The sequence below is a fragment of the Cupressus sempervirens genome, chromosome 2, assembly GCF_028749045.1.
Source record: "Cupressus sempervirens isolate cs-2001-9-10 chromosome 2, ASM2874904v1, whole genome shotgun sequence".
NCBI classification, from domain to species: domain Eukaryota; kingdom Viridiplantae; phylum Streptophyta; class Pinopsida; order Cupressales; family Cupressaceae; genus Cupressus; species Cupressus sempervirens.
The window spans coordinates 593,962,573-594,034,661 of NC_143119.1; the positions used below are offsets into that span (position 1 = coordinate 593,962,573).

The 72,089-nt window shown below is 34.2% G+C and overlaps 1 pseudogene; it reads left to right on the forward strand.

Annotated features, from left to right (window-relative positions):
- Positions 1–17,532: 17,532 nt before the first annotated feature.
- LOC149574802 (uncharacterized) lies at positions 17,533–54,736 on the forward strand (annotated as a pseudogene).
- The last annotated feature ends 17,353 nt before the right edge of the window (positions 54,737–72,089 follow it).

Sequence of the window (72,089 nt, forward strand, 5' to 3'; positions counted from 1 at the left end):
TTTTTTTTTTGGTAAGCTCTAGTTAGGGGCCAGTATCCTTTGAATTTCTTAAGAAAGAAAATACATAATATCAAGGAGCTAACACTCCATTCCATATCATCCCAAAAAACCAAGCTTGTTGAATTAATGAACTAGGTATCCAATCCCATTTTCGACTAAAATCAACTTGGTAGAGACTTCAGCCGGGAAAAGATCATCAATTTCTTGGCAAAATGTTTCAAACTTACTCAAATCATATTCTTTTGCAACCCCAAATTTGAAAAGTGACCAAGCTTTCTTCATATTTTTCTTCTTTCCCTCAACATTCAAGAAAGAAAAAACCTAGAAGACCCCCTCCAGCCAAGTTTGTATCTATCAGATCCAGAGCACTCATCACCTTCAAATAGAGATTTTCAGCAATCATCCTCTTAGCCACACCATATGCAGAAATATGATGGCCGAAAATTTGTATTATAGGCTAGAATAAGTCAAAGAACACCCTATTTTCATGAACGTAACCATCAAAATAATAATCTACTCCCAACAGCATAATGACCGTATCCTTCTCCTACTCATTGGCCTCCTTGAAGATCCTAGCTACTTGAGCTTCTGGCACCTCCTCCACCATCGCAACCTACGTGCACCTACAAAAAATTCCCAAGAAAGCCATTTAATTTGAGATAAAAGAAACAGAGGCCCAAATAAATAGAAAATGAGCATGTCGAATACATTCCTGACACAGAAGAAGGAGGAAGTATACTCAATCTAGAAAAAAACTATGACAATCTCCTGTTAGTTCAAGCAATACTGATAAAATATTGCAGAAGATCTGAGAGAAAGATTATTCAAATCTAAGGATGACAACAACATTACCAAAAATTTACGAGAACACCATTGACCATATACACAGGGATTCTTTCAAATTTTAACCAATACCTTTATTGGCAAACGCCCGCATATCTTCTGAAAGAATATCTAGCAAACTCTGTGGAATGCGATCTCCACTCATCAAATCTGTCTCATCATTTGAATCAATCCCCATATTTTCCAGGAAGTCAACAACCCTATTACCCTCTCAAAAAATATACTGGAATTGGAAATTGTCAAAAGATCGAAGGTGATTTGAGATAAAGTCTCTACGAATACTTATGAGGATTACTAATCAAGACTTGTCATGGGTCAAAGAAAGACAAAGGGAGGATCAAAAAGTATATAAAGATAAGTTCCTCTTTTAAAATTTATCTTAGTAATTTAAAATCTAGTCTTGTGATAATTGAATTTATATTTTTCAACTATCTAATCCCAAACTAAAATTGTTGTTGCAGGATTTCCGACCAATTCATAAGGAGATAATATTGAATATAGTATTGAATTACTTGAGGACAAGCAATTTTGGGAAGGGTGGACTATAATGTCCCCATTTTCAAGATCAATTTTAATAATAGAATTACTATAAGGAATAAATAAATATAATTTGATTTAATTCTAATTGCATTCGATAAAGTTAAATAAATAATAATATCTATTATTGAATTTAATAAATAACAATAATAATAGGCAAGAGCCTGTAACACAATGGTAAATTGTGAGCCTCTTATCTATGAGGTCTTGGGTTTGAGTCTACCCAAACTTTAAAAAATGATAATAATAATAATAAATCACAACACATAATAATAATTAATCTTGGCTTTGGCCTCTTACCAATCAAAAAAATAAATAAATAAATAACAATAATAATAAATAAGTATTATAACATAATATATCATTTTTATCAAATTGATATAATATAATGTTATATCCATTGAATACAATATAAATGAATTCTTGAATAAATTTATAATTAATAATAAACTTATTATTATTATTACAAATATATTTTTATTGTAAAGATATATAATTAATATGATTCATATAATTCATGATTATGTGTAGTTAGTAACTATCTTAATTACATCTTTTTACTAAAATTATGTTAATCAAATATTGTAGGATAAAACCAAACCAATATATGAATGGTCACAACCTTTGATCCATACACATATATAAGGAAGGACATAATACATTCATATTATTACATCCTCTATGGATAATTTCAGTGAACCTACATAGGAAAAATTGAATATATCAAATAGGGAAACAGTTTATAAGAAGCAAAATAGTTTATAAGAAGTAAAGGAACAAAGACCAGACAGTCTGAATACAAGCATTAAATTAGAAGGGCATATGAATTCATTTAAAGGCCAATTCTGAGGGAATAGAGAAGGAGAGCCCACATACAGTCAGAGGAATAAACAAATACAAACTACTGTAAAGAACATATCCTAGCCATAGTAGAGAGGAAACTATATAGGAGACATATATGAAACATTCATGGCAGAAGCGATAATGCCAGACCTGATGTAGAGCATCCTACACCAAGCCAATATATGATAGTTTTTTCAATCCTACCATGGAGAGACACTCAACATCATGAAAACCACTCTTCAACTATTGCCATAACTATCCCTATCATTGTTCCTCAATGACATTACCAACCTATCAAGGTTTCTTCCTTGTCCAAGGCTTCTCCATACTCATAATGCTTCAAACTTCTTCCACAATCCAAATACTGATCACTTTCAATCTCTGATCACAACTTAATTGCTGATCACATCCCCTTTACTGGTTGTCTTCCTAAGACTTACTGATCACACCCTTCCAACCCTACCTAGGATCATTCTACCCTTTTGTTGATCCCATATAACCCTTCCCATTTCATTTGTTAAGACTGTCCTCTTGCATCATTAACTCTATCCACAAATTTTGATGCTAAAAAAAAACTCACACAATCTAATCGAGAAACATTGCTCTCATATCAAATGGATTGTGGAAATCTGATTATGTTAATCTATCCACAAAGTTCAGTGACTGTCCTATTCTACTTACCCTTACCAATAGGACTTCCTTTCAACAAAACTTATAACCTTGGGACAAGACTCTTGGTTTCAATTCTTCAGATATACCTAGGCTTTCTCCACATTCTCAAACTCACTTCCTTACCCTACACTTAATCTTCTTGATAAAAACAAACCAAATCATACCCTTGATTGTCCTACTGTGACAATTTATACAAACCTCTGGACTTTTTGTTGTCTAGCTCTTCCCTTGGGCACCCTACCTTCTCCAAGACCTTGAACATGTTTTATGCTCCCTTTTCTTCAATCTCTCAAGCCTCCATGGCCATGACATCTATCAACCATGTGGGAAAAGCATTTCTTTACTACTGTCACTATTATTTCTGACTGTGACTGAACTTTTCAGTCAATTCCTTACCCAAAACACATGCCTTTCTTTGCATGAGGGCCTGCAAACTTAAATAACATTGGTACATACAAAAGCAAGTCTCAACTATCAATTCCTCACATGGGATCTACAAATATCAACATCAAAGTCATTTTTATTGCTCTCGGGTACCCTAGATGAGGGTTTGGAGCAGTTTGAGGAAAATTCTTGGATCTTCTTCAAATTGTTGTGAAAAAAAATACCACTAAATCCAAAAGAACCTTAACTCATGCCTCTATTAAGTTAAATTAACATTCAATATCAAAAGTAACAACAACACAATAAACAATGTCAAGTTTTAGACTATTACCACTATTAAAACACAGAAGACTACAGAGAACAATATAATTTTATTGTTTAATTGGCTTCTACCATACATTTCCTGATTTCTTCTCCTTTTTTTCTAATTACAAACATATATAAAATCTTCTCCCTTCATGGGAACCAACAACTAAACTTATAACTACCCCCACAACCACTTTCTCAAATTGGCCTTTAACAAGGCTTATTACATATATTGTAAAGTTTAACACCCCTTGACTCATAACTAACTCCCTTCTTAGATTAATATGGTCATATGAGACCTTATGAAACTCAAATGCTTATTAAACTCCTAATCTACCCCTAAACCCCATTACATGACTCAATGTGACATTATTTGCCCAACATGGAAATTTTGAATACATAGACCATTTTTATGACAACATTACTTTTTATAGGCATTATTGGCCCAAGTTACATTTCTTTGAGACCTTTTAGGCCCTTATTTACCTCCATCATGCTTGAAACCTCTTTGTCCCTTACCAAGTGCTCCTAGTGTCCCTCAGGACCATTTTGCCATGTCATGGTGCTCCTACACCAAGACCCATATAATTCAGTGTGTAACTCATCTACTATCAATATCAAATAAAAGACATATTCAATTCCAACTCACCACACACAAAATCTTCAGTCAAAGATTTTGTAAGAATCAACAAGTGAAGGTTAAATTTCATCTCAAATGAGACATCTACAGGGAAGATATTAGGAGAGTTGAAAATAATTAAAAGAAGAGCATAGACTATTGAAGACATATAAGAATTTATTCGTATGAGAAAATAGGGAAAAGACTCTTAGGGATTGCGATGCACAATCATTAGAATTTTATATATAGTGAACATGATTTTTAAAGCCAATCTAATACAAAGACAATGTAGTCACCAAATAATGTATTCTTGTCAGCAAAACTATATCTACTTAGCCAATGAGTGAGGATACACAAACATTAGTGAACAAAAGGAATGAAACGAGTATTGCATAAAAACATATATTATTAATTACAAAAAATTATAATCAAAATCACACATGACTCATGAATAATCATATATGTATAATAATGAAATAAAAAATAATCCCTTCAAACACTAAAGAATATCCTATTAATCTCTTTCAAATATATATATATATATATATATCATTTTCAAAGTGGTCAATCTAATAATCTGGTCTATTATCAAGATTAGTTACATGTCAAATGAAGTATTGCAAAAGGTGCAAGCTCAACTACCCAAACATGTCTAAGGCGTCTGCACACTGGAGGCATACTCCACCTACCAGGCTACCTATATACCCATAGCCATAGGATCAAGACCCTTGAACTACTCACTCTAATGAATATGTAGTTCTAGTTTCTAATTGTTTTGATGTAGCTACATTCCTATAACCACCGGTGAGCTTTACTCACCTAATACAACTCTTTGCCATCATACATCCACTTGGGTGAATCGAGCAATTTTCTATAATTGCAATACTATAATACCTTGGTGCAACCTTTGTGTTGTAGTTTACAGTTAATGTAAGGTTAACATATATAGGTCCTAACTCACTCCTTATATAGTTATGTTTAAAAGCTTGTGACAATAATCAATGGGTCTAAATAGACCAGTCAAGTTAATGCTGAAACACATAGTTTAGCCTTCTATTTTCAATAGCCAAGTACACTAGGTAATGTCATGCTTAGAGGTAATGTCATTGTGGTTTAGAGGTAATTTGTATGGTTTAGAGTGTAATGTCATTGTGACAGTGACAATAACTTCAGTGAAGAGTTAAGTGTAAGGAGTTACTACCTTGAACCTATGCTACAAATTCCTAAGAGCCAAGGGACTTTACTCAAACCACTAGTGACAATACCCGTGGCCATGCTACCTGTTGAGTGAGTTTTATTGTTTTTCTGTTGTGCCAAGATCTCTATGTTTATATACATATATACATACATACATACATACATACATACATGTGTGTGTGTGTGTGTATACATACATGCATACATATACATAGATTACAAGGGCACGACAATGAGATGCAGAGATCAGAAGAGTATGACAACAAAATGAAGCAATCACAAGGGCATGTCAATAGAATTCTAGATCTCCAATAATCTCCACAATCCACAAGATCTCTCTATATATACATAAATACATATACATACATACATATATACATACATACATACATATATACATACATATATACATAAATACATATATATACATCTACATCTACACATGCCATTTTATCACCTTGGAAAACTGCATTTGATCTTGCTAGCTAGGAACAACTTATTGTTCATTTTATTACACCTAATCTGATGACAGTTCTACATGAATTTGTAATCAACCCGACTAATCATCAACTAGAACAATTTAACTAGGTTATGGCTTGTTTCTTTCTAAAATATTTGTTATGATATGTTTTTCTAAAATTTCTTGCAAACTCTACCGATTTTTTGTGGTTTGCATTATTCTTATGCAAGATCATGAGCTAAGTCACTTAACACAGGTTGAGTGAGTTTTACTATTTTATTATTTGAATTTTGGAATATGGGCTTTGTTTTATCATTGGATTTGTTCAAGTCCTAATTTTAATGAAGTGACAAAGTTGTTTTTAGGGTCGAAAGGACTATATAATGAAGAGGAAACTTGAAAACTTGAATGTTGAAATACTGAGATGAAAGCTATCAAGGATCAAACACCTATGGTAGAGTTACAACACAATATAAAGTTGATTTTAGATAAAGAAAAAAAAATGACATAAATCATTCCCTATTTGTTTTGATTGTGGAGAGTTGCGTGCAAAAAAGGGTGGAGAGTTCTAAACATTGGATAATATTTCATTGTCGTGCCCTTGGTGGAGATCAGTGGAGATCTCAGATTTCATTGTTGTGCCCTTGTGATCTCCTTTCCCTTGCTCTACGATTTCATTGTCGTGTCATGCCCTTGTGATCTTTGTGCCCTTTGCCATTCACTACAACATTTGGGGCCAAATTGTGATGAAAAATTGCAATGGTGATGTAATTTGTGGTATTCGGGCCCAAATATAGTAGTGCTTGCTCTACGATTTTCTTCAAGGGGAGGAGAGATACCTATGTAAATGTTCTTTTCTTTTCCTTCTAAACATGTATCTCTTTATATTTCCCCCAGTAGGTGATCCCAAGGGCACAAAAATGAGATGTATATATATATATATATATAGACACACACACACACATACATACATACATAATTTGCATATGTAATTTTATCACCTTGGAAAATTGTATTTGATTTTTATTCAATCACCAAGAGATAATATAATTTGTATGTACAGATTTTTGCATACTTAGTTTGGGATGAATAGTTTCAATTGAATTCGTTTGAGGAGAGTGAGTCTACTCACAATGATAATGGCTCCATGTATTGGGTCTTTAGAGGAGAGAGTCTTAAAGAAGATTAGATGCTAGGGTGGGAGGAAGATGGTTGTGTGAATGGCTAATCAGGAAAGTTGTAGAAAATTAGGGTGTCAGTTGCAAGTAGTTTCATCAATTTGATAAGGCAATCAACTTTGAAAGTGGGATGATCAAAATTGGCATGTCCATCCTTATGATAGATGTCTCTATCTCATAATAGAAAATTACCTCAAATGACAAGAAACAAATTATTAAATATATGGAAAATCAGAAGAACATTCACCTATAATATTTTTTAAGGACAAAAATAGAATACAAATATAATTTGGTGGAAAAAGCCATGAGCTATGTGGCTCCTCATTGTGGCTATTCCAATGTCTAGTAGTGGAAACTCTTAACGTTAAATATGAAGATCTTGAAATTAAAAAGTTTACTATCAAAGATCTATATTCATATTTTAATGATAAAACAAATATACAGTCTAATTTTAAGAAAAATAATAGTCTTAAATGCATATGATTAAATAAAATAAACAAGAGTACTTGTTGTAGTTGTATAATTCTAGTATTACTAAGTATGTTAAACAAAATGTTCAATAAAACAAGTATGAAGTAACATAAATAGATCATCTACTCAATCCTATTATGACTTAATATAAATGCATCCGATCATTACTTGGACAATATTATGCACGAGATCTGTACTCAATCACCAAGGGATAATATAATATGTAAGTACAGATTTTTGCATTCTTAATTTGGTATGAATAAATTTGGCTGAATGCAAGGATAATTGCTTGTGTGAATTGAAGATATGAATGATTAATTTAATTTAGCACAAGTACCATGCAAGTGTGTGTGTATGCTTGTAAAGTAGTTCACATAGTGAACTGATTTACATGCATACATGCACATATGCATACAATCTTCATAATCAGTTATCCTTGAATCTAACCAAAGCTATTATATATGAACAAGAGATGCATGTTTAGAAGGAAAAAGAAAAAGAACATTTACATAGACCTACATCTTCTCCCCTTGAAGAAAATCATAGAGCAAAGGCACGAAGATCACAAGGGAACTGCAAAAAAATCTTAGATCTCTACTGATCTCCACCAATGTTCAGAGCTTTCCACCCTCTTTCACATGCAACTCTCCACAACCAATCAAAATAAATGGGGAATGATTAATTTTGTATTTTCTTTTCTTTTTTGTTTATAATCCATAATCCACAAGATCTCAATGTACACACATACACACACACACACACATGAAAACAACTATGTGTTGAGATAATGGGTGTTGCACACATTGCATAATATTGTTATATTTTATTATGTAATGTTGTGCCTAGATGGACGTGCAACATGTAAAGATTCCCATGGAATATTTTTGATGAGTTGTATTGTAACATTGTGATAATATTATATGTAATTATTTAATATTGGGGAAAATAATTAAATGCCCAATATTAAATGTGGGGTCAGTGGGTTAGGTAGCACATGGTTTTAGCACATGGTTTATGTAATACCACTTAGTGGTTTTGTGGGACTTGCTACTATATAAGCAGCCACAAGGGTAGTTGTTGTAGTGAGAGAAAGAGAGTGACAAGGAGAAGACAAAAGGCAAGAGTCGAGCAGGACAAGGCTTGACAAGTTAGCCAAGGGAGCATTTGTGAAGGTTGAAAGCATGGCATGGGATGTGTGGATTCATGCTTGTTCACATAGTTTGCTCGGTTATGGCTATGGCCATGAAGGCTTCCATGGTTGTATGGCAATGGTATTTTTGCTGAATAATACATGGTGATGGATGCTTTTGGAGGCTGGGTTTTCCCCTCAATGAGGGTTTCCCAGGGTATATCTTGTGTCACATTTTGTGGGTATGTTGTCTATTCTCTTGCATGTGGATTTTAATTCCGTATTTATTTCAGATCTATTATGGGTTATGTGGAAACGGTTATATTCTTTGTTGCCAAGTTTCCTTACACTATGCACTTTCTAAGAGTTTATAATTGTTCAACAAAATTAATGTTCTACAAGAAAATGCATTTGAAGGTATTATGACATTGGAAACAATAGTTAAATTGGTGTAGTTGTTAATTAATTGGGCTGATTACTTTATTATTATATGATCCAACAGTAATGTTAGTTATTATTTTGACATACATGAAAACATTTTTATTATTCATTATTGTATATACGTAGGTGTTGGAATTACAATAGGAAAGGTAAACTTCTCAAGGGGGGGTGGGTGGCAGTGTGAATTAGTAGTTTAAACTTGGACCCATAAAAACTTTCACCACACATCCATCTCATACATTCAATGAGTAAACTAAAATAATATGTAAAACATATACATCTAAATCATGTAAATACATAAGCAATCATACACATATGACACTAGATATGACTACCCAGAAACCCTCCAATGAGAAGGTAAAACTAGGGTGGGGATGACACTCACAAATCTTCACTACTGCAGTAATAAAGTGTATCCAATGAAGGTTGTAATGTTTTGACCATGAAACATGATCTACCCTATGAAAGGTCTACCCTGTTAAAGGCTTACAAAGACTATTAGGTCTCACCTTGTTAGAGGATTTCAACACCCTGTTAGAAGTGTGCCTTGCTAAAGGACTTCAACTTACAACTAAGCAAACACTCTATTGGAGGATTTCATACAACCTATTAGGACTACTCTGTTAAGAGATTTTGACTGAAATCACTTGTTAGAATGTCTCAACTTTGATCTTGTGGTTAGCACTTGCTTGCTTGATAACAAATCACCTCTAAACCGATGTCTTCTTGATCCTTCTCGATCAAATGTCTCTTTGTTGTATCTTTTTCCTTTCCTCTATTTTGCTTTAATTGATTATGCAATGTTGTTTCACTTTATAACTTCTAAGCCACCATGAATGCTCTATTTGTGCATGCAAACTTCTTTCTTCGCTCCTTCAATTTCTTACACACTCACTCATTCTCTCTCTAAAGAGTTTAGGGTTTGTCCTCCTTAAAAAGACTTAGTGACTTAGGGTTAGGTATGAAACTATGACCGAGATTCATCCATTTTGCCACTTAATCTTTCCTATTTTTTGATTGGCTACATGTAATTGCATAGGGAATCCAACTCAAGATTCGTCCTTATCTCAAAAATATTGAAATTAAATCTTAAATAAGCTCAAAAATAGTTTACATAGTTGTTTGTGCCTTTACAAACAAATATGTCAAAATTGTCTTACTCGGCATATGAAGTATTTGATGCTCGACATACACCAATCTCTCTCTTGTGACTCAACACCTGTATTGCTCGACATCCACTATTTTCTCAGCTCTTGTGTTACTCAGTATATGCTATCTATTCAGCACTTGAGTGACTCGGGACATGAGTGGCTCGACACTCACTATGACTCAGCATGGTCTAATATATATATGTTGTGCTCGACATCTACTACTAGTTCAACATGAACTAAGTAAATAACTTATGTGTGTTGACACTCACTTATCAAAACCAAACTAAGATCAATAATACATACATGAAAACAACAATGCACTTTCTAAGAGTTTACAATTGTTCAACAAAATTAATGTTTTACAAGAGAATGCACATGAAGAATTGTTATCTCAGAAGCAAGAACATGGTGTTGAAATAGTACAGAAAGTGCTAGACATGAGAGGTCTAAAAATGAAGGTGTTGACCAATCTTGAAAACTTGAATGCTTAAATGAAAGCTATCGATGATCAAACACCTATGCTAGAGTTACAACACAATGTGAAGTTGATTTTAGAAAAGGTAGAGACAGATGTTTAGAAGTTTGAAAATCAAAATTTAAGGCATGAGAGCAGAGGAGGAGGAGTGGCTTTAGAAAGAGAAGAAGGAGTGGCAAAAACAACAAGTAGACAACATAAAAGAATTATGGGAGCCACTGGATAGAATCCAAGAAAGTGTTGCGGTAGGTACTATGACATTGGAATCACTTGCAAATGTTTAAGAATTTACAGTCCAAATATCAAATGCTTATAAGAGTGTTTCAAGCTTGGGAGCCACTTCAACATTGTTTGCATGGTTTAGAGGTAATGTCATTGTGGCAGAGGCTTCTACAAGGGAATGAGCCTTGTGATTATGACATTTATACAAAAGCAAAACTTGCTTCTTCAACTCCTTACAACTAACTCTTTGCTGAAGTTATTCTTCAATTCCTTGCATATGCAATTTTATCACTTTGAAAAACTGCATTTGATCCTGCTAGATGGGAACAACTAATTGTTCATTTTATTATACCTATCCAATGACAGATATATAGGAATTTGTAATCAACCTAACAAATTAGCAACTAGATCCATTTAACTAGTTATGGCTAGTTTCTTTCTAAAAATATCTGCTATGATATATTTTTGTATAAATTCTTGTGAACTCTGGCCATATTTCCTTGTCCGCATTATTTTTGTGGAAGATCTTGAGGTAAGTCACTTAGCACAGGTTGAGTGAGGTTTATTGTTTTATTATTTGGATTTTGGAATATGTGTATAGATGGATCAATTTTTTTGTCGTGCTAAGATGTAATAAGCACCTTAAAAAAGATATCTAAATATACATGTTCAAAAGGAGATATATATATATAGAGATACCTATTTTGAAGGAAAAGAAACCAAAATTTACATAGCCCTTGAAGAAAATCGCAAACCTACAATCACAAGGAAAGGGCACAACACAAAAATAAAATTGTAGAGCAAGGGCACGACATGACAACAAAATTGCAGATCAAGGGCATGACACCAAAAGTGCAGAGTGAGGGCATGGCACCAAAATCACAAATAAAGGGCATGACATCGAAATTACAGAGATGACAAGGGCACGACAACCAATTCATAGAGCAAGGGCACATAAACAAAATGTAGAGAAAAGACACAACAATGAAATTCTAGGATATCATAAGAACAAAATGCACCAAGCACAAGGGCACAACGACATTTAGAGCTCTCCACCTTCTTTTGCATGCAATTCTCCACCTTCTTTTGTTCGGAACTCTCCACCTTTTGCATGCAACTCTCCACAATAAAAACAAATGGGGAATGCTTTATGTCATGTTTTTTTCTTGTTTATACTTATGCAGATGTTGCAACTACGACTCTGACGTTAGTATTGTGACAATGTCAAGGAAAATTACAAAAAAAAAATGAAAATCACCACAAACTAGACCGTCGTCACAAAATCTTGTTGCAATTTGATCCCAAATGTTGGAGTGAACCTGTGAGTCCATCCGTATGTAGTCCTATCTTCAAATCATCATAACACTGTCCATTTGCTATCACGAGACAAAAGAGTGGTCCAGGCGCTTTTATTGCCCAACCATAGAGTGGTTAGTTCCCTGAGGTTCTCCGGTTAAGAAGAACTACATGACCTTAGCACAAGAAGGCTAGCAACTTAGCGCAATTGGATTGGAAGGATTTGGTGTAGCCAAGTGCCTAATCTACTTACATGTATATGTCTAGTAGAAACATACACAAGGATGTGGAAGAGGAAAAACAATGTAAAATAACCAATGCATTTCAATCATATGCATAAATATTTTACCGAGCTTGGCCAAGCATCACGAACTAGTTTAGTGTAAAAGATTGATAGGTAATATATAAGAAACACTAACACAAGTTTTTCGATAATTACTCTCCTCTTTGATCCCACATTCGATACCCATTCCAATTTTCTCATCACTTTAAAAATATATATAATTTAAATTTCTCAGATTACCTTAATGGTAAAAACATGGTCCAAATAAAACATAATGATTCTAAGATTATTTATTTTACCAAACCAAAATATCACACTTTATAGATAATAGAAAAACTTAACTGAGCATTTCCTTCTTAGATTAACTCCAAATACACCTACATGATCTCATGTTTGCCAAATGTAAGTCTCAAATGAAATTAAAACTATAAAAATAATCAAAATAAACTTTAACACAATAACAACTACGATCAAATTCTTAATAATTCAAGCTATATCAATTGAAATTTTATATTATAGACCTATCAAATTTCTTTTAAAATATACTCTTAAAGAGATTTGAGAAAAAGCTTGTCTTAGACTTTCAAACAAATAAACACCAGCAACAGTGACAATATTGGAATTTGAGAAAGAACACCAATTTGATCAAATTTCATTCTTCCTCAATTCTGTCAACATAAAGGATGTGCCATAGTGAAAAAAAAATCTTCAGGAACAATGAAAAAGACACGACCAAAAATTTTGAAATGTGAACAACCCAATTTATCTAGAATGGTAGGTGAGAAAAACAAATGAGAAAGAACCATTGAAGTTTGTTGTAAATGAAGATACAAAATTTCTATATTTAATATGATTTTCATGAAGACGAAAATAATACAAGGAGGCAAATGTACGAGAGTATATGGTATGGAGTATAGCTGACAGTTTTAAACTTTCATTTGGATGCAGTCTTTGTTTTGGAATCTTCTACGTGAATTACGCAGATCCTCATCTCAAAAGATATAAGAAAAATAGGTTTTGAAAGCTTGAAAACGTGTGCAACATTTCGATGAAATCATCTCTAAGTTTTAAATTTTATCTGACGTAAATGGGAATACAGGAAAACCAACAGTTGAGTTGACACAAATCATTTAAACCGCAAACCCATATACTCAAATCCAACCTTTGACAATATATATCTGTCTTGCTAGAAGTTCAATGAAACTATAAAGCAAGTCTCTAAATGATTTTCTTTTGTTATGAAAATGCCATCTGCGTTTAGTTACAGTTAGATTCGTAAGATGTACGTGGGTGAATCTGATGTGGAGAGAGTTCACAATAATGAAAATAAAATAATAAATGACACAATTTACAAGGAAATCATATGGCAAACTCCTCCTAGCACTTATTATTCTTGAACTAGGGCTTTCTCAATCACTTGATTACACACACTTCCAATCCCAACTAACAATGAATTCACCTTCACATGTACATTGTTTAATGTCTCCAATCAACAAATAAACCCCTTATTTGGGTAGAATCTCTATCTTGTTTAATTCTGCACGTGCTTGGTTAGTAATATATCATATATGTTAGAATAACTCTTTCCATGAGTATCAGGCCTTCATCCTCATGGAAAGATCTTCATTTCCTTTAAAACCTACTACAAGAAATAAATAATTAAAAGAAATCTACTGGTTCTGCAACAGGCGTAACAACAAATCTATCATTAAACTTATCAACAAAGTACTTGGAATGATGAAGGAAACTTATTAATGCATTTGTAGGGCCAACCAATCAGTTTGGGGACCACAATATGGAATTTGAATTGCAGAATATCTAAGTTTTAATATTGTTGTTCACCAGTCCGTACATACCAATCTTGCAATATTTTCTCTCCTCTTTTTTTTACATCAAAGACTCTTTCCAATTTATAAGACACCCTATAATAACTAACTCCAACCAACTATCATTGTTGAGTTGGGTATTTTAAAACTATTACAAACTAAACTTCCCTCTAAACTAGTTGTTACCTTTTTTTAATTTAATGTTTGAACTTGAAAAGCCATACAATGGTTTTATTAAACATTAAACTCTTTTCTATACCTAAATCTATCTTGAAGACCTAATATTATTTTAGCATCATTATAGGTTCCAAGATTGCCCAATTGATTTGATGACCTTGTTTATACATTCCTTCCTTCTGATTTGTTTTGAGGATCTTTGCAGTCTTTATAATCTTCAACTGTGGCTTGAATACTTGAGGTGCTCCTGCACCATACTCCCCACCATAAAAGGAACTCTTGCCCTAAGAGTTGACCTGTGATCCATTGTTCCTTGCTCCCATCTGCTGCTATTGAGGGGTGAAATTACTCCCCAAAGTGATCTGCTCCTTCATCTTGGTTCCTGCAGTCACACACCAAGGTTTAGATACAATTTTTTTTGGGTTAGACTATCCTCTTGTTTGATAGTACTGCTGCTACACATTAGCCTTCTCGAAAGTCTTTATTTGTCTTTGCCCTGTCACCATATCACCTTCATCTACCTGCCCTCTTAGAGGACACTTAATTGCTCCAACCAAAACAAAAGGTTGTTCAACTAGCCCTGCCACCCCTAGATTGTCCTTCCTCTTAGCCTAGCATTGCTTCCAACCAGTGTCATAATGTGGAGAACCTTGATCTTGCACTATAATATCTCTACCAAAACACATCAATATAGTTTCCTTATGACTCCTCACCAATGGATGCAACTTATACTTGACCTTTCCTTGTTGAACTACATATGTATTTTCATAGCCATTATGCATGACTCTCCTTGAACATTGCCAAGATCTTCCCAAAATGAGATGCCCACAAGTCATGTGCATGACATCACATAGTACCTTGTCCCTATAACTTCCAACTGAAAACTCAACCATCACTTGATCCTTAATCAACAAATTCTGATTCTCATTGACCCAAGTAGCATAATAAGGAGCAACATGTGCAAAAGTTTTCAAATTCAATTTCTTAACAACTTCATAAGATAACATATTATTACTTGCCCTTGAATCAATTATAAACTTGCATACCTTGCCTTGAATGAGACAATTTGATCTGAATATTCCTGGATCTTTTGGTATTTGATTGCTTCTTCCCATCAGTAAGCACTCTCCTTCTTCTAGAAGAAGTTCAATGGGTTCATTCTGCTCATCCTTTCTGGGCTCTTCATCAACCAAGTTTACTCTTCTCTCTCTCCCTTTGTCTTTTTGCCATTTAGGACACCGAAAGGACTGATGGCTTACTTCATTACAAGTGAAGCATCTTCCTGTGAACACTCCACTTCCTCTTCCTCCACTTCTTCCACCTCTATAACCCCCTCTTGATTCTGAAAATGTTTTGTCCTTATCCTTATCATTGCTGCTCTGAAAATCAATAGTACCTCTTCCCCCTCTTCCTCTCATGGAAGATCCACCTCTATTGCTACTCTTCTTTTCTTGCCTCCTTCTTCTCTTCTCTTCAACCCTCAAGGCTAATTGATAACATTCATCAACTGACCTCGGGGTAGCAAGACTAAGTTCATCCTAGATATTGAACCTTAGTCCCCCCATATACGTTGCAATCTTTTCTTCCATCTCTTCATCATGATCCACCCTAATATCAAGCTTGTGAAATTTCTCAGTGTACTTCTATACATCCATCTCCTTTTGCCTAAAATCTCTCATTTTCTTGTACAACTGTACTCTATAATCCTTTGGAAAACATTTTGCCTTCATTTTGTCCACCATAGTATATCAAGATGTGATCTTGGGTCTACCATTCTTCCATTTATTTTCCTGGATGCAATCCCACCACAACAAAGCATGTCCCTTCAACCTGGACTTTGCTATCTTCACTTTTTCCTTCTCTTCTACCCCTTCACACTCAAAGAAATTTTTCATTGCACCGAACCAATCTATTAGTTCTTCATCATCCATTTTTCCTCCATACACAGGTAAGTTTGTCCTTACCCTTTTATCTTCATTTCTTATGGCTTTTGCCAACTTAGCCGTTCTTACTTCCTCAGGTTCCTTTTCTTCTTCGCTGGGTTCTTCTTCCTCTTCTTCATCTCTGACTTCTTCATCCAATCTAATGCTCTTATCTTTCTTCTCTAGTGCTGACAGCCTCTCCATCATGGACTTTATCAATCTATCTTTTTCAACATTCTCTTTGTCCCTTCGTTCTAATGATGCCCTTAACTTTTTGTTATCTGCCACTTGTTCTTTCACTATGTTTTCCAACTCCATATTTGTCAACCTTGTAGGAATCTCTTCTTCTCCTTCAGACATGGTTGCTTGATCAACTTGGTACAAGAATCTACTATAAAGTTACTCCTCTCAGGATAGTTCAACTACAAGGGCTCACTAAGGGATTCAAGAACCAACTTCACAAGACCAATTACACTTCCACAAGACCTTTCCCTCGCTCTGATACCAATCAATTGGAAAATATGAAAGAAGGACACAACAATTCAATAGGACTTGAATTTTCTATCCTCGGGAGTATGATGCAGGGGCATCCGACAATTACAAACAGTTTGCAGATTCTAGATTATAAATGATTGAATTATATTGTAATATGGCTTGATAAGCCATTTCATGTCTTATTGATATAACTAGGAGTTTAGAAGGATAAAATGTAGGAGTCTAGGTTTTAATGAATAAAGGGTTTATAAGACAAATAAGCTATTTTGTGTTGGTTAGGTTAGTGGAAGTTAGCAATCAGTTGGGGGATTTAGTTATTCGGTTTTGAAAGTTCTTTATGAAGAACTGATAGGAGAGAAGTTGGAGAGGAGCATAGAGGTATGAGTGTGGAAGGAATTGAGGAAAGAATGGGATGAACAATGTAACACAAAAGATGAATTGAATAACATCCCCATGGCGCTCCGCATCAAATTCCAACTTCAAACCAATTGGGAAGTATGATGCAAATCAATATATTGGAGGTCTCACAAATAAGAAACGTGTTGCAATCTATACATGCATGACAAAGCATGCAATAAAAATCATGAAAGTTAGTTGTAGTATAAATGGAACTGTTAAACATAAGAATAACCCTTCTTTCATCTGAGAGCGTACATTCTCAGTTACTGATGGAAGTGGGAACTAAACGTTCTAGAAGGTTTTGAAATAGAACTAAGGAGAAAATGAAAGGAAATAAGTTTATTATCCTAACTTTATGTAAACAACCAAGTATTCTTTTATTTAGAATATTCACATAAGCTACACACAAAAAGATGGAACATAGATGAACCTGAATAGGGGAGAGGATCCAATAGTTGAGTGTGTGTATCAATTGTTGTGACAGTTGTTATGATCATTTGTTCCAATTATTGTAACAATACAACCTATTGTTTGAGCAAAAAAGTATTGACTTTCATGTATTAGTATTTAAGAGTATTTAAGAGACATTAGATCATTACAAATTTATAAAGTATATATCATTGATTTCCTAAATTTGATACAAATTCTATACAAGGTACATTCTTTATATACTTCACATGAAATAATATAAAATGATAGTTTTCAAAAATAAAACTACTCTACACAATATAAAGAAACAAGTTCAAAATATTATATTTAAATGTGTTCGCTTTTACAAAAAAAAAAAAGCCCAAACATATGGACAAGACAAAACTCATAACTTGGTTTATAAGTATTAACTAATGTGTCCTTTTGTAACTTCCAATACCATTATAGATATTATTATATAAATCAATGTTCAACTTATAGTCTTCCACTAGTAAACTTGGAGTGTTGTGAGCTCATCAATCCAATCAAATCAAACAATGAATGAAACACATTTATAAAAAAAATGAGGCACATCAAACAACTAATGCAACAATTCAAAATTCAGATTGAGAATGCCATAGATCAAGCAAATTTGACAAATAGTCAAAATATAGGCTGAGAATGCCACAGATCAACAAATTTCCAAAATCCAAATCATAATGCATATTTTTAGAAAAAAGACATCGATGAAAGGACTTTACAAAACTCAAATTCAAATTCTTGGAGGGAATTAAAAGTCTATTAATATAACATTTCGTGAAAGAGATATTTTACAATTTCAATTACAATCTCTATGACCACAAAAGACTTTCATTAACATATGTTGTGAGCAATCTGTGAGCACAAAATACTTGTATTAACATACTATGTCAGCATTCTCTCTGGGCTTACTAAGATTTTGTATTAGCATTCTTTGTGGCCTTATTCTAGAATATTTGACTTAAAATATCTAGAGGCACTGCATAGAGGATTTGGATAAAAGAGAATATCCAAGTAGTCAACATATTAGGGCTTCAATTAACAATCCAGGTATTTTACCAAAAATTCATAGATCAAATTTTCAATGTTGTAGTCACTGAATAAAGTAGTTTATAAACCACATGTACTATATAAAATTTGTCATTATCCATAATATAAATTTTTTACGATCCACATATAGTATGCTATTATCTTCAAGAATATAATCCATACTATAAAATCTTTTATAATCCATATAGTATGCTATATTTCTGAGAATAAAATCTATCAATAACAACAAATACTATTATTGCTACTAAAAATGTTATTTCTTCCAAAAATAAAAACATACTATATAAATTATGCCACAATCCATTTTATATATCTATTGAAATCCATATAGTACATTGTTTTAGGTGGAAAAATGATAGCAGACTACATTTTGGTCCATATAGTTACATAATATATCATTGTATGTATAGTCCAAATTTGCTTGCTTATATAGAGTCTAAGTTTGCAATAGCATATATGAAAATCCATATAGTAAGTTGTTTTCTAGAAAAAATGGCAGCAACCTACATTTTTGTCCATGTACTATATCATTGTATGCATGCTCTAGATTTTACAATAGCATATATATGAAAATGCCAGGAAACTACATTTCTATAAAAAATGATAGAAAATTACATTTTTGTAAAAAATGATAGTAAACTACATTTTTGTCCACATACTAGATCATTTTATGCATAGTCCATTAAATATGTAGATGCTTAAGAAGTTTGAGTACAAAATGGATTATGGCTGATCTATGAATATTAGTGTACTATCATTCCAAAAATAGCATAATATATGATGGATTATAACTAAGCATATGATATAATTGTGACAATTTCATTTCTAAGAGAGTTACTAAACAATTGCCTTGTCTCAAATGCTATGTTAGTTCCACCATATGGTGTAAGTGTAAACATATCAATTGTATGCATAAAAATGTTCAATCTATCTCTTACTTATGATATTTTCTTTACAAAAATATATTTAATAATTCTAGCAAATATTGAATCTCTCCATAATATTTTTTACATTGGTTAATATATGATGTTTTGTATTTAGGCATTATGACAATAGGAAAGAGAAGAAGCAAAAGAACTGCTCAAAAATTGGAACCTTGTTATCCACGAAGTGTTAATTACATGTGGTTGACTCTGATGATGGAGACCATCCTACCAAGAAAACTCCTATTAACACAAATCAGGATCTTGTTGCCAAGAATACAGATGGTCATAATGGATTTGTCAAATCTTCTCAATGTCAAAAAAATAAGAAAAAGTTCCAAGACAATCACTGGATAGAAGAGGTTATGGAACATGCCATTAAAGATGTTTAAGATAATTTCTTTTCAATAAGAGGGCCAAAAAAGAAGTGGGACATCCCTATGAGCAACTTATCATAGTGGTTAGCAAGACTCACAATAACAAAAGCCAAGGGACAACCAATGATTCTCTCATTGGAAGAAGAGCTAGAAGTTGTTCAGTGGCGTAAAGATTTAGCTCAACTGGGTTGTGGATTAGAGGTTATTCATATTAAGTCACATGTGGCTCACATCTGTCAAACAAGGCAAAATCCATTCAAAAATGGATTATCAGGTAGATCATGCTAGGTTGGATTCTACAAACACCATCCGAATTTGACAAAAAGGACTATAAAGGGTATAGATAGGGATAGAGTAGTGATGCTACAACCAAGTCTTGTGGTAGATTTTTATGATAACTTGACAACATTGTATGATTCTAATCATTATGAACCAACACACATATGGAACTGTAATGAAACATGGGTTCAAGCAGGAAGAAACTGTGGTATGAAAGTGATTGCAAAGTTGGGAAGTAGAGATGTGCCTCAAGTCTTATCAAAAAATAGAGAATGGATCACAACACTTTGTTGTATAAATGTAGCAGGAAACAAAATACCAAGCTTCTATCTTTTCAAAGAAAAAAAAAATCTTAAAAGTTACATTACAAATTGTGAACTGGGAGCTTACATGGTAGCACAAGAACATGCTTGGATGACAAAAGAGTTATTCTTAAATTGGCTACATCATTTTTCTAGATCTGTTCCAAATGGTGCTTCACCTACAAATAGGCATCTCCTCATTTTTTATGGACATGGAAGCCATATTGCATTTACCACAATTCAAGAGGCAAGATCTCTAGACATTGATATTCTTACATTGCCTGCTCACACTAGTCATCGACTTCAACCTTTAGATGCAAGTGTGTATTTTCTCCATTCAAAGGATATTTCAAATCTGAAAGGTCAAAATGGATGGCTAAACATCCACACATAGAAATAAGGAGAGCAGAACTGGCATAACTTGCAAGAAAAGCTTTCAAACTATAGTGCCAAAGGGAGCCTATAGTTCCCCACCCACCCATAACTATAGTACGACTATACTCAACCCAGTTGATAACTACTTTTTTTTGCTCAGTCTACCACTCGTGCCTCTACCCATGCCTTTTAAGCCCCTAGCTATGCCTTCACTAGTGCTGGTCTACATGCATCAGTTGGAAAGCATGCTACTAGGTAGAATAGAGATGTCATTTGTAATGACATGAAGCCAAGTGATGCATTCAATGTATAAGATGAAAATGATGTTGCAAATGATACTACAAATGATATTGCAAATTATGCTATAGGAATTGAAAGCATTTTATGGATAATTGGTTATGATGTTGATAACATTGAAAAATGTGTGGCAGCAATGACACAACAACAAAAACATCCAAATGCAAACATAAGTTCAACAACAGATGATGTCTTCTGACTAACACATATTAGCCAGACACAATTTGAAAATGATTTGCATGATGAAATGAGTTTTCCAACACAATTTGATCCACCTATTTGGATTAAAGAAGCAAAGGAATTGGGGGTGCAGTTTGAATTTCAAAATAAAGATATTTCATTATCCATTCCTTTTCCACCTCCAATATCAAGAGATGAGGTGGTTCATTATTATGCTTAAACAAAAAATTAGGAAACTTCAGATTTGGAACATAATGAAGATGAAGATGGCTACATTGAACATAAAGTAGATGCATTTAAGACATCTATAGCTTTTGAGATAGAAGATGAACAAATGTTATGTAGTCAAGGATTGTTAAGAAGTTTTTTGAAGCTACCAATCGAAAGGGTTGCAAGAGATCCATTCCATTAGATAATACTACTCTTAGATTGGGAAGAAAATCTCAAATACTTAATCTAATAAGTACATAATAATGCAAGAGTAACAAGAAGCAAGGAAGGATAAGCTTAAAGAGTTGAAAGAAAGGAAGAAAAAGCAATTGAAGGAAAAGAAGAATCATCAAATTGAGTTGAGAAAAAGGAAGGATGACTAGAAACTTGAAAGATAACTTATTAAAAAAAGGAAATAAGAGGAAAATGTGCAACAACAGAAGGAGAGGGACTTAAAAAAGAAAGAAAAGCTGGAGTGTAGAAAAGGCAAGCTAAGAAAATATCAAGCCAACAAGGGACTTACAAATATTGGTGTGGGGAGTTCGTTAATTACTTCTCTTGAACACTATCAAACTGCAAGTGGCATATTCAACAATATATCTCTTGTATACCCTACCCTAGATAACCAATAGCTTGGTTATTGTGAGGCCTCACCTCGACCCTTCGTAGCCTTAGTTGTTACCTTATCTTTTTGATACTCACAACTCGAGATGTCGAGACATTATCAGATACTTGAACATATCGTATTATTTCATGTTGTGTGATGTTATTTTTAGATATTTAATGTTCGTCATTTAAGGTTTTAGGTATATGTATGTTGATGAATTAAGTAAAATGTAGGATTAACACATTAATTTTGGAATCTTTATGATGAAGGATATAAGTAGGATGCAAGAAACCATGATTGATGTATGTTTCAATTTATGTGAATTTTTGATACGTATATATGTACATGTGATTTTTGGGACTACTGATCTGTGCAATGAGTGTGCAGATATTTTTTTTAGCCGAGGAAACTAACAGAGGAACAGAACTGATCCCTATGTGCCATTTGTGGAAACCTTGTTGTTCGTAACTAAATTAATTGTGAGATGTATGAATGTATCTTTCTGTGTTCAGTAAATGTGAATGTCTCGTAATTATGTTCTGTTAGTGTCACTTGACACTCGTGAATTGTGTATGGTCTTCAGCGTGCTGATTAGGGTTAGCTGTGTACCCTTTGGACCTTAATTGGTTTAAGTGAGTGTCAGTTAGCTAATTTGATTGTTAATCGAGTTTAGCCATCCCTAATCCAGATTAGTGCTTAATCTGCATGTTAGAGTTGTTAGATGGCCCCTTTTTTATTTCTAACTTTTGTTTGGCTCTAAACCTATTCCTAAGGCTTTAAAACATGGAATATTTATACCCAACGGGTATGGGTATGGGTTAGGGGTCTTTTCCAACCCCTAAGCCCCTTTTATTGACTTTTGAGACCACTCAAAAAGTCTCTTTTTGCTTTTGTGCGAAAATTGACTATGGCTACCATGAGTTTCATTACCCCACCTCCACTTAGTGTTTAACCATAGTGTGGGTTGAGTTAGGAGCTTCTAGAATTGCAAGTGGGTGGGCGAAGTTATTGATCCTTTTGGGTGGTTGAGTTTAGGGCTTATTTAGGGGCCCTTCTTGGACTAGTAGAGGTTGTTACCCAATCTCTACATTTAGAGAGGAGTTTTGAAGATTGAAGGAAGGAAGGGGAAACTCTACTCAAACTTGTTCATTGCCATTACCTCTTTGTGAAGGTAGGAATTCTCATCTTTCTTGTTCAGTTTCCATGTTTGTTTCATGCTTATGCTACCTTGTTGATGTTTCAATGTTTGTATGTTTGTGGGTATGTTGGGAAGCTTTGAAAACCATGTTATTTTTTTGGATGATTTCCTTTCATGTTTAGGTTTGAAATTTTGAGATTTTTCTTGCATGGGTGTTTTGGTATTACTCACCCTTGGAGAGGGCAGAAGTGACCAATTTTGGGAAAGGTCTGTTTAGTCAGACTCCAACCAATGTAGAGTCTCTTCTCAGGATGAGAAGAGGGAGAAAGGGTAGGGTGTTATGGGCCTCTACCTATCAGCACAAACCTTGTATGATATGGTATGTTGAAATGAAAGTATGGAAGTTCTTGGTATATAGCCCCAATTGGGCATCTATTTGGTGTTGTGCTTGACTTCTCTTGGTTGGAAGAATCCACCTTTCCCTAGTGTTGATTTATTGTGTATCATGTTGTGATAACCTTGTATGTATATGCATGTTTGAATTGTTCTTGGTCATGCTTTTGGTGACCTAATCAGATTCTGTTCCCTCCATGGTTCTAGAAATGTGTTGCAGAAAACATTATAAATCCCTTGATGAGGGTCATGAAGAAAATTTGATTAAATTGTTGAAATTTGGGATTGATATCCTATGTAAATTGTATTTTAAACTTTGTTGTAAATGGCAACAAAGCTGGGTTTTCTTCCTGGTTCTTTCTCGGCTGAGCCTTTGAATCAGGTTTACCAATAAAATTGGTGTTTGAGTATAATTGTTTTTCATGTGATTCAATCAAAATTTTAAATTAGATGGATGCATATCAGAAAATAGGATGGAAATAATGATGATGTTTAATTTGGCAAAATTTCAAGTTCCTTATATGTTCAAAATGAAAATTTATGTTAAGGAAAGAAAAATGATTATAGTTAATAGTTCTATTCAGGATGTCTAGGAGATAAAATTAATCATGTATTTATGGGACACAAACTATTGTATCAATGTGTCTATATCTATTCAAGAAAATAATAATACACCTTTAAAGAAAAATATACATTACCTTGTAAATCTACACTTAGAAAAAAAAAAAAATATGTCAAAAAAAAAAGGTTGTATCCAAGAGCCAAATAGTCTCTGGAATTTGTATGAGAAAGAAAATTAAATGCCTTTGATAACAGAGAATATTCTCTTTTAAATCATTTGAATAATCAAAAAAAAAAAAAAAGAATTAAATTCAAACTAAAATAATTATGATAATAGAAAAATGTGTATAACATAATTTAAAACTTTATATCCTATCCTATTCAAAACATATCCAACAACTAAACTTTGCATTAACTTTTTACCTTTCCCTTTGCGTAGACAAGTTGGACTTTAGATATTATTAATTTTTGATTAGACATTAAGGGGCGTAGGGTCTGAGTATAAGATTGTTTTGCTTGGGTTATTAACCTCTATGTTAAGCCCCCCCATGTGAAATTCTTCAGCAAATAGTTTGGGATCACGTGCACCAAACTGACATGATCTTTTGTGGTCGAATAGAATCCAAGAGACGTTGGGATGTGCAGTTGCTTTAAAAGAAAACATTAACTTCTTTTTGTTCTTACCTTTTAACTTGGAAGGAGGTGCTATTGTTTGCTGTCTGTCCTTTCTCTGCCCACGTACCTTGGTCAGGTTTGTTGGGTTGCATTTAACTTCTAATCCTTGGACCACATGCTGAGGTTTGAGAGAAGATTTGATCCTCACTGATCAACGCTGAAGTTTTCCTTCACATTCTTACAAACCTACCTTGCTCATCATGTTCGCCACCTCATTGGTAGGCTTTGTTAGTACGTACCTTGCTTGGGCAGCGAGTCAAATTCCTTGGAAAGCGCTTAGACAATGCGCAGATTTCCATTTGAAGTAAAATCTGACGTGGGGTTTGGGAATAGAGTATATTAGTTTTGTTTTCTTTAGTTAGTAAGAGTTTAGGTTAGTGGGTAGTTAGACTTTATCGGATTTAGTTAGTGTTAGATGTTAGTTAGATTAAGTTAAGTTAGTTAGCTTATTTTAGTTTACTTATTTTAATTCATGTCATGTAAATTAATTTAGGTGAAGTCAGTTTTAATTTATTTGAGTATAGATATTTGTTTTATTTATATTTAAGTTAAATTTTGTTTATAGATAGTGCTTAATCTAAACTAAGTTGTGTTTTAAGTTAATATTTATTTTAAGATAGTTGTTGATTTGTATTAAAATTAAGTTAGTTTATTATGAAATTAATATTAAATTGAATCTAGTTTAGATTTAATTTAAATTCGATTAAATTTTTGTTGAGATTTAAGCTAAGTTGTAGATTTAAGAAATGTTAACATTAAATAGTATCTTTGTTAATTTATTTTGGTAAATTGTTTTATTAAATTAGCTTAGTTTGAAGGTCATTCGCATTAGATGTAAATATAAATGAGATTTAATTAGAGATGGTTATTGGTTTAAAAGTTATTGTTTTAAATTTTATATATACATATTTTGTAGTATTAGTTATTGGCATGTTTTAGATAATTAGTTTTATTTTTAACTAAGTTTTAAAGTTATGTTATGTTTTGTTAGTGACTTCTTTTTTTTGTCATTTGTTAATAATTTTTAGTTAGTTGTTATTTTAATATAGTTTTTGTTTAATTTGTAAATGCCAATTTAGTTAGTTTTAATTTTAATATAAATCTAATATTTGAGCATTAAGTAGATTTAGTTTTATCAGTTAATTGGCTTCTTAAACAAATTTTAAATGTAGAATTTTTTTTATGAGAAGATATTTAAATTAATCCTAAACCCAAATTCTTTTACATTGTTAATTAAATAATCTTCATATTGTTGTAAGTTAGTGTAATAACATAGCTTTTGTCGCTATCAATTTAATAATGAGGGTATTAATTTAACAGTGTAGAAAATCTTTACCTTAATGGGGATCATAACCTTATCATCTTAGAGCATTTTAATTATTAAAAAAAAAAATTGTGTGTTTTTGCCCACGTAGTTTGGGCATGACAGTTATGTCACAAATTCAGAATTAGATGCAAACACAGAAGGCCAACATAGTACTCCATCAACCCCCTTACCTAAGCATCATCAAATTTTGAGGGATATGTACAACATTCTATCCCCTCACTATGTTGCCCTTCGAAATAGCCAAGCAACTAGTAGCCAAAACCCCCCTCATTCTCTAATCAAAAAAATCCAAATTGGTAGACTATTGAATGAAAATATGTCTGGACATTTGATTTCTATCACCCCCACAAGTTGATTAAGCTAGTCCATGGAATCCTATAACAAAGAGTACTGAGGAGGAGGCACAAAATTGTACAAATTATAGTACTGAGGAGGGGTTTGATCCCTTCCCTAGCTTCATGGTGAACTAATGATATTGCAATGACGAGTGAAGAGCTATTTTTTTTGCTAGTGAGCTAATGATGTTGTAATGAAGACATATTTTTTTTGGACAGCAAAACAATGTCTCTGTAGACTGGTCATTTTGCTATAGATTGGTCATTTTTCTATAGACTGGTACTTTTTCTACAAAGTGGTCATTTTGCTATCAAACTACTTTATGCTTATAGATTGACTATAGCTCTATATAATTGTATCTTGTCAAGACTGAAATGGAAATCTATAGACTAGTCATTTTGCTATCAAACTACTTAATGCTTAGAGATTAAATATAGCTCTATATAATTGTATCTTGTCAAGACTGAAATGGAAATCTTTTCATGAATTGATTCAACCATTGTGTTTGTTAGAAGACTCTTCTAATAATTAGAAAACCAAAGTATGTTGTAAATTTAATGAAAGAAATAAACAAAACTTATTATGTAGACTGCAAGACTAGACTCAAAAAATAATTTACCAAATAAAATCCTTTGCAGCAAACTTATTAATGCCAAAAAGAAAAAGAAATAATCTATGAGTCATTGCCCAGTAAGGTCTAAAAGGACCTTACCTACTCAAAAAAGTTTCAAATTCTTCATAATACTTGTGTCAATAGACACATGTTACAAGTAACTAAACCCTCTTTCTGCAACCTGGATGTGCACAAAATAACAATAAAAATATGTCAATGGATATTTTACAATTAATTAAACAAATCTACATAAAAAATAACAATCAAAACAATGCAAAAAAAGGAAAGGCACCACCTATAATTTTCTTGCAACAAAAGTTCATTATTCAAACCCTACCTATTGCAGTCTAGAGTACATACTCTACCCACATAAACAACATGGATTTTAGCTTGTAATACCCAAATGAACACCAAAACATTAGTACATAATAAAAATGTACAGACCTTGCAATCATCATGTATCTAATTTATTAGTATAATTTTAAATATCATTCTAAAACAGAGAAGCAAATGGCTCCAGCGGTTTACCATCGCTTTGTGTGTCTGTAATAAACCCTAGCACCATTGTTTTTCCAAAGAAATGTCATCTCCATCTTCATGAATCTACAAACATTGATAGGGGTTGGAGATAGGTAGAAAAAAGTGCTCAAAGTCCTCTCGCTTCATCATTGCCCTTTCTTGGGTTCAACTTTGGACTTGAGATTCAGGAAAAGACGCACAAGTGACATCAAGCTAGGGACATGGATAAGGGCCTAAAAGGATGTTGTGGTCAATAAAAGTGGAAATGTGAAAGAAAGAAGGGATCAACTAATCAATCATTCCACTTGAAGCCACATGATCACAAAACCCCAAGATGAAAGACAAGGAACAAATGCAGTCTTGAATATTGGAAGAGAAAAACATGCACTCTATCTCACTTGTGATGAGTGGCAACAACTAAGAACAAGTCATTGGTATGAAATGACTAATGGAAACGACTATCATAGAAGGCATTTCTATGAAATGATCACTAGTAGTAATTAGAGTATCATTGGGAAAATGTATTTAGGGTTAGGTCAACTCCCATCAAATATAAATATTTAGATAATTAATTATTAGATTAAAAAAATTTAATGTTATCATAACATATGTTTGATAATTAGATTGCTCGTAATAAAATAAGGAATATAATCATATAAATATAAATGGTATATTGTGCTTTTAATGAATATTATATGTTCATATATTACCTCTATATGAAAAAATTAGCATAATAAAATGTACAAGTATTAGGACACAGTACACCAAAGATGGTGGGTAGTAATTGAGTACAATAGGTAGGGGTTTCAAAAAATGAGATTATGAACCATTTTTACTACAATGCATATAAATGATACCAATTTTGATGGTGACGAGTCCAACCCTTAATTATAAGTTGTTAACTAGGAGAAGAAAATATTTTTAAAAAAATTAGTAAATTTTATCATCGTTATGATAGGTTTTGAGAGGTCGAAAGTTAGGGTGCACAACTACTAGGTCCTCTCCCCTAGGTTTTTACTCAACGCAAAGTCACCTTGAGCTATTACTTCCTTTTTCCCAAGCTCCTACCTCTATCGTTTGTCTTCCTTTCTCCCATGGCTTCTAATGATATATTTACCCAAGTTTTTGGATTTTATCACCCTCCCTTAAAATAGATCTTTGACATAACTCGTGTCTCCCTCTCTCTCCATGAAATATCCCTGACAGGATTATTGCTCCTTTTTACACCCAAAACTTAAAACTTCAAAGGTTCGACATTTCGTCAAACAATTAGCAGTCGAGCTCTGATACCACTGAAATAACCCTTACTATAAAGGTCACTAAGGAACAATGAACAATTCTTGCCTAATAGATTGAGCTGTTCTTACGAAAGACAAAGTACTAAGAAATGCAACGGGTGATATCTCAAATGATTCGCAAAGGGCTAGTTGATTACAAATGCAAGTGATGTCAACCAAATTTTCAAGGACATTTATTTAAAGAATACATCTGTGACAGAACAATGTTCTAATTAAAATGGAATGACAATATACATAGAACTTGGATAACCGCGGCCATCAATGAAACTATCCAAATGGTGTTCGATTCTGATTTTTATCTCCTAGTGCCGTCCAAATTCATTATATACTGTTTACTCAGCCAGTCGTCCATTCCCTCTTTATTTGTCAACAACAATCCACCCCGTGTCCACCTGGAGTTAGCCTGGAGCTATTGTGCTTGGTCGTATCCAATATTTCTGCAGTGTGGAATACAAATTTGACCGCAGTCTCTGAAAGAACATCAAACCTGAAAGGATACAATTTCGTGCCAATTAACTAGTATTTTCCAGGCTTGCGGTTCACATAATTCGCAGGCTTCTGACAGGGTGCGTCTGTTCTTTTCAGTCACTGATTTGGTTGATGTGTCCCGCCTACCTCCCCAGGTATAATGCAACACAATGAATCTATGCTCATGAACGCATCCAATGACCAGAAGTGACTCTGTCGTTTTTGATTTGGTGTGAGCGATTTCCGCCAGCAGTCTGACAATCTCCTTATGATGAATTTTACCCAAATCTATCCTTCAGTCGGCAGTGTCCGTTTTACATCAGATCCGCCTATGTCTTGGTGTCAATGGAGAAGCGCGACAGCCCATATGGGAAACCGGTGATGTAAAAAGGTAATGATTTCAGAGAACCCTCGTTGTCTTGCCCTCTCCAGTATAGATTGACTGCCCGCAATCTTTGAACAGTGCTTATTCCGTTATGAACTGCGTCCTCCCGATGGCAATGACGACAATGCATCAAAGATGATCCGACCTGCGTCCCTCCACCTGCTGTAATATTGACTTTGAATTTATATATTCCGACCCTTATCAAACACTGTTTCTGCTAACTCTTTCGACTTAGCCTTGTGCAAATTATTTCCGACTTCTATCCAACAGCTCCTAATTAAATCCAAGTCGATCCCCTCGGTTCAGGCTTCGTCCTCAATGTACGAAAACGCTGGCTGGGAGGATAGTCTAGTAAACTTTCCTTCTTTCCTGTTCTGTCCAATACTGCAACTGATCTTGTGAACCCTTGTGAATGACTTATATCTTCAAACTGAATTCCCAGAATAATCCCTCCAAAATTTGGCGTTAAGCCACCAATTTTGCCTCGATGAAATGACTGAATGTCACCTCCAATCTGCAATAATTCGGATGATATTTCACACCCTCAAAATTGCGTACCAATTGAGAGTTATCGTTCTCAATGGCCAATTGTGACAATTGCAAAAACCCTAGGTTCCACAATGCACCCGTGATTGAATCACAATCTGAAATCGAAAGAGAGATAAACAACTGCATGCTTCGAATGGAGCCCCGGGGTGCCTATTTATTCTTTTCCCTCCATCCTCTCCAGAGACTTCTAGAACCTTTTTGATCTTATCTCTTAAGTGACTTTATTAAATATTTTCCAAGTCACTTTATTAAATATAAAGTTATCTTTTAATAACTATTTATTTAATTAAAATAACTAATTAGTCGTCCTTGGACAACCATTAATTAAATTAATTAAATCGAACTGTCACCAAAAAATTGGGGACATGACACTCCATTGTCAATTTCACTCCCTCCCTCCAAAACTGTGTCTTGTCCTTAGTTAAATTGCTCTCCCTCTACCCACATCTCCTTCTCTAAACCGTCATTCCTCTTCTTATGAAATTACCATCATTATCATTAATTTAAAATTGTTAACAATCAATTAATTTCCCACTCATTTTGGATTTGCAGCTACGACTTGGTGCAAGAACTTTAAATAAACTTTAAGTTCTTTTAAAAGCTTCCACATCTAATTTATGACTATATATTTCAAATTTGAATACTATCATTAGTTACCACTTAAATTTCTCAACTACCTATTACCATTTCAAATTCAAGCTTGTAATTATGATTTTAAAATAAGTTTAGAGTATAATATTTATTTTAAGATCTAAATTTTAATATTTGAAAAATAATAGATAGTCTACGCATCTTGCTCAATTTTTCAAAAGAAGTAATGACTAAATATTTTCATTTAATCATTTACACTACTCATACATAAACAAAATGTTTAACCCATCTAGATAAATCAAAATTCAAAGTAAATGATTTAAATTCAAATAAAAACTATGTGTGTGTGTATGTGTGTGTGTGTGTGTGTGTGTGTGTGTGTGTGTGTGTGTGTGTGTGTGTGTGTGTGTGTGTGTGTGTGTGTGTGTGTGTGTGTGTTTGTGTGTGTGTGCAACTACACCATATGATTTCCAAACTAACCCTGCCGAGGAGCTAAACTCCTCTAGCTCAACCACCCTTCCATCTTCAGTACCTGCACACTCACAACCTCAAACATGAAAACACATCACTATTGCCACTATAATGATAAATAAAATAACATTTCCAATATGGTATCTCTCATTGAAATTCAAAACATTATTTACATTTTAATACTATGAATTCTAAACATTTAACTGCCATATACACTCAAATTCATAACATGATTTTAAATCATCCATTTTAATTAATCAAATAAATGTGCATAAATACATCCATACAATATCCATCACTAAATCAATATTACATGTTATCAAGAAAATGTTAAGCTTAATTTTAAAACATCATAATAAATCCAATCATCTACAATAACTAACATAATGTAGTCATAATCAATCAACACTAACAATTGAACAAGGTTTTCATCATATAGTCAAAACGCATATCGACCAAAAAGATATCAACTTTAATTTTAGGTTGAACACATATCGACTTAGTGTCAAACTCACACAAATTGATGCAAAAATAAAATTCTCCAGTCGAGGTCAACCTACCTAATCGACTGAGTCAGAAAGTGTCGACAACCTCCCAAATAGGAGTCGCACAAGGTGGGTCATGACATGTTCTCTTTTTTATTACTAGAAGATCAATGGGTGTTCATTGCCACATAATTTAACCTTCATTTTCTTCATATTTTCTATTTAAACTAAGAAAGCCTAGTCAATGGTAGCAAGGTCTTGGAAACCATTATAAAATTACGAGAACCTCATTTCCAAGTTGTCTTTGGTGGTCCACTTACTAGTCATCATATTAAAAATACTCTTCTTTCTTCCTATCTTTTTACTATTAGGGTTGTCTATAAAATTCTTGGGAATGAATTCATCTTCAACAATGAAAAATATAATGTCCCCTTAGACATTTCATTGCAATGGGAGCATGATTGAATTTGATAAATTTAGCATTGCACTACTATGTAGAAGACTTTACAAAAGTGAATACCTTGGGGATTGGAGAAGGTGCTCATGAATATCAACAAAGAGTGTATGATTCCAAGACTTTGTAATTATGATTAAAATTTGAATGGAGGTAGAAACGTGCCTCTTTTCCCTATATTACTCACCTTAGATTACAAAACATTTAAGAATTGGAAATCCACCATCAAAAGGAATACAAATTTTCAAATCTATTTCTTACATGTAAGATACATGCCATCTTGTGATTGGATTAAACACTTTATGATTGAAAATTGAGTCAGGAATTGAGAAAATGACGAAAATATTAGTTTAGAATTGATTGAGCCAAATGATCCCTTTGACGAGATTTCTGAATATGATGATTCACTTCCCCCATAATCTTTCTACTTGTAACACATTTTTTTTGGAATTAGTAAAATTTCAAATATATATAATTTAGACAACTTGTGTCTTATGATTATATTTACAACAATGTTTGATGGGATGTGATTTTATCTTTTTACACTTAAGATCTACTAAAAAAGGAAAGTTAAGTATGTTTAGTTGTTATTATGTATGGTTATGAAATCTTTCAACTTAATTTCAAAAAAAATATTCTTTCAATACTATTCTTTTCTCCTATCCCACCATAATTAGTCATTCATATATCATATTTTAAAACAAAATATTAATGTTATTAAATCTAACTCTTCATCCAAGATATTTAGTTTGTATGTGCAGATTCAGAGGATTTACTAACACGCATGATGTCGAGTAATTTTTTATGTCAAGTAATTTTTTCACTAAGGAAAGGAGGATCTTAAAGCTTTAAAGTATATAAGATATTATAACAAAAATATTTCTTCGTTGACCCATTAAACATCTACTAAAAATAGAGTAAATATTGTACGTAGGGCTAAGGCCTTTTTACCTATCAATAATAACAATATTCAAAGCTCACTAATTAGGTGAAAATCTAATTTCATTATTACTAATTAAATAACAATGAATAAATATATATCGATAAACAAATTTGATATTTATATTTAATGCTTTAATTGAATTTTTTCTTAACTTTCTGTTTTTGTTTCACAACAAACGCCCCATTTCTGCCTAGAAATGGGGACCCGCTACTTTATTTTTTGGCTTTTCCAATCCCAAGTCTCGGGTCTGAGTCTTTTCTAGGGTTTTGCCTAGTGTCCTTGATCAAATTTGTGTCTTGACTTGAAAATCCAGATCTCAAAAGTCAAAATCAGAGAACATATGTATTTTTTGCAAAGAAAAAAGGCGCACTAGTGTACCTCCCTAGGTGTGCTAGTGTGCCAAAGTGCTTAAAAAAGGGGCATCACCTTTGGTGATGCACAACTGTGTAGCACCAAAGGATGCTTAGGACATCGAATCTATAAAACCTAGGGACCCCCTTTGTTTCCCCACTTATCTTCTTCTTCTTCGAGAGTTGATTATAGCTCTGCATCTATTAGGTGCACCTCATCTTCTCCCCTACCTACAAAAAACACAAAACAAAGTTAGACTCCAAAAATAAGTTGCGTAGTAGCACACCTTATTTTGACTTTGGAATTTTTTTTTAAAAACTAAGACTAAGCCAACTTTAAAAAACAAAAGAAAAAAACACTATTAAGGTGCATAGTAGCACACCTAACTAGGTGTGCTACTATGCACCTTTGTTTTCTCAAAAAACTTAAAAATATAAACATATTTCAAGTTGAGGTGCACAATAGCACACCTAATTAGGTGCACTACTATGCACCTTAAACACCTTTTTTTAGCACCTAAGTTAATATAAAGTGTGCATCAGTGCACCCCATGAGGTGCACTACTATGCATTGTTTTTGCACTCTAGGTTCATAAAAATTATGTTTTTAGGTGTTTTTGTCTGTTAGGATCTTAAGGTTTTTGTTTGTGTCAATTTTAGGGTTTAAATTTAATCATTTTTTCTTCAACTCCAAACATTGGACATCATTTTTTATGCAGATTCAATGGCTTCTTCATCATCCTCCCTTGCAGCATAGATGGTTCCAAAGCCCATAGTGTTCATGTTTCAAGGTGTTCCAACCAAGTCACACTTTCAAGATGACTATTTAAAAATCTGGGGCACTAAACTAGGCCATACAGGTTTGGGCACATTCCTAACACTCTGCAATAAACCCACAGAAAGGTCTCTGATGATATCTTCTTTGATCTAATCAGGACTGGTTAATGTAGCATCACATCCAATTTTAGTACAATCCTTAGAATTGATCATGACTCTCGCAAAAAGATATGTTCCAGAAGAAAGGGTCATAAAGAGCATAACTGGAGAGATCGTCCTAGATCTCTGACCCAATAACATAGAGAAGGTGTTCCATCTTCTGAGGCAGATTAGTTTATTCGATTGACTTATCACCAAGTTGAGAGATGGTATAGGGAACATGTTGATGAAGCTTTTGAAATCATTTAGTCCACATACCTCATCAAGAAGACTCCTCTAGGGCAAAAGGTAGACAAAGTGGATATGACAAGAGGTTACATCAAAGAGGATATTGGATATTCAATCATACTCTTGAGTAGAGTCATGGGCTTGTTGACATCGGGGCATTTGAACATATGGATGGTACATTTCATTGAGACTATCAAGATGATGAAGATGCCAATTAATTGGGCTTCCATTCTTAGTGAGAACTTGGGTGAGTAGTTGGTGGCAGTGAATAATAACAAAAGGTTTTATATGACATCATATTGGGTATACTTGTTAGCCACAAGGGCAACAGATTATCCAGGGCTTTAAGAAGGGTAGCATGTAGGATGAAAATGCATGGCCCTATAATGTATATCCTCAGCTGGTAAGTAAGAAGCCCCCAAAGCAAAGCAAGGAATACAAGATCATAAATGATGCTTTTATATTTACAATAATTTAGTTCATAAAGGGGGATTATGCAAAAAGGATGTCAGAAGAGGAAGTAGCTAAGATATTAGAAGTTGGAGCCTACTACATCTAGTTTAAAATATTTACATATTTGAGGGTAGAAGGTATGACTATCAACCCTAAGAAGCTCCCTAGATATCCCACTGATAGACTTAGTCTACTAGAGATCGCTCGACAATTCTTGTTCGCATATGAAAAAGTCAAAAAGTAGCACAAAATATGTTGGATATGGCCTATTACTATAAGACCTTTTAGTGTGGTGTGAAGACAAGACATTCTATCTTTTGAGTGTGAATGAGATCAATATCCCTTAGAAGAATATAATTATCCTTGGCCCTACTTTGATAACATCAAAAGAGTGCAACATCTAGCTAGCAAGACATTTCAACATGAGGATGTGATTGAGGATCATTGGATGAACACAATGGATAACTATGATATCCACATAATGGATTATTGTAGGGTGACTCTATATTTGGCAGAGAGTGCTTTGGAGATAAAGATCCCATTGAATATTGTGCAACAAGATATGGAGGATCTTCTCGATCCTTTGCTCAATAGGGATAAGATTAGTGATCGACCCATCATGAATGTCAAGATTGAGAAAGAAGAAAACTTGTACATTAATCACAGGGAAAGGCATGCCATTAAATTGACAAAGGATTGGATCAAGGGACCTTTCAAGCTTGATCTAATTCCTCAAATGGTGGTCTTTCATGCACAAGCCCACCTAGCTAAAGGTCGAGGAGCTAAGGTCAACAGTGCCTACAGTTATAGCCCAGTCGCTAGTGAAACCTAAGATAGTACACCAACTTGATAGACCAATTGGATATTACAAGGCTCAAAAAGGTAAAGGAAAGAGGAAGAGAACTTCTCATCAATGGGTTGAGCCAGAAGAGGAAGAAACTTAGGCACCTCCACAGCAAGGAGAAGAAAATGTACAAGGGCTAGAGAATTTGAAAGCTACACAAGCTCAAGATGATCTTCAAGTTTCGCTAGCTGAACAAGGCTAAGGAGAAGCTGAAATGGAAGTTCAAGATGTGTCTCCACCCTAACAAGAAGAAAAAGCCTCCCCCTCTGTGCCTAAGAAGAGAAAGATCAAAACTCTGATAAAGAGTAGACAAAAGGTCACTAGGAAAGTGATTCATTTTCCATCAGTTCTCGAACCTCTCCCAAAAGATGAAGAAGAAGAGGATGATAAGGAGGAAGAGGATAATATACCTTTGAACCAGAGGACTTGTCTCATAAGAGCTACAAAGTTAGAAAGGAGAAGAAGTTCCAAAATCACAATGCCATCTATTCCTGAGCAATCCATTTAGACTACAATATCAGAAGATGAAATGCAACAATGGATAGATGAGTAGGATGTTGAGGGCACTAATGTCTTTCAGATGATAGATTTTGATTTCGTGCCTATGGGTACTAAATTGGCTAGGGATAAAATCAATGATACTCCAACCAATCAACCTCAATAGGAGGATTGGAGTTAGCTACCACTTGAGCCACAAGTACCCAAGGTAGCTCCATCATCTCAAATGCAAGTCACATTTTTTGTAGACAAGGGATTGGCTACTTCTCTTCCTCTAAGTACCAAAGGAGAACAAGTTTAGGTCAAGCAAGAGGAAGAGCTACAACAAGCATCTGTTAAGGAAGTGTTAGAGGAAGGGCAAATAAGTGAACAACCTCAAAAAAATTCCCAAGACACCGAGGTAAGGACTATGGACTCTACAAACACAAAGACTCTTGGTACAGATCTTGTACAAAAGGAGAGGACTCTAGATAGGGGGGATATGGGAAAGAGTATAGCTGAGCAGACTCCTTTGTCCTAAAAAAAAAAATCTCCAATGGAGCATATCACAAGGTGGCCAAGGAAGGAAGTGATAAGATACAAGAAGTAGCAATTCACCAGAGAGGAAGAGGATAGGATGGAATTGATTGAAGTCCTAAGAAATCCTAAATCATCTCCAAAAGATGCATGCACATTAGCCTTCATCACAAGTGATCAGAACCAAGACTTATTTTCTCACATGGCTATCCTCCTCCACATTCAAATGTTGAAGGATTGACTCTATGGTATTATCACATTAGGGAGGCCATGCTTGGGAAACCTACCTTGGATATTGCTAAGCTAATGGTTGCAATAGGGATTAAAGAAGTATTCAAGAGTTTAGAATAGGATGGGGTAGAATTGATAACACTTTGTAAAAAAAAGTGATATCCTAAAAGGATATCTAAGTGAAGTTGTTGGTCCCTTAGATCCTAAAAACCTTGAGGAAACCTTGAGTGCAACATTGGAGAGAAGAGATAGGGGTACGGGCCAATTGGATCCATTTTTGAAAACTTGTCAACAATGGTGAGAAAGTTTTGAGGAGAAAGGTGTATAGATTATACAAGGAAATCTAAAGCTACTACACCATATGCAAGATAATATGGATAGGCTAGTCACCATTTTGAATCAATATTTTGGTCCGATGGATGAAGTACATACCTGAGGCAAAGATTTGTAGACATTATAGTCTATCAAAGGACAAAGGTATTGGATTTTAATGAAAGTGTATACAACTAAGGAGTTAGACAAAATAGATGATTGGATAGAGAAAATTGTGGATAGAAATAAAGTAATGGAAACATTACATGCAAATATTCTCAAGCTCAAGGATCAAACCCAAGAGCGAATTTTGGAGGCAGAGAGGCATTATAGTGATGTGTGTTTAGACATTTTTGAGGATGATTCTAGGGAGAAGTTTATACTAGTAGAGGTAGTAGTTGAGAAGTTTTGGAAAATGTTTGAGGAAGCTACTAATGATGATGACATTAGGAAAGCATTTAGGACAGAAGAAGCACTATTAGAATTTGATGTAAAGCTTAGAGATTTTGTGGAGATCCATATCGAGGTGGGCAACTATAGGCATAAAGTAAAAGAAATATGAAGCCTTATATTTTCCAAATGTGGCTCAAGTCACTAAGATTATCAAGAAATTCAAGGGAAAATACCTAGACATAGCTTTGGTATAAAGGGGAACAAAACCCAGAAGCCAGAATTTCAATTTTTGACACTTGGTGAAATTTTGCAATTTTTGGAACTTGCTTCCAAGGTGTGCTGGTGCACTAGTTGTGTAGGTGCACTTTTCTAGTGGTGTTCTGAAAGAATTTGAAGAATTAAGAGGTGCTTTGACAGTTAATTTCTGGTTCTAAATTTAGAGCTTTTCATGCATCAAAAACACATTTTGGCAACAGTTTAACTCCTACAGACACCTAGTGAAGATGGAGCTTCTATTTTTGGCACTTTTAGACACTCCTACATTGACTGATGGCTCTCTCTTTCTTATTTTATCATATTTTCTTTGTTTTAAGACATGTAAAGGCTCATGCATCCAATTAATGATATAAGTATGGATGAAATCCTACTAAGCACCAGTTAGAGAGTCAGTTTGTACATAAATAGATTTGTTTTATTAGTTTAGAAGCATATGATTGATTAAAGATATCTCTCACTCTCAACACAAATTGAGGAGAAGATTTGTTATAAATTTAGGAATTTAATATGTATTCCAAGCTACCATTATTTTGATGCAATAATATATGCTATTGGTGCTCGCATTTAGAGTGTAGTGATTCTTGCGTAAGTGTGTTATATTTTGTAAATGTATGTTCATGAAGCATAATTGAGCTAATTGTTTTATTGCATTGTTCTAGTTGTGCAATCTCTTATTCTAGTGTTTGTTATGGGTCTACAAATTCTGCTAATGTACTTAGTTCAAGAAGAGATCATCATATTGTTCCTGCATAGATTTTCATCTCGAATGAGCACACTTTCCATAGCCTTGCAATTTGAGGAAAAGTGAAACATCTTGCGGTTACTAAATTCCCATCGATGATTGCATCAGTGGAATTAAAGAAATTTTCTTCTATTTTCATTGGTTACTCATCGATCTTTTCAAAGGCTTAATTTGCAGATGTATTGTTTCCATAGTTTATGTCTATTAGGATATCACTTTCATGTTATTTGCTTAAACTTCTTCTTACCCTATCTTTTTTATTTGCTTTACTAACCCCTTGGTTAAATTAGGAATTCATATAGTTTCATTGTTAGATTGCATTCATTCAAAAATAGAAAATACAAAAAAAAAAAAAAAAAAAAAAAATTTGTGTGTTTTATTCTTTTGAAAACAGCAACCAGATTTCTACATCTTATCTGAATTGTTAAACAAACCAGCAAAGGCCTCCTCGTGAACACTCACATTTATCTTCAACTGAGCAGATTCTAGTAGGTCACAAGATCACTTGGAACCTTGGAGTTGATTCCAAATCAAATTTTTAATAGAGGAGTTCGAAAGGATTCCTATCATTAAGCATCATGCAAAATGATAGCTCAACACTTTCAAATTTTATAATTTTTAGTTGTCTTTTAAATCACAAATCTTATTTAATTAGGAATCATAACTTTTATTTAGTTAATTCCAAATTAAATATATATCATTATAGTCTAATAATCTCTACTCCACAACTAAAAAATTTCTTGTTAATTAATCAATCTTAATTAACTCCTTGGCTGATTTAATATTACATATTCCAACAAAAAACCTAACATACACTAACAAGAAAATTGACCAAATTGAAAGTATAAAATCACACTCAAGGAATAAGCTCATGAATTAATATCACTTTGATGAATTCATATGGGTAGTCAATCAGATACTTTTCCTTTATCTTAGGATAAAATAGGCCTAGGTTGGGATTCAAATATTAATATTGTCTCCCCTCTCTTACCATTCAGATATTGCGATAGGGCATGCTCATTCTGACAATTCATGAAAGCCGATGTCTGGTACCTTCAATCCCACATAAAAGATGAGCATGTAGAAATACACATCTACATTTAATGGACAATGATAGATAGTGGTGCATGTGTAGATCCTGATTCATAGGTGACTACAACTTTCACTACTATATTTGGACCTAAATTGTGATGGCAGGTCATCGCAATTCTAACGATAACCCATCACCCAACCAAAATTAGTTGGATTTGGCTCTTGTTAAGAGGGCATTGGACTTTTGTTGTTACAAGTTTTGATGGTTAGGGTTACCTTTGCGATTGCTACAACCATAGGTGTTGTAAATTAGGCTACCGTTCTAGCAAACCATTCATTTTAATTGTAAAAATTGTGATGTCTATGCAATAGAAATGCTATGGGCCCCACAAAAAGTCATCAAAATAATTCATCATAATTAGGATGGGCATGTGGTGGGAATGCGACGAGATTGATGGACAACCATCCCAATTTCAATGACGTGTTGTATTAATAAAAAATAATTGGTGACAAATGTTGAATAGCTATGATATTCACTTGGTTTTAAGAATAGTTTGATATTCTCTACTAATCGAGGCCAACCACTTGAAGATGGAAGCTCATTTGGCCCCACCCCCCTAACATCTAAAATCCCCATTAACATCTAAAATCTTTAAAAAATGATCAACGTTTAAAGTACAAAAAAGGTTCCAAACTTGCAAAAGTGACATCATTTTCCCATTTTCTAGTGCATGTTATTTTGCATTGCATCCAAAATAAAATTCTGCCACTCTGAATTGAGAATGCATGGAGAACATGCAGGGCTAATAAAATACAACACGATTACATTTATTTAATAGGTCTATTATTTTTTTAAAAAATTATAAACCATCATCATGAACAATTTTTGTGATGGTCTATAACTTAAAATACCTAATTAAAGACCTCTAACGAAAAAGAAAACCTGTTGTGTTTTTTATCTCCACCTGATGTCATATGCATATGAATTGAGATTTCATATTGAACTATGTCATTCTTTTGCATTTCCTGAAAACAAGAGATTCACACAATTAGTTGTCATAAAATCATAGGTTATTGTTGAGATTCACTTGGTTTCGAGAATAGTTTAATATTCTCTACTAATTAGGGGCAACCATGTGAACTTCATTGCTCACTAGAAATTCATCACACGAGTACATCCAGGCATGTCCTCATTGCCTCCTACATAAAATGAATAATGAATCCAATATTAGAAAATTTCCCCTAAGAAATAATAGTTCAAATGAAATAAACACATGAAAAATGAGAGAGAAAAAGAGGAATCTAGTTACCAATAGGTGTTTCCATTGCATCTATGGCCATGCTACCTGTTGAGTGAGTTTTTTTTTTTGTGTGCTAAGATCTCTTTGTTTATATGCATACATACATACATACATACATACATACATACATACATACATACATATATATATACATACATACATACATACATACATACATACATATATATATACATACATACATACATACATACATACATACATACATAAACAAAGATCACAAGGGAACATAGATACATACATACATATATATGTATGTGTGTGTATATATCTCTGTGTGTGTGTGTGTGTGAATAGAGAGAGAGAGAGAGATCTTTTTTAAGGTGCTAAGTGACTTACTTCAAGATCCTCCACAAAAATAATGTAGACCAAGAAAAATGGGTAGAGTTCACAATTTTTTTACAAAAACATATCATAGAAGACATTTTTAGAAAGAAACAAGCCATGACCGAGTTAAATGGGTCTAGTTGTTGATTAGCTAGGTTGATATATATGTATATTTAACTAGGTTATGGCTCCTACAAGGGAGTGAGCCTCCTGATTATGGCATTTACATAGAAGAACTTGCTTCTTCAACTCCTTACACTCAACTCTTCACTAAAGTTATTCTTCCAATAGTGAGAATAGCTACTACAAATTCTTGGGAGCCAAGGGACCTTGAACCTATTCTACATTTTTTGGAGACATGGGAGAAGTTACTACTGACTTTAGTACTTCATAACATTCTAGATCATATAGTGATGCCCAAATTAATAGTAGTAGTAGATACTTGGGATGCAGAGATCACAAGGGCACAACAACAAATTCCTATAGAACTGTAATCATATTAGCTACAATAAAACAAATGAGATGCAAAGATCATAAGGGCACGACAATGAGATGTAAAGATCACAAGGGCACAAAAATTAAATGCATCAATCACAAGGGCACGAGAATAAAATCCTAGATCTCCACATGATACATACATACATACATGCATGCATGCATATGTATGTATGTATGTATGTATGTATGTATTTATATATACATATATATATACATAGATATATACATACATACATATACATACATGTATACATATGCATGTATGTGTGTATGATATATACATATATACACACATACATAGATATACATACATACATACATACATATATACATACATACATATGCATATATGTATGTATACAAAGAGATTTTTTTTAAGGTGCTTATTACATCTTAGCACAATAGAAAAATTGATCCAACTGCATACATATTTCAAAATTCAAATAATAAAACAATAAACTCACTCAACCCATGCTAAGTGACTTAGCTCAAGATTCTGTACAAAAATAATGTTGATTGTTTCTTTTATTGTACCTAATTTGATGACAATTCTACATGAATTTGTAATCAACCTAGGTAATCAACTAGACCCATTTAACTAGGCTATGGCTTGTATATATATGCATATTTAACTAGGTTATGGCTTCTACAAGGGAATGAGCCTTGTGATTATGGCATTTACGTACTTAAAAGCATAACTTTCTTCTTTATACACTCAACTCTTAGCTAAAGTTATTCTTGTAGTAGTTAGAATAGCTGCTACAAATTCCTGGGAGCCAAGGGACCTTGAACATATACTACATTTTTTGGAGACAAGGGAGAAGTTATTACCGACTTTAGTACTTCATTACATTCTGGATCATATAGTGATTCCTGGCATTCAAGTGATGGATCTACATATGCAATTTTATCACCTTGGAAAACTATACTTGATCTTGCTAGCTGGCAACAACATATTGTTTGTTTTATTATACCTAATCTGAAGACATTTCTACAAGAATTTGTAATCAACCCAACTAATTAGCAACTAGATCGAATTAATAGTAGTAGTAGATACTTGGGATCCTTGCAGGGAGAGTGTGTCAATACATGCATGGTTACATTCTTGGCTTCCATTGTTGGGCCAACATATGGAGCCTTTATATCCAACCATTCATTATAAATTAGGGAATCCACTTCATGCTAGAAATTCAAGTGATGCATCTGCATATGCAATTTATCACCTTGTAAAATTGTATTTGATTCTGTTAGATGGAAACAACATATTTTTTATTTTATTGTGCCTAATCTGATGACAATTCTATAGGAATTTGTAATCAACCCAACTAATCAACAATTGGACCAATTTAACTAGGTTATGGCTCAGGCATGTGCTATTCCCATTTATCATATTGTTGCATTGTTGGAGGCAACATTTTTTATTTCTGCAGGATATAGAAGAAGAGCAGTAGTGTTGGCAAACATTAAAATTTAATAATGTGAAATCATCTTGAGGAACTTTTGTGTGCTCTTGGAAAACATGTTATTGAAAATGTTCATCATGACCTTTTTCACTTTTACATGTTTTTGCATGGAGCCTTCACACACATAGTGCTCACAAATGTCTAATTAAGAATGTATGTGAACCTGCAATGCATTGCTATGTGGTGAAATATGTAGAGAATCATATAATCCTTCATCACATGAGGCCTTTCACTCGGTGTGCTCATTCATTAAGTTAAGCACCCAAGTTTTCATTTCAAATCATGATTTATCTATTTTGAGCTTAAGAAATGGTACAACGCTCTAGAAAGTGTACCTAAGAAGAGATGCATCTCACATTCATTCATTAATAAAATATAGAAGTCATTCATTATCACATGAAGTTAAAAACAATTATGAGCATCCATAAAATAATCTCATAATGTCCAAAGCTAACATCTAACATTAGTTCATCCTTTAACATTCATTAATAGTAGCACATAAACACATAACATTCAATAACATGTGAAATAAGATATTTAAACATGCCTCAACCAATTATGATTTAATTTTGGATCACCTACCTAATTAGTTTGGAATTTTGTTCTCACCAAAAATCATAAAATGTAAGAACAATTGTGCCAAAAAGAGCATAAAAAGATGATTATCGTGCACCAATCATATTTTTTAGCTCTTTTGGTACAATCATTCTTACAATTTTTTGGATCAATCTCCAACTGGTCAGTATGTGTTTTGAAAAGTTATTGTTGGACTGTGAGTCAAGATAATGATAACTATCAAACTTGAAAAAGATGTACATAAATGAAATTAATTTTTAAACTTCAATTTTATAAACTTACAAAGACAACCATAGAATTATAAAAAACTATTGTGATTTGTGCTATTTGAAAATTATAGTTACAAGTGAAAAAGTTATATACATTTGATTCAAAGAGCACAAATAATGGAAATGAAGTATTGCAGAAGGTGCAAGCCCAACTCTCCCCAGACGCCCATGTGGATGACACTGTAAAGTAGAGAATAGTTACATCCATCCATCCATCCATATATGGTTAAGTGATACCTAACTATGTCCAAGGCTACCTAACTATGACCAAGACATCTATACACTAGAGGCATACTCTGCCTACCAGGCTACCTACATACCTGTATCCACTAGATCAAGCCCCTTAAACTACTCACTCTAATGAGTATGTAGTTCTAGTTTCTAATTATTTTGATGTAGCTATATTCCTATAACCATTGGTGGGCTTTACTCACCTAATACAACTATTTTCCATCATACACCCACTCGAGCGAATTAGATAGTTTTCTATAATTACAATACTATAATACCTGGGTGCAACCTTTGACTTTTAGTTTATAGTTAATGTAAGGTTAACCTATGTAAATCCTAACTCACTCCTTATATAGCTATGTTTAAAAGCTTGTTACAATAATCAATGAGTCTAAATAGATGTAACAAGTTAATGTTAAAATGAAAAGTTTATCTTTCTATTTTCAAAAGCTAGGTACACTAGGTACATATAATTTCTTAAAATATAAGCCTTGTGAGTTAACATATAATGCCTTAAAATAGTTAAGTGCTACCTAACTATTTCCAAGGCATCTGCACACTGGAGGCATACTCTACCTACTAGGCTGCCTACATAAATGTATCCATAGGATCAAGACCCTTGAAATACTCACTTCCACTGGTTAGATTTACTCACCTAATACAACTATTCACCATCATACACTCACTCAGGCGAATTAGACAATTTTCTATAATTACAATACTGTAATACCCTGGTGCAACCTTTATGTTGTAGCTTATAGTTAATATAAGGTTAACCTATATATGTCCTAACTCACCCCTTATATAGCTATGTTTAAAACCTTGTGACAATACCCAAGGCTATGCTACCTATTGAGTGAGTTTTATTGTTTTTCTATTGTGCTAAGGTCTCTCTATTTATACACACACACACACACACACACACACACACACACACACACACACACACACACACGTATGCATATATGTATATAAATACATAGATACATACATATAAAGAGATCACAAGGTCATGACAACATAATCCTAGATCTCCACTAATATCTACATTCCACAAGATTTCTCTCTATATATACATACATACATATACATACACACATTAATACACACACACACACACACACACACACACACACACACACACACACACACACACACACACATCTGCATATGCAATTTTATCACCTTCAAAAACTGTATTTGATTCTGCTAGTTGGGAACAATTGATTGTTCATTTTATTGTACCTAATCTGATGACAATTCTATAAGAATTTGTAATCAACCCAACTAATTAGTAACTAGAACAATTTAACTAGGTTATGGCCTATTTCTTTCTAAAAATATTTGATGTGATATGTTTTTCTAAAATTTCTTGCCTATTTTTCTTGGTCTACATTATTTTTGTGCAGGATGTTGAGATAAGTTAGTTAGCATGGGTTGAGTGGGTTTTATTGTTTTATTATTTGAATTATGGAATATGGGCTTTGTTTTATCAGTGGCTTTGTTCAAGTCCTAATTTTAATGAAGTAACATAGTGGTTTTTAGGGTGGAAGGGGCTATATAATGAAGAGGAAACTTGAAAACTTGAATGCTGATGTTGGGACTAAAAATTGCATGCTTCATTTTTAGTCACATTTTGAAAATTTTGGAAAATCATGTCCTAAAGTGCCTTTTATGCATGTGGTCAGTTGGTAGCTTGAGGCCTAGATGGTGTTTGAGTGGCTTAACACCTTTCATTTGACATATGCATATGATCCACAATGTTATTTTGCCATCCCGAATCATTCTGTGAAGTCCCATTTTGAGCTAGTGTCAAAATTTGCAATTCTACCAAGTGTCAAATAGCGATCAGAGGCCTAGTTTGCATCTGAATATCTTTTACCCAGGACTGTGTCATGACTAGTCACTTTGGGGATGTTTAGTGTGTATAACAAAGAACCTATGTTTCAATTTTCAAGTCTTTTCGAATCCGTTTGACTAGGTTTTGCACCCCGCAAAGTTGGTCATTTACTATTTTGTGCATTTAACTAGTTGATCACAATTCTGGGAAGCCCTGTTCGACCAATCATATCTTTGACCCAGTTGACCCAAATGAAAAAAATCCTTTTTGCATTGTGTTCTAGGGGTAAGACACTTCATATGTTCCAATTTTGAGATCATGTCGAATCCATTTGATCAGTTTGCTAACATGATCAAAAACCCAGTTTGCATTGTTTTGTTACGGCTACGGTATCTAGATTGATCCGTACCCCTGTTCGACATGTTATAACTTTGATCGTGTGATTGGCTAGCCTAAATGGATTGTACCATTGTGTTGTGTCCTAGAAATCCTTGAAGTATGCCAGTTCTTAAGTCATGATGAATCCATTTGCATACTTTCTTATGTCCGTACATTTGCCAAAAATCACTTTTGGACACATTTGCCAGTTAAAATTTCCAAGTGCCTTTTTTCAGAAATTCGCCAAATGTGCCCTGTGATTCTTCATGAGCCCAAAACATGAAATTATATTATCTTCATGGCAAAGAACTTATATCCTAGTTTTCAAAACCCCAAGTGATCAATAACCCAGTTTATAATGCCGAACCCGAGCCCAGTTTATGTTTTTTAACATTGTTTGCCTGCAGAGTAATTGAAGTATGGATGTTCGGCAATTAAAATCTCTTGACTGGGAATCCATCATGGGTTGAAAATTTGCAGTGTGATAGAGTATGCAGGATTGAACACTCATGCCGATTTTCGTGGCTTGGTAACTTGATTGGATCAAGTTTTAATTACAACCGGCAGGCCTCCAGACACTAATTCACAATTTGTATAATTGATTAAAAGTGAGTTTAAAATAATGAATTGATGATCATTATGCATATGATTCAATCTTATGACAAAGTAAATGGTGGAAATGGTTTCTTAAAAGAAAAATACAAGGAGCATGTGAAGATTCAAGAAAGAGAGAATTTGGAAAGTGTTCCATTAAAGAGGTTTAGAGGATCACAATATGATGCTGATTTGCCGGCAATTTCAAAAGATAGTATTAATTAAAAAATTTCCACATCAATTAAAATCCACGAGCACAATGAAGCTTTTTGTTGTGAGTTTGCACATTGAATTAAGGAAAAGATTGCATAAAGGTTGCTCTCTCCCACATTGTAGTCTCAATTTGAAAGTTGCAGCTGAGAGGTAGTTTTCAACATAGAAGATGTGCTCCATGTCTGGAGAAACCAAAGAGGACAGCAACAAACATCCACAGAGGAAGAAGCATCCACGTTTTTTAGAGAAATGAACAAATTTGTTGGTGAAACAAAGCTCAAGGTAGCATGTGATTCACATTTTTGCAGCAAGCAATCAATAAAAGACCATATGTGCATACAAAAGGAAGCAAAGAACCCCCATTTTTCAAGCCCATGGCTTCTCTAAAGGTGCAGCCATGTTTTTGAAGGGAGTAGCAGCATTTTAAATGACCATGTGCATAAGAAATGACCATTACAATGAAAAGTCTGTAGATTCATAGCAAAAACGACCAGCAAGATGGAGTTTCATGTTTGGAATAAGAAAACTCATGCATTTAGCAATCACAGCAAACACAAAGAGCAAGAACCATTGAAGAACATTATCCCACATTGAGCAAGTGGGAAGTATTTTTAGTCTTTATATGATTTTGTACCCAAACATATAGTGTCAACAAGACAAAGCATTTTGAAAAGGCAAGTTAGGTGCACGTGGGTCCCTGTCAGCTAGAAGGAGTGAAGTAAATTTTGAAAGAAAATGCATGCCCAAACGATGACGTCAGCAGCTTATAGGCGGCCGAAAAAGTCAAAAATCTGGCAGGTCGCTATGTCGCTTGCCGGAAAATCTTGAAAAATCCGGCTAGCGACATAGCGAGGTCGCCGGAAAACTCAGGAATCTGGCAAGAGTCAACAGCCAATCAGAAAGTGACACGTGGCATTGGTCAAACCTGGAGTTGACCCGAAATTAAAGAGGCTAGAAAAAATAAAATGATTTTAAAATTTTCATTTTAAAATTATTTTGCCAAGAAACTGACATGGACTTTTTTTTTAAAAAATAAAGTTTGAACTTCTGATATAGTTTTAACTTTTGAAAGTTCATATATTTGTGAAATATTGTCATAGAGACATAAACAGAGGCCTAATTTTCAAACGGCCATATCTGGGGAAATTTTTAACCGAATTAGGCACTCCAATATACCATTGGAATCGGGAGAACCTGAACTTTCCAAATCTGGAGTTTGTTTTTGCACAGGTGCTTCTTGGTTCAAGTTATAGGACAATTTGTGAAATCAAAGGCATTGGCGACAGAACAGGCTGAGTTCTTCAGTGATAATTAAGATTGGTTAGAGGATGGTTTTAGGGGTTAGTTGCAATCTTAAGGTGAAGAAAATCAATTTGAGGTTGTTTCCTTGGCTTCTTGAAATCACATTGTAACTAGTTTTTCACTTCTTACCGTGAATGCATCAAGAATCAGTTGCATCTTTTCATCATTACTTTTTCAGATATTTTGATGCCTTTGAGAGGTATAATGATGAAGATTTGATCTACCAGTTGATAGAGAGAGGGAAGAAAGAGGTTTTTCAGTTATAGAGGATTGGATTTCAAGTGGACACCTGGCAATTGCATATCAGATCCGGGAATTCATTTCTTGCTATATCTTTCTTTCTTTCTTCACTTTTTAGGGGTTCCAGTTTTTGGGAAGAAAAAGTTCATTGCTGTGATACCATTGGGGATTCCAGTTTTTGCACTGTGAGACCATTGGTTCCAGTATTTTGACATGTTTCCATGACTGTGACACCATTTTCTTCAGCAGAACTCTCATGTGAACAGCATTGTAGAGATAATATAGATAGTTCTGAGATATTAGGTTGTTTCATGTTTTAATTTTATGCATCTGAATGTATAGTTTCAAGGAAAGGAATACATATGAGCAACAATTTCACTAGTTTTGTTTTGGTTCTTGTCTCCTGTCTCAGCAATCTGTAAGTCTTATGTGGTTTTGGAACAAAGATTTGAGACCCATTTGCATCCCTTTCAGGTTGTATGTTTGATGTATTTTGCTGTTGGACCAAAGGGCCAAGTAAATGCTCAATATGTTTAAACAAGGTTACTGGTTGTTTGAGAAGGATATTTTGTGAGAATGAGACCTAAATGAACACTGATGTCTGAATCACAAGGTGGTTGGATAGATCTGATGTCTGGGTATATGAGATACGCCCTGATGTCACAGATGTATGTTTTGAATTCATGGAATTGCCCAATGGAGTAGGCACTGATCAGTTATAGGATCACTGGTTATACTGTTGCATTTTTGAAGTTTTGTTGAATCAACATCTTTAATCAAATGAATTTCCCTTTCATGTTGAAGAGCTCTAAACAGAATGCCCTCACTCAGCTTATGAATTTCATTGTTTTGCATCTAGCTACTGCAGATATACGTTATTTCATAAGTTATTAGGAGAAATAAGGGTTTCTATCTGCTTTGCATTAGATTCAGTGTATGCTTTGACAACTGGTACCATATAAAGAATCTATAGGTCCACCCGCCTAGGTTTTGCAGAGCTTGAAGTGCAGAAGGAGTATAGCCTTATAGTTGGCCTGGTGTCTGAATGGATGTGTTGATAATGGGAGTTAGCTGCCCCTAGATGCATCTTGTTCTCATCAGGGTAATTGGAAATAGGTAACATTTTCAAACACCAACAAAATGGCGACTCTGCTGGGGAAATAAGATGGCAATCCATTTTGTTGAAAGAACAGGAGCCTTTGATGTGAAACAGATTGGATATATCATATCAATAGCAAGATGTGTTCCTTTTCCTTGCTGAAGTTTCATGTTCCCCAGTTAAGCTTTATTCATTATCAGCAATATGTTGAAACTGGATGAAAATTGTGTTCTATGACTGTCATAGGTCTATCTTCAATCAGTTCAGTTTTTGCAAATACTGCAGAAAAAGTTTCAGAGTCAAGAATTCATTTATAAAGTATATTTTCTTTTCAAGATGTCAGTGATCTGCAAGTTTCTCCTACATTGAAGGTCTGGTTCAGATTTGTCAAGTGACAAATTATGTTTTATTTCTCACCAAGTGTGAGTGGCGACTCTCAAATCTCTGTACCAATTTGTTCCTAGTTGATTTCATTGCAAAATTTGGAAGGACTTTCAGTTGTATGGGCAGATCTGAAGCTTTTGGTAGTTTCTTGAAAAGGAGTTTCAAATTCTTGATAAGTTTTTAAGTGCTGGTTGCAATCTACTGTTATAAATAATTGAAATATAAAAATAGATCACAGCAGTGGTTATTTCATTCCTCTTGCAAAGAGGTGGCGACTCTACAAAGTTTGATCAGTGGTGTAAAGGATTTTCAGTCTTGCACCTGTGCCAAATCAGCAGAGTCGCCATTTTGTTGGTGTTTGAAAATGTTACCTATTTCCAATTACCCTGATGAGAACAAGATGCATCTAGGGGCAGCTAACTCCCATTATCAACACATCCATTCAGACACCAGGCCAACTATAAGGCTATACTCCTTCTGCACTTCAGGCTCTGCAAAACCTAGGCGGGTGGACCTATAGATTCTTTATATGGTACCAGTTGTCAAAGCATACACTGAATCTAATGCAAAGCAGATAGAAACCCTTATTTCTCCTAATAACTTATGAAATAACGTATATCTGCAGTAGCTAGATGCAAAACAATGAAATTCATAAGCTGAGTGAGGGTTCCAGTTTTTGGGTAGAAAAAGTTCATTGCTGTGATACCATTGGGGATTCTAGTTTTTGCACTGTGAGACCATTGGTTCCAGTATTTTGACATGTTTCCATGACTGTGACACCATTTTCTTCAGCAGAACTCTCATGTGAACAGCATTGTAGAGATAATATAGATAGTTCTGAGATATTAGGTTGTTTCATGTTTTAATTTTATGCATCTGAATGTATAGTTTCAAGGAAAGGAATACATATGAGCAACAATTTCACTAGTTTTGTTTTGGTTCTTGTCTCCTGTCTCAGCAATCTGTAAGTCTTATGTGGTTTTGGAACAAAGATTTGAGACCCATTTGCATCCCTTTCAGGTTGTATGTTTGATGTATTTTGCTGTTGGACCAAAGGGCCAAATAAATGCTCAATATGTTTAAACAAGGTTACTGGTTGTTTGAGAAGGATATTTTGTGAGAATGAGACCTAAATGAACACTGATGTCTGAATCACAAGGTGGTTGGATAGATCTGATGTCTGGGTATATGAGATACGCCCTGATGTCACAGATGTATGTTTTGAATTCATGGAATTGCCCAATGGAGTAGGCACTGATCAGTTATAGGATCACTAGTTATACTGTTGCATTTTTGAAGTTTTTTTGAATCAACATCTTTAATCAAATGAATTTCCCTTTCATGTTGAAGAGCTCTAAACAGAATGCCCTCACTCAGCTTATGAATTTCATTGTTTTGCATCTAGCTACTGCAGATATACGTTATTTCATAAGTTATTAGGAGAAATAAGGGTTTCTATCTGCTTTGCATTAGATTCAGTGTATGCTTTGACAACTGGTACCATATAAAGAATCTATAGGTCCACCCGCCTAGGTTTTGCAGAGCCTGAAGTGCAGAAGGAGTATAGCCTTATAGTTGGCCTGGTGTTTGAATGGATGTGTTGATAATGGGAGTTAGCTGCCCCTAGATGCATCTTGTTCTCATCAGGGTAATTGGAAATAGGTAACATTTTCAAACACCAACAGCTGAAATGCTAAAATAAAAGATATTGAGGACCAAACACCTATGGAAGAGTTACAACACAATGTGAAGTTGATTTCAAATATTAATAAAAAAACCACAACAACATAAATCATTTCCCATTTGTTTTTATTGTGGAGAGCTATGTGTGAAAGAGGGTGGAGAGCTCCAAACGAGGGTGGAGAGCTCTGAACTTTGGTGAAGATTTCATTGTCATGCCCTTGTGATCTCTACATTTCATTTTTGTGCCCTTATGATCTTTGCATTTCATTATTGTGCCCTTAGTGGAGATTAGTGGAGATCTAGGATTTCATTTTTGTGCCCTTATGTTCTCTACATTTCAATGTCATTCCCTTGTGATCTCCATGTCATTGCTCTATGATTTTGTTGTTGTGTCGTGCCCTTATGGTCTCTGTACCCTTTGCACCACACAACATTTGTGGTCAAATTGTGATGGCAATTTTTGACGGTGGTGTAATTTGTGGTGTTCAGGCCCAAATATAGTAGTACTTGCTTTGTGATTTTCTTCAAGGGGAGAAGAAGCACCTATGTAAATTTTCTTTTCTTTTCCTTCTAAACATGTATCTCTTTATGTTCCCACAAGTAGGTGATTAGAGAAGCTTCTCTTTATGTATATGTATGTGTGTATATACATAAATACTCACACATACGTGTGTGTATGCATATATATAGATACACACATATATATACATACATATATAGAGATCACAAGGGCATGACAATGAGATACATACATACATACATACATTTATATATGCAATTTTATCACCTTGAAAATTTGTATTTTATCTTTACTCAATCACTAAGAGATAATATAATTGTAAGTACAAATTTTTGCATACTTAGTTTGGTATGAATAGTTCCAATTCAATCCGTCACTACTACATTTAACCTCATTTTTCTACCAAAAATTTTGACTATCAACTAAATAAGTTTAGATTGGTCAGAATGTTAAGGCAAAAAATTTTTTTTTTTACATGTAAGCTACATGTTGGTCAAAATTTTGACCAACACATGGCTTATACATCAAAAAATATATATATTTCACTTTGTCTTTCGTGTGCTCAGGTTTTCTTGTGGAGACTGAATTAGTTGCTAAAGGGTTCTACAATATCACCATAATAGATTGGATGATGCCACTTATCAAGCAGAATAATATTCTTGCACTCTATGATCCAAGGTTGAGTCCACCCAAAAATCTGGAATTAGTAAAACAAATGGTTTTCATTGCAGCACAGTATATCTGATCTACCAAGGAGAGGAGACCTTCCATGAAAGAGGTCATGGAGGGGCTGAAAGTAGTGAGTAAGAGTATCCCCCTTCATATTTGGGATGGTCTCTCAAGGTGAAAGAGGAAGCTAAGTGTTGGACAAGAAAAGGGTCATTTAACACAAGGCAATGATAAGCCACACATGACAATAGAAATGAAACCCTCTATGAGTCAGATACCCAAGCCTATGAAATCACTGGTGAGAGCATCATCAAGGAGCAGAGTTTCAAATGAGGAAGTCAATCACAATGTTAGCAAATAATTTCAAAAATCTAGCAGTATTTTGAGGCAAGGGAGTGGAAGAAATCTGGTAGATTAGTTTAGTGAAATAATAGAAACTTCAAAATCTAAACCAGTAGATTGATAGGCTCTTGCAAAGGTGAGGAACCCATCAATGAGGGTGCCTAATGGTGGAGTCCCATTGAGGGAGGTGATGCTTATTAGTAGATTGCCTACCTCGCTAGTCATCAGGTCAGGTTCTTCACCAGTTTTGGTGATATTCATAAGAATCCTCTGAGCCAAGCTGTAAGAATTCCTTCTATTGGACGTGTAGGGAAAACACCTATTTTCATAGATCCTACTTTGCATTACAAGAAAATACCTCAAGTTTCAAAATTCAAGGTTGTGGAGCGAATCATCTAAGAAGGCATAAAACTATATGGGCCTTCAAGAAGATGCTTCAATTGAGGTTTAGGTTTCGTAAGGTGTAACAAAACTTATCATGCCTACCAATTTTTCCTTTTACTCAGTTAATCTATATTGCAATGATCCTACACGTTCATTTGTTTGACAAAATCTTAGAAAAATATTAAGCTTAGATCTTCTTCTATCATTTTGTATGTTGTTTGTTTTAATTATCTGACTTGTTTGTTGCTACATTACCAGTCATTTCTCATGATTGGATGTTGCATGTTTTTCCCCATCATGACTAGGAGTGCAATAAAGCTTGTATATTACAATGAAATTAGCTTACTCAAGTTGTTACAATCATTAGTATTTTAATATTTGTATTATCTGACCGAGGAATAATAAATTTTCCTTAGTTTGGAGAAAAAGTTAAGAATTGGGTTACTCTACCTCTATTAATGATATAATCTTTCTAGAGTGACATAGAAAATTGTAGCCCCATTTACCTTACTTTATTTTATGTTATTATTTTTATTGAGTATTTTTTAAGGTACATGCAAAGGAGGTCCCTTCTCTATACAAGCATTTTACTTTTTAATCGAAGTATTTTGACTATCCCTTTCTCGAGGGAGAGGAGTCTTCATTGTAAGTTTATGTGCTATGTTGCATGAAGAGTAGAAGCAAATTTACCAAGACTTTACTTTGAATTTCTCTTCCTCTTCCTTGGCTACCTCAGCTTGATTTGAGGGTAATGTCTAGTTAATAGTATTGACATTGGAGGCCCTATAATTTTTTGAGGAAACATAAACCCCAATGGGCCTTATCAGGTTGGTTTCCGACATTCCCATCCACTGCTTCAATTAGGAATAGTGTTAATGTATCATTATAGATGGGGTGAAAATCATGCCAAGCCCTATATCTACTTTAAAAACCAAGCCCCACAGTTGAAGCTTTAGAACAAATTTTTTTTGTTTCATGTCCCATTTGAGTTTGATAAGGGCTTTGATAACTCTCTTCACAATGTCATTAGTTTCTCCTATATTCAGCATGACTGTCGCAAGCTGGGTGGCAACAAAAAAATCAAGTCAAAGTTATTTCTACTTCCATAAATGCTTTTCCTAGCACAATCTTATCATTTCTAGAATCACTGAGGACTTAATTTAAGTATTTTCTCTTACACAGCTCTGAGATTGTTCAAGGCAACCTACCACACTTCAGGTAAGTTCATTGTTGGATTCATGAATGCAGCATGAAAAATCTTTATTTTTTGCATAGGACCCCAGTAGTGTTTAGTGCATTTTAGAACACCCATTGATTTTTTGAGTGATTCAGAATTACCATTGGTAGCAGACAAGCTTAACTTTTCTTGTAGATTCCATTTGGAAAATACATTTATGCTTTCAAAGACTTGATTGAAAAAAACACATCTTGCCTGATATTTTGGTTAGTACATTGCTTTTGTTGATAATTTTTTGCCCTTGCACATTCTTAACGAGGGCTTATAGAGGTAATTGGGTACTCTAGCTTGATTCTTTTGGCTTTCAAAGAAAGTTGCTGATAATAGACAAAGTTAATGATCTTAATCTTCAATAACTCTTCTCAAATACCCTTTTCCTGACAAAGGTGAGCCTACAATAATTCCAGAATGATTGCTTTCAAGAGTGTAATGAACATATGCTCTTGTGTGTTTCAACAAGGTAAATATTAATGGTTGATTTTCTATTCTCTGGAGTGTTGTGCTACTAAGGTAAGAGTGCTTGCAATTATAGATTACAATGTTGTTTCTTTGTGGTTTTATGTTTGTTTCTTCCATGTATTTTTGTGTCATATGAGCTTTATTAATTGATGATGTTTTCTTTGTCATTAAGATTGAGCCATCTCCCAAAGTAGTTTGTATAATTTTATTTACGTTCCAATAGATAATTGAAATTCTCAATAGATTTTTGTGACAGATGTTATCCACTATATCCATGAAAAGATGGATGAGATTATTGTGAATTTATTAATGTTTTTAAATATAATTATTTTTTGTAATACAAATCTTTATTATAGAACAAAATAAAAATGGAAAACATACAAAAGAAAGTAGATACATTAAAAATTTGTATGTGCATGTGCTAACAAAATAGTATGTAGTTTTTGAGTCTAATATAGTAGACATTAATTTATAGGTTTCTATATAGATGTGTTTACCAAGTTTCACATTATCCAAAGGTTTTAAAAAGGTCTAGCTCATCTAAGACTGGGTCCATGCTCGCATCCAATAATTCTAAAGTTGGTATTTAGGAGAATAGGGAATAGAAGAGAAGATTATATTGTTGAGAGACAATATGAGGTTAGAACATAGCAATTCAGGAATGCAAGTCTTCTTAAACAAGGGCAATGAAGCATCCTTGATATGAATTCAATTCACAAGTCACCATTAGAGAGTACAATAGTCTTGCATGTTAGCAGTCATGACCCATCAAGGCACACGATAATGAAAATAACTAGTATACCATGAGTCACATGACATGAAAGCACTAGCATCCACACAACATACATCAATAGGGGTAATGGTACTCCAGAAGGAAGATAAAAATGAAAGCACTAGCGACATGTTACCTAGATTTTTCACTTGTATGTCCTCATTCCTTATTAAAGCATAGAAAGACTAAGGTCATCAACATAATCAAGTTGTAACACTAATATATTCAATTAGTTCCAACAGTGTGCCCATAAGAGGCATTCATTCTTAACCACAAAAACCTTTGGGAAAGTAGCACCCCCATCATAAATTTTCCTCCACAGTGCTTTGAGAGCTCACCATTCTATTATCCCACCACCAATTATGTGATTGCTTAAATAGGTCAAAAGCTGAAACCTGAATTTAGCTATTATTCCATTGGCAATTCTATGATTTCTTTAAAAGGCTTGAAAACTTAAAGCTAAACTTAACAAAGTAGGTCTTAGCGAAATGATTATGGGAGTGATCTAGATAAGTGGTTGGGGAATGATATGTCAATAGTGACTGGTTAGTTTTTAACAAATATACTCAAGATGTTTGTAGTTCTCCAGTGAATACAATACTTATAGAAGGTGGCTGATACAATCCACTCGCATGGGAATTTTATGTATATCTAAAAAACATGATGATTCAAGCCCAACAAGTTTTTGATAATTGATTAGTGTAATTCTTTTTACCTGCAAAAAAGAAATGTGTGCAGCTCAAAACCCTTCATTAAATCTACAACCATCTAAATTATACGCTTCAATTAATCTACAACCATCTAAATTGCATGATGTAATTAATCAGGGCTAGCCATGAAACTAGATTCCTTGTAATCTAAAGTTCATTTCAATGATCTTCAATATTAAACCAATTTTTCGGATGAACTTTGGCTAAATTTTTTACATTAGTTATTTGTCCTTTCTCTTTTAGCTATCCTTTTTTTGTGATCAAACCATTCTATCATATTTGAGGTTCAAATATCCGTGAATGGACTTTACAAAGATAATGTTCATTTACTATTTGAAGGGTCAAAGGTCTTGATTATTTGGGAAAAGATTTTGGAGATATGTGTTTATCTTGTAAACTTATTTTATAATATACAACACACCAGTGTCAAGAATAGGTGATGTGGTTACTTCCTTATTTTGAGAGATAAAGGTGAAAAGCATGTTGAGAATCCTCTAGACACATCATAATATTAATAGAAAATTAGTTCTTAAGTTCCTATATATGAAGGATAATAAATCTCCACAATTAAAAAAAATGTTGATCTATCAAAATATTTTTATTAGTAGTTCCTTCTATAGATTCTTTCCACTGATGTGCTATTCTCCTTTGGAATCTTCAAACTAAAATTTTCATAAAGTTTTTGTTCAATTGGAAACTTAGTAGATATTCATTATCTTTTTTGTGCTGACTAGCTGCATTGGTGTCTTTGTCAGGCTGTTGACACAAACATTTCTGCACTTGTTGAAATTGAAAAAAGTAGTTGTCATCGATTTGAGTTCTTCATGGATCTTGTAAGTGATGAGCCTATTTGCACTTGGATAGCTTGGGCCTATGCAAAATTTGGAAGGAAAATTTTACATGCTTTATTAGTTTACAACTACGAGCTATGATAGCCAAATCATGTATGCCGATTTTATTTTTTCATATTCTATCAAGGAAATAGTTGTTTTCTGTAGTGATTTTTTTTCCTAGATTTTGACTCTCTATAGTGCAAACAATAGGTCAAAACCATTTTCAACTTCTTAAAAAAGGGTTTCCATGAAGCTAGTAGTGCTTTGGATTTGTCTTTCAAAGATGATTCAGTAGCAAATGAGAAGATTCCATTTTTAAGTTACCTTGCAAAAGTCTTGGAAGAGCATTCATTTTTCCCTATGAATTGCTAGTAGGCAGTACAAGATTTTGTAATCTAATTGTGCATTTCATGTGCATGTATCATCATGTTCCTTTAATGCCAGATGTGAGTTATTTCTTCTTTCCATTTGTACATATTTTTTATTTTTTATTTCCAATCAACCTATTGTGTTTTATCCTTAATCACATAGACATGCACATTTTCTTAAAAATGTTTAATTATTCTTAAGCACGTGAGTATGGAATTCTTGGTTATTGTATTGTAAATGTAGTATGCAGTGGGTTCTTGATGGTTTTCAGTTTGCAATATATGAAAATGAAGAGGATATATTTCACTAAAGAAAATATGCCACAACAAAAGGCATTTTTGCATGAATGAGAATGTACTTGTCATTTTACCAAAAGGAGAATGGAAAATTATTTAAAAATAAAAGAATCCTAATACCTGTCTACCTAAATACATAAGGAGAATGTATGTCATATGAATGTCTCCTTACAAGAACTTTGTAAAAAAGAGAAGAAAATAGTATAAATTAATTATTGATTCTTGTGGGAGGTAGAGAAATGGGAAATGGCTCTAATCAATGGTCCTCACCATGCACATTCAGAAAATATTACCTTACATCAATTTAGGATATGAAAAATAATGCTTAAAAGAATTCAAGATTAAACATTGTTTGTAACACCTGTAACTTGCATTTTTTCCAAACTATTCAATTTTCTCCATAGCTAAAGCTATAGTTATGATAGGTATGTCACTACAACGTTCATGTATAGTATCTACAAACTAGTGAACATCAGAGAAACAATTTTGTTTCATTTATGACCAATTTGAAATTCTTAATCATTGATGTCAAGTAATTAAGATAAAGTTTTTTGAGTCTTGATAGACTTTTTTTATATTGATCAAATTTGATAACAAGGTGATAACATTAGGCAATTAAACTGTTTTATTATGTGTCCTCCAAGGCACCATCCTTGGCTCACCCAATATGTTTCATGGTTTCCAGGGCTTAATCTCTACCATTCTTATATCTGTACTATCCATTTTAAGCACCCAAAAATAAACTAAGAGTTGGGTAAAGGAGTTTAACAACACATAAAAAACTAGCAGTGTTATACCATGACCACACTTTGTTCATGAATTCTTTCAAAAAATTCACATGCCTTGTTCATGCTTCCATTTTTCAAACATGTGTACCATGGAAATTGTGACTACAACATCTGACAAAAATTATTTATGCTTTAATGCATGTCCATAGCTTATTCCAAAGCTCTTGTTTTGGCACAAGCATCAATAATGCTAGCAAAGGTTGTGTGATTTAGCTTTATACCCGCCAATTATATTTGCTTGAATATAAACACACATGTTATATATGTGTTTAAACATATATAAACACATAGTTTTCTTGGCAAATTGAGTAACTTTCTTTCTTAGTTTCAATGGTGTGAGTTCTTTCTTTGCCTCTTGGTCTATGGACTACAAAACTTTGAGCTCAATGGGCAGCCCATGGCAATCCCAACCAGGCACATAGTGCACCTTATACCCTTCAAGCAACATATATCTATGGATAAAATCTTTTAGTATCTTGTTCAAGGCATGCCTGCAAATCTCTTGGCACAGATCCTACTCATGATTATGAAGACACATATCCTACACATGACGAAGGCCCTGATGTGCATCACAGTTGTAGAGGTACATATTCAATTTTTATTGAAAATTAATTATGTAATTATTAATAAAATTTGGCATCTTAAATTGTAATTGGTGTAACCTTTATGAGATAATTTTTGAATATGGAGAACATCATGGTAATGGAGTCGAGCATGATGTTAGTGTTGAGCATGTTGAGGTTGGGGCTGAATAAAATGTGTTAGATGATGTGGCACTATCAAGTAAAGAAAAATGCCTATTATGTTCTTTAGATTAATGAAATACTTATAACATTTTAAAAAATGTTTAGAATTAAACCCATTTATTTCTTATTATAGGGGCGCATCAGCCTTATGGTTGAAAAAAGAAGAGGAAGCTTCATGTTATAAGATTAGAACCACAAGAGCCAAAAGAGAATGCCTAAGATATCACGATGTGCCTATTAGCCTTCATAATCACAAGTAGGATCTATGCCAAGAGTAGAAGGATGTAGTGAAATGTCATGCACATTGTTATCATTGCTTGAAATTAACATCAAATAGATTATTTCTCATGAAGTTCTCAATTTTAGTTATTATTGATTAGGCCTATTTACCTTTGTGTGAACCAATGCACCAAAATATTATACATTTCTTTGGCCACTGGAATTTGTGTCGTGGTGGGCAACCACTACTTTATAGCCTTGCTTGAAGCCAATTTGTTTGTCCACTTCTGTGGGCACTAGATTAAATTTATACATTATAGAGACAAACAACAATTTATTATTCTCCTTAGCATAAATTGTTGTTTGTCCTCTAGAATTATGTGTGTGTGTGTGTGTGTGCGCGAGCGTGCGCGTGTGTGTGTGTGTGTGTAGAGATTTATATATGTATATATGTATATATTGTTGTATATATATATATATATATATATATATTTACAATTGTTTTTGTGTAGATATATATTCATATGCTCTCCTCTGTATATGTATGTTTATCTTTGTGACCAAAGCTAGAAGTGTAAGGTGCTAAATAGTTTTATGGATTCCTATTTTGAGAATAGGTGACTTGTTGGATATTTGTTTTAGGGGGGTAAGACCTATTAACCCCTTACCCCCCTTCTTTTCATTGCCATGGAATATTTTTTTTATTGTGGGTTATTCAAGGATTGCAACATTTGCCTACAGTGTCCACCATTTCTTTAACCAAACTAGAGTTCTCCTCAAAATTTTGTCGCTCCAATTTCCTCCAACATTAATATTTGTAGCCCTCTTAGCTGCTCTTATTTGTAATCCCCAATATGTTGGGAAGGGAATCTGGCTGAGATGGATTTTGATCCAACCTTGTATTTGTTTTTGGAGGTTCTTCTATTAGAAATTCTCCCCTTGTATAAAAGGAGGTATGCCTTCTTAAAGACCTTTATAAAGGGCATCTGTAATGTATACAGGACTCTGATCTTGGGCTATATCGAGGGTTTTCTTTGCCCTATTCTTTTCCCCCAGTGCTTGCAGTTGAACAAGGAATTTTTTTTGTAAAATCTTCTAATAATATAATATAAAGTCTTGATTACTATTGCGTATTAATAAATTTTATATCATATTAATGAATGTTATGTGATTGTATTGATTGAATGTTATAGTTCATAAATGGATGAATGAAATGAATGAAGTATGTAATTATATCTTAATGGGGAATTTAGATTAATGTTAGGGGGAGGGGGGTGAGGCTAGATGAGTTTCCACCTTCATGTGGTTGGCCTTGTTAAGTAGAGAATATTATAGTATTCTTGAAACCAAGTGAAGCTCAAACTAACATACCAAGGAATCACAAAACCCAAATCCATCTACCTCTCATCTTCTCATCCCAATAAGTCATCTTTTCTACCACTTTTATTTGGAAGGGTCTAAAGTCTGATCAATTCATCATCTGCATATCCTGAAATAATAGTGCTCCAAAGAAAAGAATGATGTGCTTGAATAATGTACACTATTTCTTTCACCCACTTTATTTGGATGTCAATTTCTTGCATCACCAAGTTGAGGTAGTGTAATTTGTAAGCTACACAAAATATGTGCTCATATCTTGCCTCAACTAATGTAGAGTCTACAACCTTTATCCACCAAAATCTTCTTAAGTGCCTAATGGGGTCACAACCCAAGATTAGAATGGACACAACAGGAAAGGGAAAACTTTATTAACTATGAAAATATGCTAATACACTCAGTAAAGAGAAAATAAACTCCAAAACATGCCCTATGGACTTACAATAGTATAAATCTAGAGATAATTTCTTCTTCCATTACCTTCTCTCAAACTCTACTCCGAACTGCCTTTTACAATGCCAAAAATGTTCTTAAATAGACCCCAAATGGTTAAGGATTAGGAATACATTCTAGAAAGTGCTAGTTGGCATCCATCGCCAAAATAGAAGGCTCAAGAAGTCGCATTAGAAGTCGGCACAAAATTAGAAGAATCCATAAATAGTAGCCAAACTTTTGGGAGGCATAACTTTTGAACCGTAGCTCTGATTGATGAACCGTTTACATTTTTGGAAAGCTCTTAGAGTGATCTATAGCCCTATAGATGATCTAGGCTCGTACCCCATTTTTTGGACTCATACAAGGTCATTTAGTACCTCAAACCTGACTTTGAAGCATTCTTAAGAGGTCTCCAGAAACTAAAAAACTGCAATAACTTTCTAACCGTGGAGCCTTTTGACCTAATTGTTTTTCTAAAATATTCTAAATTACAATTATAATTATCCTTCCAATTTACACCTACTAGCTCATCATAATTATGTATCAATTACATAGTCCTATTTTTTTGGCATTTACACGTATCCCAAGGGGCTTAAAAACTCTAACCCAGAACACTGATAGTGGAACTATGAGAGTAGGAACCTTTGTTTGACCCGAATGGGTATCCAAAAATGAAAACACATGAAACAAAAACTATGTCTAGATATATTTTTTTGGGTGATGCAGGATTTCCCTTATACCTCTAGATGCTCCTGCATCAAACACCCAGGGTAGATTGAAAAGTGACCCTATCACTTTATGGATGGTAGAGGAAAACCTAAATGGGAAACCTCAGTTGGTGATATCCAAGTTGAGTCCTCTATCGGTTGTCCTTTTCACTTAACTAGGTACTCTTCATACTTCCTAATTCTGGTACTCCTACCGACATGACTATCCAGTATCTCTTCTATCTCCTCCTTCTTAGAAGTAGGAATTGGACATGGCTCCAACATCAACCCCTCATCTGTACCATCATCATGATACTCTGTTAAATCTACACTGTTGAAAATAGAAAAAATGTGAATTCCATCTAGCAACTCCACCTCATATGCATTTCCCAAGTCATGTTTCTTCATAATTTTGTAGGGGCCAAATTTCTTCATCTTCAGCTTGTTGTAAGTACCTATTGGAAATATTTCTTTTCTTAAGTGTACCATGACTAGATCCCCTACTTGGAACTCCTTATGTCTTCTCCTTTGATCAGCCCTAGCTTTATACTATTGATTCATCTTGGTAATGTGTGTTTGGACCTCCTCATGTAGATGCTTGATATGTTCAGAAAATTCTTTTTCTTTAGCACTTGTCCTCTCCCCTTGCTCCATCTTCTTCAATTCTTGTTCAATCCTTGGGCTACTTCCATATACAATTTGGAATGGTGATCTACCAGTACTCCTATTTATAGAGTTATTGTAAGAAAATTCCACTTGTGATAGAATCAAATCCCATCCCTTGGGCTTATCCCCAACTAAACATCTCAACAAATTGCCCAAACTTCTACTTACCATTTCTATCTATCTGTCAATTTGTGAGTGATGTGTAGAACTGAACTTCAAGTCTATTCTCAACTTCTTCCACAATGTTCTCCAGAAATACCCCACAAATTTAGTATCTTTGTCAGAAACTATACTCCTTGGGAGACCATGTAGTCTTACCACCTCTCTGAAAAAAAAGTCTACAATATGGACAATATCATGAGTTTTGTGGCATGGAATGAAATGTGCCATTTTGGAGAACCTATCAACCATCACAAATACTAAATCATTACCCCTTTGTGTCCTCGGCAATCCAAGAACAAAATCCATACTTATGTCCTCCCATGGTTTTGATGGAATAGGCAATGGCTGATATAGTCTAGTATTGTCCAAAATGTCTCGCCATCCCTCCACTGTGTTTCTCCTTGATTAGATTTTCCCTCATGGAACTCCTTGGAATGCACAATTGACTGCCCTTGAACAACATACCATCCTGAATCAAATAGTCTAGCCACTTGGTTTTGTCTGCAGCAATAGGTTCCTTACAAGATTTCCACACTTGAGCAAAATTAAGATCCACAGGGTACATATTCTTGAATTCATCAAACCCAACTACTTCAACCTACATTACTATAAGCAACAACTGCCTCCTACTCAATTCATTTGCAACCCTATTAGACTTTCCACTTCTATGCTTCAACAAAAATGTATAGCTCTACAAGAACTCTACCCACTTCATATGCCTCTGGTTCAATTTACCTTGGCTATTTAGGTTCTGTAGTGATCAGTATATAAAACAAATTCCTTTGGCAATAAATATTGCCTCCATTTCTTTAAGGCCTAAACTATTGCATAGAACTCTTGATCATAAACAGAATACTTCTTCTTTGCATCATTCAATTTTTCACTAAAATATGCAATAGGCTTACCTTCTTGGCTCAATACAGCCCCAATAGCACTGCCACTAGCATCACAATCCACCTGGAACACCTTACTAAAATTAGGAAGTGCCAACACAGGTTGTTCTATCACCTTCTTCTTCAACAATTCAAAACTTCTTGAAGCTACCGCAGTCCATTTGAACTCTTTTCTATCCCCTCTTATTGTGTCAGTCAAGGGTGCACATATGCCACTAAAATTCTTAATGAACTTCATGTAAAAACTAACCAGACCATGAAATGATCTTACCTCAATAGCAGACCTAGGAGTAGGCCATTCCAAGATGGCTTTTACCTTCTTTGGATCCATTTTGAGACATTTAGTGATACAACAAACCCCAAGTAGACTAACTCTATTTTAGCAAAGCTACACTTCTTCAGATTAATCAACAGTTTCTCTTCCCTCAACCTTTCAAGGACACTATGAATATGCAATAAATTTTCTTCCAAAGTCTTGCTGAAAATTAAAATATCATCCAAATAGACAATAACAAATTTTCCCAAGAACTTCTTAAGTACCTCATTCATAAGCCGCATGAAGGTGCTTGGGGCATTTGTCAATCCAAAGGGCATGACTAACCACTCATAGAGACCCTCCTTGGTCTTGAAGGTAGTTTTCCACTCATCTCCTTCTCGTATCTACATCTAGTGATAGCCACTCTTGAGATCTATCTTTTTGAAGTACTGAGCTCCACTCAAGCAATCCATAAGATCATCTATTCTTGGCAAAGGAAACTAATACTTGATGGTTATCATATTTATAGCTCGAGAGTCTGTACACATTCTCCACTCTCCATCCTTCTTTTGTGCTAGTACTGTAGGTACTACACATGGACTCAAGCTCTCTCAAATCAAACCCTTCCTCAATAGCTCCTAAACCTGTCTATTTAGCTCCTCAATTTTAGTAGGATTCATCCTATGAGTAGTCTTGTTAGGAAAACTAGCTCTAGGGATTAAATCTATCTAATGACTGATTTGCCTTACTGGTGGTAATCCTTCTGGAACATTATCAAAGATGATATCTCCAAAGTCACTTAATAAATCTAAAACTTCAAGTGGTATTTTACTACTACCTTCCTTATCTTTTCTAGGAATCAAAGCATAACACATACGCTGATGTTTCATGCCACCTAAAAACTTTCTTCCATCAACAAGATAGATCTTAGCACTATTGCTTACCTTTTCGCCTTCTTTTATCATGGGCTTTAGTTTGTGGTGAACTCCATCCTTTGTTAGAGAGTATTTGTTTGCATGACCATCATGTACTGCATGTCTATCAAACTGCCACAATCTTCCCAACAATAGATGGCAGACATCTATTTGAATGATATCATAGAGAACTTCATCATGGTAACTCCCAATTTTGAACTTCACTAAACATTGTTCACTTACCAGGACCTTATGATCATCCTTCACCCAAGCAATCTGATAGGGCTGGGGGTGTTTCTCCCTCTTGAGCTTTAGCTTAGAGACTATCTCCTCTAACACCAAGTTGTTAGTGCTACCACCATCAATGATCACATCACAAGATTTATCCTCACACTTGCACCTGGTACAAAATAGACTCCTCCTTTGTCTTGGTTTAGTCTCACCACTTAGTAGGACCCTTTCATTTACTAAAGTCTCTCCTCTTTCTACTTCCTTTCAATGTGATGAGTGTGCATCCTCATCCACATGAGCAACCCTAGCTTGACCCTCAGCTCTCTTATCTATCCTTCCTTGTCATTGAGGGCATTCAGAAGCATGATGACCTTCTTCATTGCAATAGAAATAGGTACCTCAAAAGCCTCCTCTTCTTGAACCTTGTCCATGTCCTCTACCTCTTCCTTTCTAATCTCTAATGTTTTGATCATGGGAGCAATTTAAATCCTTGTTCCTTTGGTTCTTGCTGGTACCCACATCTTCATTTTTATTTTAGGTCTCATTTTGGCCTCTAGATGACCTACCACTGCCCCTTCCTCCTTGACCGCACCCTCTTTTTCTCCCTTCAAACCTTTTATTTAGCTTCACTTCAACTCATAGGGAAAATTGGTATGCCTACTCAACGCTAGTCATTCTTACCAGACTTAATTCCTCATGGATGCTAGGTCACAACCCACTGAGATAATGAGCAACCTTCTCCTTATTTGCTTCTGCATGCCCTGCTCTAATTAGAAATCGATAAAACTCCTCCATATATTCCTAGATGGATTTTCTTGCTTGCTTTAACCCATGCATCTTCTTAAACAAATCAAGCTCATAGTCAACAGGAATGAACTGCTTCTTTAGTTTGTCCACCATGCGATCCCACCTTGTGATCTTCTCCTTTCCTCTTCTATTTCTTTCCAGTTGAACCTCTTGCCACCAAATTTTGGCATGGCCTTTCATTTTGGCCTTTGCAAACTTAACCCTATCTAGGTCCTTGATATCCTCATACTCAAAGTACTCCTCCAATTCATTGATCCAGTCAATCAACTCATCCGGTTTTAGATTTCTTGAAAATACACCCACATCAATTGTAGGCATTTTTCCAAACTTAGTAATTGCTATAAAAAGCCTCTCCTCTACTTGATTCAGAACTTCCCCTTCAACTTCCCCTTCCTATCCAATTTCTTCTTCTTCATTGTTGTCCTCACTTTCGTCACCTGTGGCAACATTTGTTCCTCTACATAGCTCCTCTTGCAACGCTTGAACCTGCCTTTGGAGGGCTCTAACCTCCTTAGGATTAATAGCTTTGGCCCTTCCACCATGCTCTCTTCATGGAGGAATCTTCTTAACTCAAACCCACAACCACATAGTCCTGGTGCAAACTACCTCACAGTCGGCATTCTGTCTACACACTCAGGAAAATCGACTTTGATAACACTTGATGGGGTCACAACCCAAGACCAAAATGGACACAACAAGAAAGGAAAAACTTTATTAACTATGAAAATATGCTAATACACTCATTATAGAGAAAATAAACTCCAAAACATGCCCTATGGGCTTACAATAGTATAAATCTGGAGATAATTTCTTCTTCTGGTACCTTCTCTCAAACTCCACTCTAAACTGCCTTTTACAATGCCAAAATTGTTCTCAAATAGACCCCAAAGGGTTAAGGATTAGGAATAATTTCTAGAAAGTGATAGTTGGCATCCACCACCAAAATAGAAGGCTCCAAAAGTCGCATTGGAAGTCGGGGCAAAATTAGAAGAATCCATAAATGGTAGCCAAACTTCCAGGAGGCATAACTTTTGAACCGTAGCTCCGATTGACGAACTGTTTACATTTTCAGAAAGCTCTCAAAGTGCTCTATAGCCCTATGGATGATATTTTCTTGTCCCCCATTTTTTGGACCTATACAAGGTCATTTAGTGCCTCAAACCTAACTTTGAAGCATTCTTAAGAGGTCTCCAAAAACTAAAAAACTGTAATAACTTTCTAATCGTGGAGCCTTTTGACCTGATTCTTTTTCTGGAGTATTCTAAATTATAATTATAATCATCCCTCCAATTTACACCTTCTAACTCACTATAATTATGGCTCAATTACATAGTCCTATTTTTTTGGCATTTATACGTATCCCAAGGTGCTTAAAAACTCTAACCCAGAACACTAATAGTGGAACTGTGAGAGTAGGAACCTTTGTTTGACCCAAATGGGTATCCAGAAATGAAAACACATGAAATAGAAACTATGTCTAGGTATATTTTTTTGGGTGACATAGGATTGCCCTTATAACTCTCGATGCTCCTACATAAGTGCCTAGTAGCATCCAACCCACTGTAAGATGCCAAGCAAGGTTACTAGCATTTACCCAATGCTGACCTCTATCTCTCCAAGTGGACTCCACTTCTCTAAGGTCTTACCCCCTTTCTAGGGCTCTTAGAAAACTTGGGTCAAATTAAAGCTTTAGGGACAATAGCCCTCAATTAGGCCAAATATGGAAAATTAGGCAAAATTCTTTCAAGGCTTCAAACAAAGACTAGTTTTGTCATTCCTAGTCCTATATACCTTAGTTTTTATTAAATACAAATACAAGAACTCTACCACTTCACCTTTGATTCAAATATGATCACATTTTCCAATAAGATTATCTAATATGAATCCTGAAATCTCTTTCCACGATAGTGGTTGGCTTTGACATGATTTCTGCTAAGTTCATTTTTGTGTATATAGGTTGGAATGGAGCATTAGGCTCACTGAAAATTCTAGCATGGTGCTCTCTGGAATATCCACAAGGTATGAAATTAATGCTATTATAGTTTGAGCTAAAGTGGACTCATATTTTGTTGTTATGTATGACATTAGTAAATAGAATGGAAAGTGGCAGTATCTTACAAGATGGATCGAAAATGTTTAAAAGGTTTGGTTGACTGTGGAGACCATAAGGAAACTTCTTTGTAACTTACTATACTTTTGTTTCCAATTTAAATCTATATGCAGCGTAATATGATCCATGAAGCAACATCATTTTTGTTGGATGTTTTGAAGCCTAATTTTCTAGAACATGCGCATCTTCAAACTAAGGCAAGTTGTTAATATGATCATGAATCAACTAGCTTTTAAACCTAGTTTAAAAGTACACTAATGTGCAAAGTCTAGAAAGAGTGAAAATGTAACTATTTCTACATTGTTGATTGTAGAAATTACTGTGGTTTTGTCTTTTCTAATTTTATTTTCCTTGCAAGTTCTTGAGATTAATTTGGTCACTTTCCCTAATGTTGTTGATGCTATCTTGCCAAATGGAATTTTCATTTGCTATGATCATCCTCGTATAGCATAGTTGTGTGAGAAAGCTAGTTTATATATGCATGCACTTCAAGTAGGTGATTCATTGGGAGTACATTTGAGCTTTAATATAGATTGAATATTTTGTATGAAATATTGTCTATATGAATTTTTGTGGAAATATTTTTTAGGTTTATTCCATTTTTCCTTATGTCAAATGGTTTCTTAGGAAATATTTATGCATCACTAATATTGTAAGTATGGTTATGGCACTATACAAAGTTGCCTGGTATCAAACTTGATATCAAAAGTTTTCTTATTAACTATTGTAAAAGTGCATCTGAAGCTGATGAGGAGCTAAGAGAATATAGCTTGCAAATGTTAAAAGAGTTTGGTTGTAGAGAAATTGTTAGTGTAGTTTTTTATTTTTCCTATTTTGCTAGGTTTTTTCTACACTTTTAATAATCTCGCTTAGGTTAATAAAGCATGTCTTATTAGGTGAATGGTTGTGAGGTGTCACCTTCCTACATGTGAGCATCCATTAGCTATATTGGGAAGATACTTTGCTATCTTTAGTCCGATAGATGGTTGCTCCTCATTGGTTGGTGTTGCCACCTCCTCCCTCTTCCTAGCCTATAGAAGCATGCTACCTGGCTTGTATTTGCATCTCTTATTTTTGCATCCTCTTAATGCTATTTTGCTTCCATCATTTGCATTACTCTCTTGGAGACTAACTCTATGATGCTATTTTGATTTGGTATCATTTGCATTCATAGTTTAGATATTTATTCTTTGCACTAGTTTTCTGAGTTATTAATCTTATCAGATTCTAACATAAATTATGTATTTTCATCTCACACTATTTGTTAACATTAGTGGTTCCATTTTAAAAGTTCATATCATATATATTGAAAGTATATGAATGTTTTGGAGAAATGCATCTTTAGATTTCATTCTTCAAATAGAAAACCCCGATTATTCAAAAATTTGTAAATAATCTCCTTAAAGATGCAATTTCCAGGCATTGAAGAGTTTTGTCCTATGTTGTGCCAGAGATGTGGTTGTTTATTGTGATATGATTTTGGAAATTTCTCTAGAGTACATAAGCTATGATCCAAACTACACTAATAATATGGAAGAAGATACAGAAGAGAGTAATGGAGAGGAGGATAAAATGTTAAAATTTCTTAAAAGAATTATTTGCTTGAGAAAATTTAATTTTTGCACAATGGTGTCTTTTATTTTCATGTAATTATGAATTTTATTACCAACATGTGAATATTGTTCTGTTGATGTAGAAAGAGTGCTAATGAATATAGTGATGATGAGGATATCAGCTGGAAGGTTCAGAAGGCAGCAACTAAGTGTTTGTCTACTGTGATAACATCTCGTCCATAAATGCTATTAAAGCTATATGAGGAGGCATGTTCTTTGAACCTTTCTCAATTGTTGCTGGGAGATATTTATCATTTTCATAAAAGTTGACTCTATTTGTCCTATATATTTGCCATGCTTTTTGACCTTTGTGTGCCCAATAATTTTGGCTTAGTGTCTCTTCAGATTTTATGGTTTACCTCCAATGAGTGAAAAGAATGGCCCTTTGTCTTTGTTAGAGTCAAGAGGATACATAAATTCCATTCTCTTGGCATAACATTAACCTGCTAATGTTATGCACAAATAGGAATAAATTGAGTTTGAAATGATATATATAAGTTGTTATCTCATTTCAAAATGCAGTTAGCTTTAGGAATTCTTTTATAAGATGTTATATGAAATGATTGCTAGCTAACATTTACCAAGGAAACATAACTTGCTTCTTCCCACAATGAATTCTGCTCAAGGTTTTGGCATTGTGAAGTGTAGCCCAATTCTTTATGTGTCAATGGTAGTACTAAGAATGCTAAGAGATGGCATGGTTACTCTCGTTGATGTTATTTCTTTGTTGATAAATATATCTATTGCATTTTCCTTGGTTTGTTACAT